Source organism: Arachis hypogaea, chromosome 20 (genome assembly GCF_003086295.3).
Source record: "Arachis hypogaea cultivar Tifrunner chromosome 20, arahy.Tifrunner.gnm2.J5K5, whole genome shotgun sequence".
Taxonomy (NCBI): domain Eukaryota; kingdom Viridiplantae; phylum Streptophyta; class Magnoliopsida; order Fabales; family Fabaceae; genus Arachis; species Arachis hypogaea.
The window spans coordinates 97,174,448-97,246,536 of NC_092055.1; the positions used below are offsets into that span (position 1 = coordinate 97,174,448).

A 72,089-nucleotide genomic window follows, 5' to 3' on the forward strand; every position below is an offset into this window, starting at 1 on the left:
CGATGAAAATTCTGCTTATCAATTTAAACAGAGTTGTCACAATTTAAGAATAAAATACTGGGAGTAAAATTTCCAGGTCGTCTCCCAACGAGTTGACAAAAGAGTGCAATTTATTGGTCAGCAATTTTCTGAGAAATTTTAGAGTTGGAGAATGGAAAAATAAATGATTATAAATTAAAGCAATGGAAATTAACGAGAGGTTTTATGTAATTAAAATAAAAAGCCTTGACTGGGAGAAGATTAATTGGAAGTTCTATCCTTGTTGAATTTTCCCAAGAGTAATGGTGAGAGGTTGTTGTTTCTACTTAGTTATCCCTTACCGAATAAAGGAAAGTCAAGTAACTGAACCAACTCCAATTCACAAGTCCTAATCCTCTCCTATGGAAGGAATAGCGTTAGTGACTAGAGAGCCAGCTAACAACTTCCAATTACCAATTAACACTTGAGTATTCCAACTCAAGGGTCTCCTATTAAACAACTCCCAAGTCAAGTTGGGAATCTACTCCATTGACATGAATGTCATTTTCATAAACATATAAATGGAATGAAAAGAAGACATGGTAATTCAAATAAAGTAATAACAGAAATTAATTAAAGGTAAAAATAATTCTTTGCATTAATTCTTTCCAAAATCAAAGATATCCATATGTAACTCTGAATAAACTGAATGGAAAATAAAAGAGTAAGGAAATAAGAAAGAAAACTGTAATGGCAAAGACTTCAAATGGAGGTAGTAACTCTACTCAATACCCAAATCAAAAGCAAACTAGAAAATCTATGAATGTGAAGAACCCTAGAGGAAGTAGTAGTTTTCTCTCTCATATTCAAAACTAAAACTAAAATTGTGTAAAAGTGAATGTGTCTTGAGTCTCTACTTGTCCCCTGGTTCTAGTCTGTGTTTCTGGGCAGAAAACTAGGTCCAAAACCAGCCCAAAATTGCCCCCAGCGTTTTCTGCAATTTCTGCACGTGGTGCAGGTCACACGTACGCGTCGCTGTGAAAAGGTTCAAGTCATGTGCACGCATGAGCCAGGCGTGCACGTTGATCTTCGCTGGTCATCTCCTTTGTTTCTTGTGTTCCTTTAATTTTTGCAAGCTTCCTCTCCATCCTATAAGCCATTCTTGCCCTATATAGCCTGAAAACACTTAACACATAGATCACGGCATTGAATGGTATAAAAGGACATTAAAAATTGATAATTTAGATGCTTAGGAAGCAAGTTTTTAATCATAGAACAAAATTGGGAAGGATTTGTAAAACCATGCAAATTGTATGAATAAGTGTGCAAAAAATTGATAAAAACCACTCAGTTTAGCACAAGATAAACCATAAAATAATGGTTTATCATTGACCCCTCAAGATTTGAGTTCTGCAGATGGTGCAAGGCATAATTGAATGGTTTTCAAAGGAGGATTTGGAGCCTTGATGGGAATTTACGGAGTTAGTCACCCCATTGGAATCTTGAAGATCAACAAGGAAGGGTGTCAACAAACAAATTGTGGGACTCCAGAGGACAAATGAAGACCAAGCATGGGTGGAGAATCAAGGAGGAATGGAAGTACAAGCCTCCTTGATGTGAGCTCTTCAAAATGTACAACTTAAGGACAATAAACCAAAGTGCTAAGTGGGAGACACCCCACCATGGTAACATCTTTCTAACCTTTTTCTTTGTTTATAGTCTTGGTTTATTGAATTTTTGCTTGTCTTACCTAGCTTAGGATTAGTTTAATTTGAGTTTAGTTAGGTTAATTTTTGTATGGATCATGTGTTTGTGAAGTGATGCATATTTTGAGGGTGAAAACTCTTGTTGCATAACATGGTTGGTGCCGTAGTGATTTTAAAATTTTTGGAGAAACAGGGCACTATACGTTCGCACACTCCTGTGCGTACGCACACTTTTCCTAAATTTTGCTATTTTTGCGTACGCACACTCGTTTGCAACCCCTCTGTTGGGAGCGCTCGCACACTCTTGTGCATGCGCATCCCATCCTTTTTCACCATTGTGCGTACGCACACGCCCATGTGCACATGCACACATGATCCTTTTCATCTTTAAAAAAAACTAATAAAATAAAAATAAATAAATAAATAAAATAAAAATAAAAATAAAACCTCTTTTGTGTGTACTGATGAGCAGATATTTTATACGCCTTTTGGCATCACTTTCATATAGTTTTTAGAAGTTTTTATTTAGTTTTTATTAAGTTTTTATAGGTTTTAGTGTTAAATTCACATTTTTGGATTCTAATATGAGTTTTTCTATTTTTGAGCAATTTCAGGTATTTTCTGGCTGATATTGAGGAGTTTGAACAGTAGTCTGATTCAGAGACAGAGAAAGCACTGCAGATGCTGTCCAAATCTGACCTGCTTGCATTCGAAAGAGCTTTTCTGGAGCTAAAAAAGTCCAAATGGAGCGCTCTTAACGGCTATGGAAAGCTTACTTCCAAAGCGTTCCATCAATATATAATAGTTCATACTTTGCTTCGGATTAGAAGGCCCAGAACTGGCGTCCAACGCCAGCTTCCTGCGTTCAGAGCCCAGCGTCCAAAGGCCCAGAGAGGACTCCCTAGCTGGCATTCCATGCCTAAGGAGCCTCAGAGCATGTGGATCTCACCAAAGCTCAGCCCAAATACTCACCAAGTCGGCCCCAGAAGTAGATTTTAGCACTAATTAGATTGTTTTACACTATTAGTCATCTATTTAAGGGATTAGATTCATGTAATTTAATCATCTTTACAATCATCTTCTTCAACTTTAGAGTTCCCATTAGGGGAGACCTCCTGTCAAGAGAGGTCTGCCGTTATTTTCCACCATTGTTTTTATTTTCAGTATGAGTTTCTAAACCTCCTAGGTTGAAGGGAGGAGCCATGCTGAGTCCTATGAATTAATTAAAGTACTATTTCTTCTTCGATCCGTGTCTGATCTATCTCTAAGATGTGTATCCCGATCCTCATCGTGATGAACAGGACGATCTGACAAATTGGCTCTGTTCATCACATTAAGACGAACGTGCCTAACAAACACCCGCGTCTACCTGGGTTCATGTGAATACTTGGCCAGAAAGCACGAATCAACAGCTATGGATTTACGTCTCTCGGACGATTAATCCACGATTTTGTTGGGGACTTCTCGAGACATCAGTTCAGCCGATCTCCGTGGAGATTAAGGTCTCCGTGGTATAGGCTAGATCCAAGAAGCAGCGTTCTCTGATCCGAAAGATTCTACCTTATCTGTGGAGTTTTGAGTAGGATCGCCAAGAGAATGGATTGCTATGCGCTTCACCCTCCATTGGATTGAATAGCAAGGGCCCTGGTGTTCATTCTGCAGCAGAGGAGATCAAAGACCATTGGCGTGGTTTTGATCACTTACAGCCTGCCATAGAAGAAGAACATCCACAAGCGAAAAAGATGATAGTACTAGAGTTACTTCAGAAAGACAAAGCAACTTCGACTCTCATTTCTCAATCTAATCCTATCGCTTATTCCTTTCAATATATCCAAACATTTATGACATATAATCATTCAAGGTTTACATAATATTGTTCAACTCCTTCTGATTCTGCCAGACTAAGACCCACAAGACAACCACAAGCTTGCTTCAAGCCACAATCCTCGTGGGATCGACCCTCACTCGCCCAGGTATTACTTGGACGACCCAATGCACTTGCTGGTACTGCTACTGTTGTACGAAAAAGTGTGGGTTTTGCATACATGCGCACCAAGTTTTTGGTGCCGTTGCCGAGGATTGTTGAGTTTGGACAAACTGCCGGATTGTCTTGCTCCCTTGATCAGGTAATTTTCTTTTATTTTTACTTTGTTTTGGTGAGTATTTTATTTTTTACTTTCTTCTTCTTAATTTTCAAAAAATCTAGAAATTTTTTCAAGATATTTTAATTTCTTTGTTCAATTTTTGTTCTTGGTTTAGGTCTTTGAGTCTTTAATTTTTATTTTCTTCTTTTTCAAATTTTCGAAAATTCTACAAAGTTTTTCAAAAATATTTTTCTTTTCTATGTTTAATCCATGCATTTTTTGAATGTGTCTATGTTCTTGGTAATTTCGTGTTCTTGAGTCCTATTTTCTAAAAATTTTTCAAAAATATTTTTCTTTAGTTAAATCTTGTGTCAAGTTTCGAAGTTTGATGTTTTCTTTTTATTTTTCTTTCAATTTTCGAAAATCTTGTTTTAGTTTTCTAAAAATTTTAAGTTTGGTGTTCTTTTTGTGTTCTTGTGTTCTTTGAGTCTTTAAATTTTGTTCTTCGTGATCTTGTTCATCTTCAAAGTATTCTTGAGTCTTGTGTGTGTCTTAATCTTAAAATTTTTATGTTTGGTATCCCTTTGTGTTTCTCTCCAAATTTTTGAAAATAAAGGGGCTCTAGATCTAAAAGTTTTAAGTCTTGTGTCTTTTTTATGTTTTTCTCTTTTAACATAGATTCAAAAATCAAAAAAATATCTTTTCTAACTAATTCCTAACCATAATTTTCGAAAATATTCATAAAAATTCAGATTTTCATTTTTAAAATTTTATCTTATGTTATCTTAGTTGTCAAGTTTTCAAAAATCAAATTTTTCAAAATTAAAAATTTTATTTTTTTCAAAAAATCTTATCTTTTTCAAAAATCTTATCTTTTTCATATATTTTTCAAATTTTAAAAAATCTTATCTTATCTCTTTCAAATTTCAAATTTTTTTATTAAAAAAAATAAATCTTTTTCAAAATCAATTTTCTATTCTTATCTTTTTGTTTCTTATCTTTTCTAACTTCTAATTTTTAAATCATATCCTTTTCAAAACTTTTGAAAATTTTATCTTATCTTTTTCTAAAATTTCAAATTTCAATTTCAAATCTTTCCTTATCTTATCTTTTATTTTTATTTTTTATTTTTATATTTTCTTAATTAATATCTTATCTTCTCTCTCATCTTTTTCAAAACTACCTAACTAACTTTTCCCTCTCAAATTTTCGAAAACCACTTCTCTTTTTCTCTCTCTTCTTTTGCAAAACTACCTAACTAACTCTCTTCTCTCTCTATTTTCAAAAATTCTCTCTCTTCTCTCTCTTCTATTTTTCAAAAATTTGACATTTAAATTTCAAATTCTTTTTAAATTAATTAAACTATTTTTTGAAAATAAATTAAATAAATAAATAAAAATAAAAATATTTTAATTTACTTCTCTCTCTTCTTCTATCTTCTTTTTTATTGTCTTTCTTCATATTTCACTAGAAGCTCTTTTATTCAAGTGGTACAAAAAGCTTTTTATTCTATTTTCTTTTATTTACTCTTATCTACTATTTCCAAAGTATTTTTTCCTTTACTTCTTTTATTTATTTTTTATTTTTGTTTTTTTATCTTCTTCTTCTCTCTCTACTTCTGACTTTAAGGAGAAGCTTCTTGTCTATTGGTAGTCTCTTTCTATTCTTTTTTTTTTGGATTCTTGATTATGACCAGGAAAAGGGATAAAGAACCCCTTTTGACTCCTGATCCTGCACTTGAAAAGACTCTAAGAAGGCGTTTACAACTAGCTAAAGCACAACACTCCGGAGGAGACCTTTCAGAAAGTTTTGAACAAGAATTGGAGGACATGGACGAACCACAAAAGGAGCCTAGAAAGGTCCTTGGTGACTTCACCATGCTGACCTCTGACATTTATGGCAGAAGTATTGCTGTACCTGCCATTGGGCTAACAATTTTGAGCTTAAGCCTCAGTTAGTCTCTCTTCTGCAGCAGAACTGCAAATTTCATAGACTTCCAATGGAAGATCCATATTAGTTCTTAGCATAATTCTTACATATCTGTGATATTGTAAAGTCTAAAGGAGTTGATCCTGAAGTCTATAAGCTAATGCTTTTCCCCTTCGCTTTAAGAGACAGAGCAAAGTTTTACTTGCATCACTACAAGAAAAAGCAATATTTGTAACAAAAAAAATTGTTACAAAAAATTGAAATTTTGAAACAAAAGGATTTTGTAACAAAAAAAGGGGCTGTTGCAGTATGTCCTGTTACAAAAAGTTTTTGTAATAAAAAATGGAACTGTTACAATTTAAAGTGATATTTTGTAACAAATTTTATGATACAAAAAACCAAAAGTCGTTACAAAAGTGGTAACAAATTTTGATCTTCAAGGTATTTTCGGTGACAATTTATTTTTTCCTATCATAAAATTTTGTTACAAAATGTAACTTGATTTTGTAACGTTTTTTTTTCAAATAATTAATTTGTAACAATTTTTTTAATACAAATTGCATGCCTAATTTACTAAATTATTTTTTTAATTAACTAATCTATTAGCTATTTCAATAAACAAGTCTACATTTATATAATATGCAAAAACATACATATTTTAAACATGCCTCATTTAGCTAAAATTATTTTAAAATAAAATAACCTTAATGAGTACATTGATTAGTTCTACAAGTTATATGTCTTGTATAAGTTCAACCAAAAGTTAAAAGTTATAACATAGATTAGTGTCTCTATGAATCAAAATATTCTTGAGCCCTCAAGGTAGCATGTGGTCACCATTTCAGTACTCCTGTAAATAAGAAAAACCAAAACAAAAAATTAGAAACAAGATATAACACTAATTATAATTTTTTCCATTAAGTTTTATTCAAAATGTTTAGAAAAATTTTGGCAGAACCTACCCTAAAACTTGGATATTTCCACCGTCTACGGTTCTAACAAAAACAACCAATTTACAACTTACTTCTCAGCCAATACACAACTAAATTTATCAATCCAAATAATAGGACATTTGTCATTTCTCAATCATGACACAAGTAAAATGTCATAAATAGATCCATATACAAATTAAACTATACTAATAATATAAGAATCATCTAGGAAAATGTATTAAAACCATAAGCAATTTTAGGAGTATCTTTAGGGTCTAGTTTCTTTCATTGTCAAAGCGCGCTATGAAAGAGTTCACAACGGCTTGTTGAGCTTCCAATTGAGCTTTCATTTGAGCTAATTCTTTCTCTTGCCGTATTCGTTGCTCTTCAAGTTTTCTTTGAGCACATCTATTTCCTTTGTTAGCTCCTCACGGTCTTGTATTACCTCTTGAAGTTTTGCTTGAATCCTTAACTTAGATTTTGAAGCCTTTATCCCATAACTTGCACCACTTTTTTCACCTCTCAAAAGTAAAAAAGTTTCATTTGGAGTGAGAGGATTTTCTAAATCATAGGATTCATTGATCATACAGCTAATATCATCCTGCACAATCCAATTTGTGATTTAAAAATGAAGATAAAATTTAACTTCCATTCAATAGTAAAAGAAAAAGGTTAGTAATGTTACATCAATTTGTTTAGAAACCAACGAGCTTAGTATCTTTGAACTTGTACAACTTTTACTATATAACCTAAATTAGGCTAAAATTTAGTTTGGAGATTCCTAACTTATCTGGCAACAAGTGTACCTTGGTTGCAACTCAATCGCTGTTCAATTTTAAGAGTTGCAACCATTGGAAGTTCATACATATTTTGCTGAAAACTGATTCTTTCCAGCTTTGATCACCAATTTTCAAAAATTCACAACTCGCAATCCTTAACTCCTAAAATTCTGAAATTTTAGAGCAATAAACCAAATTAATCAAATTTTAAAACAAAATTGGTTTTGCTCTAAAACTTAGCTCGGAGGAGCCACAGCAAGACAAACAAGTTGCTGCCCTGTTTGAACTCTTCTGCTGTAGGACAGATTTGATGACTCAACTTTAAAAATTTGCCATAAATTGTGTATTTAACGAAAAGACCTCAAATTTTTCAGTCCAGCTCCATATATTCCCAAGTTTAATCCAGACGTAGTCTCAAGCAATTCCAATCACTACAGAATTAGTTATTACTTTTCAAAGATTCTGATTTCATTTAAAAGTAAAGCTGAAAATTAGATTTTATAATTCAACTTTAAAAAATTATAACTAATTCTCCAGTTAATACAAAACTTTCAAAATTGAATATTAATAACTATATTTGTTGTAGTTTGCTTATCTCTTAATCTCATATCATTCCAATCTTTATTAAGTTGCTGGTTCACTTTCAAAGTTACCGTTTCATTTCAAAACTCAGATTTTCAACAAGTAGTTTAGTGTTTCAAAATTCAACCCCTTTAGTCCCTCTCAAAATCAAATCTCAAAGCAATCATCAATCAATTCCACCACCATTACAATATATTTATTAACCAGCTCAGCAGTAATCAACCAATACAATCCATCAAATTCAGCATTCACAACAATTATTTGTCAAATAATTCACAATCCACATAATCAATCAAACACTAAATCAACAATTCCAAATTACAATCTCAACCATTCCAATCACATTTTCAGCCACAATTCAATATCCACATAACCAATCAATTACTCATAAAAATTAAACCTATTTGCAGTCATTCAATAAACTTTATGGGCATTCTAAAATTAAAGTCATTTAAGTTAAACCCCCTATCTCGATGTCGCTTTAATAATGAACTCAACAACAGCAGTAGGATTTCCGATGACTCTTCACTCTTCTAGCAGTAGCAGTGGCAGTGACATTAGAAGTAGAATGGCAACCCTGACAGCCCTCTCCGACAGCAACAATAATATTTCGAAATTTTGGTAACTGACAAAGAATAGAATGGAGACAAGGTAGCAGAAATAAGATGACCATAAAGTAAAAGTGGAAGTAGAACAAGTAAAAGGAGTGAAGGACCTAAACCGAAATAGAGTCTACAACAACACCTCCATCACTGACCTCAACGGCAGTAGCGTATAGCTCCAGTAGCAACTACCATGGCATTGTGGCTTCAGCAGTGGTTTCCGATGGCAACAGCAGTGTGCAGATCGACAAGAACCTCCGTCTCTGGCAACGGCGTAGCAATACGAGCCCCTATCTTCCCTGTCACATCTCTCTTCTTTGCGAACTCCTGTCTCTCTCTTCGGGCTCGTCGGCGGTGGCAGAGGTGGCGGCAACGAACCCTAGCAGTAGCAGCGGCGGATCGGTCGCGATGGAGGCAGCAGCGCAGACAGCATCTCCTTTTCTCTCTCGAAGGCGGGCTCTCTTTCTCTCGTGCGATAACGATGGTGACGGTGGTAAGGATACCCACCGGCACCATCTCCCTCTTCTCCTCTTCCCTCTGCGTCCCGTTCTCCCTCAATCTCTCATCCTCTGTTTTTCAAGTTCCCTCAAGAACTCCCTTTCCTTCCTTCTCCATTTTCCGCTTTCTTTCTGAAAGTATGTGTGTGCGTTGTGTTTTAATTTAGGAGGGTATAAATTTAGAAATTTAGCGAAATTAGGATTTTATTTGGTAATTCTAGAATTAGGGTAAAATATATACGAGTAATATAATAATTTTACAAAATATTTATGATAAAATAATAATTTAGGATTCAAATATGTTACTATAAAAATTAATTTTGAAACACATATAATTTTATTTATCAATTTATTTATAATAGGAATTACTTAAATTAAAGTATACAAATCTTTTTTATTTTTTTTCAATTACTAAAATTATGCAAAATATTCAATTATAATAAAATTACCTAAAAATATTAATTGATTCAAAATAAATTTATCAACGAATCTCTTTAATTACTTCTAATAAAATAATTTCTAAAATTATAAAGTTTAAACTTAATAAGAAAAAATCACAATTTATTCATATTTAGATTTCAAAAATGCGAGATGTTACAAAATACAATTATTTTGAAAAAATTATATACACAATTTTTTTTACTCTTAAAGTGTTTAATATTTTGAAAGAAAAATGTTATACAATATATTTATATTTGGTGACAAATAATTAACTTGTTACAAACAATATTGAATTTTGTGACAAATTAATTTTTTGTTACAAAACAATTGGAGTTTGTGAAACAAAAAACAAAATTTGTTACAAAATATTTTGAATTTTTGCAACTTCTTTTCTTTTTTGTTACAAAATATTGTAATATTTTGTAACAAAACACCATCTCGTTACAAAAACTAACATAATTTGTAACAAAATAAAACATTGTTACAAAATATTATCATGTTTTGCAACAACTTGTAATGTTGTTACAAAACATTATTCTTTTGTAACAATCACATATTATTATTACAAAATACTATTTTTTTGTAATAATTTTAAATTTGATATAAATTTTTTGTTACAAATGTTCCATTTTCTTGTAGTGGATGCCCAACCAAGATAGAGTCTTGACTCTTGGGAAAAGCTAGTAAATGCTTTTCTTGCTAAATTCTTTCCTCCTCAAAGGATGAGTAAGATTAGAGTGGAAGTTCAAACCTTCAGACAAAGAGAAGGTGAATCCCTCAATGAAGCTTGGGAAAGATACAAGCAACTGATCAGGAGATGTCCTCCTGACATGCTCTCACAGTGGTCCCTCATAGGCGTGTTCTATAATGGCTTATCTGAGATATCCAAGATTTCCTTGGATAGCTCTACAGGTGGATCCCTCTACTTAAAGAAAATGCATGTAGAAGCCAGAGAACTCATTGAGATGGTTATGAACAACCAATTCATGTACACCTCTGAGAGGAATCCTGTAAATCATGGAACCTCTCAGAAGAAAGGAGTTTATGAAGATGAGACTCTGAATGCCATTCTGGCTCAGAATAAGATCCTGACCCAACAGGTCATCATGATCTTCAACATCTCACTGGGATGTAAACTGCAGGTGGCAGTAATCAGGAAGCTTCTCTTGAAGAAGAAGCTTATGATCCTGATCAACCCATCATGGAGGAGGTGAATTACATGGGAGAAGCCTATGGAAACCCTTACAACCCTTCATGGAGGAACCATCCTAACCTCTCATGGAAGGATCAATAGAAACCTCTGCAAGGTTTCAATCAAGGTGGTAAGAACCAGAATAGGTTCAACAACAGACCACCATTTCCATCTTCTTAAGGGAATATGGAAACCTCTAAGAAGAACCTTTCTAACTTAGCCACTCTAGTCTCCAGCCTCACTAAGACCACCCACAGTTTCATTAATGAAACAAGATCCTCCATTAGAAATTTGGAGGTACAAGTTGGTCAATTGAGCAAGAGGATCCCTGAGACCCCTCCTGACACTCTTTCCAGTAATACTGAGGTTAATCCTAGAGAAGAGTGCAAGGCCATAACCATGGAGGTTGAGGCCGAATTGGAGGAGAATGGGAAAGCATTAAATGCCAGTGAAAAAGCCTTCACTGGGCGTTCAACGCCCACCAGCCTAGGGAAGCTGGCGTTGAACGCCAGCAAGGACATCCCTGCTGGGCGTTCAACGCCCAAAATGCTAGAGGGACTAGCGTTTAATGCTAGTCAAGGTGGACAGCAAGGGCATTCAACACCTACTAAGCTAACAAAGCTGGCGTTGCATTCCAGTCAAAGCACACCCTCTGAGTGCTTAAAGCCCACTCAAGATCCCTCTAGCCCAGAACCAAAGGAAACCATAAAGACTATAGAGGTTCCTTTGAATGCACTTCTGCAGTGCATAAGTTCTGATGACTACTCATCCTCGAGTGAGGATGAAGACACTAGGGAAGAGCAAGTTGCTCATTTCCTAGGAGCTCTAATGAAGCTGAATGCCAAGCTCTTTGGTACAAAGCCTCTGGAGGAAGAACTTTCACGGCTTACCAAAAAACTCCATGCTTTGGTTCAGCAAGAGCTACCTCAGAAGCTTCTAGACTCTGGATGCTTTCTGATTCCTTACACCATAGGCACTATGACCTTTGAAAAGGCTCTATGTGACCTAGGGTCAAGCATCAACCTCATGCCACTCTCTCTAATAGAGAAGCTGGGAATCCTTGAGGTACAAACTACGATGGCAGATAAGACCATGAAAAAGCCATATGGCTTAGTGGAGGATGTCTTGGTTAAAGTTGAAAACCACTACATCCCTACAAACTTCATTGTCTTGGACATAAGAGAGGATGAGGATGACTGTATCATCCTTGGAAGACCTTTCCTAGCCACAGCTAATACTATCATTGATGTGGCTAAAGGAGAACTAACCCTAAAGTTAGGGGAGGATCACATCTTATTCAAGATGCCTCATCCCAATTCTCCCTCTAAAAGAGAGATAACAGTGCAACACCTAGTGTGCAAACCCTCTCTTTTTATGCAGAGCTCTGCAGAGCCCCCAGACATCAATTTTAGGTTTGATGTTGGGTAGCCCTTAACAAGCTCCGAGCACAAAGGTACTAAAAAGAGAGTACATAAAGGCTGGAAGGACAAGAAAGTACCAACTGAAAGCCTCTCACCTGGCATGAGTGTTGTCTTCACTAAGAATCCAGTCCTGACACATACAGTGAGCCGTGTCCTATCTCTAGAGCATGTAGAGCTCATTCATGAGAGGACAAGAAGAAAATTCACTGTAAGGGGCAAAAATCTGAGCCCTTACTCACCTCCTTAAGGAGCTGAAGGTCAAGCTAGTGACTTTAAAAGAGCGCTTGTTGGGAGGCAACCCAACTTTACTCAACCATTTATTTTCTTTTTGTTTTTCCTTTCAATTGTCAGAGTCATGATCATGTGCACCAGTCAAGAGACAGATTTCATAGAAGTGAAGACAGAACACTCCAAGTGGAGTGTTAAAGTTGAACACCAGCGAGGAAGCCCTCCTTGGCGTTCAACGCCCCAAGAGGGGAGCATTGCTGGTGTTGAATGCCAGCCAGGGAGCAGCCCCTGGGCGTTCAAACGCCAATGCAAAGAAGCAGGAAATCTGGAATTCCCTAGCCTCTCAGGACTAAGAGGTCCCACAGAAGTTCCACCTACCCCACCTTCTTCCACTCTAATTTGCTCGAGGATGAGCAAAAATTTTAAGTTTGGTGTTGCAAAAGCTTTGCTTTGTGACTTCTACCACTCTTAAGTATAGAAGAAGAGGATGGAGCAAACTAGGAAGCATGCACATAAGCATGTGCAGCCGCCTCAACAAAGACAAAGGAGTGACATAGAAGAGATCAAGTACTACATTGGATCCTCAAGAAGGAGCACTAGCCACCATCATTCAGGTGGATTCGTTCTCTTTTACTCCTTTTCTGTTATTTTTCTATTTTCTGTCTGTCTTTTTATCTGTTTTTTTGTTCTAGTTGCATGATCATTTGCATTAATGACTTTAAGTTGTAAAATATTCCATATATCTCTCACCTTGCTTATATAAAAAAAAATTTATCTGAAAGGAATTGAGAGATGCATGAATTTCAATTTTAAAATAAGATTATTTTAATTAGTTTGATGCGGTGTCATTTGCTTTTGTTTTCTGAATAAATGAAATAAACAGTAAATATTTGAAGTTGTAATTTTAGAATGTTAGCTCCTGAAAGGATAAGGAAAAAGGAAAAATATTATTGATAATCTGAAAAATATGAAAATTGATTCTTGAAGCAAGAAAAAGCAACAAAAAGCAAAAGAAAAAGCATGTTGCAAAAAAAATTACTATGCATGCAAGAAAGGAAAAAATGGCAAAAAAGAAAAGAAAAGAAAAAAAAATAATAAAATAGAAAAATCCATTACTGCCAAAAAATGCAGAAAAAGGAGGGCAGATTGAAAAAGCCAGAAACTCTTTAAACCAAAAGGTAAGGGTAAAAGACCCAGGGCTTTGATCATCAATGGATAGGAGGACCCAAATGAATAAAATCCTGGCCTAAGCGGCTAATCCAAGCTGTCCCTAACCATGTGCTTGTGGCGTGAAGGTGTCAAGTGAAAAGCTTGAGACTGAGCGGTTAAAGTCGTGGTCCAAAGCAAAAGAGTGTACTTAAGAACTCTGGACACCTCAATCTGGGGACTCTAGCAAAACTGAGTCACAATCTGAAAAGGTTCACCCAGTTAACGTGTCTGTGGCATGAATGTATCCGGTGGTAATACTGAAAAATAGAGTGCTTAGGGTCACGGCCAAGACTCAGAAAGCTGTGTTCAAGAATCAAAATAAGCGTAACAAGGAGAGTCAATAATATCATCTAGATTCTAAGTTCCTAAAAGATGCCAACATCTCTGAATTTCAATGTATAGTGAGATGCCAAAACTATTCAGAAGCAAAAAGCTACTAAGTCCCGCTCATCTGATTTTAATTAAGCTTCATTTGAAACTTAGAAATTTATTGTATCTTAATTTTCTTTTTTTATCCTACTTTGTTTTTAGTTTCTTGGGGACAGGCAACGGTTTAAGTTTGGTGTTGTGATGAGTGGATATTTTATACGCTTTTTGGTATCACTTTCATATAGTTTTTAGAAGTTTTTATTTAGTTTTTATTAAGTTTTTATAGGTTTTAGTGCTAAACTTACATTTTCGGATTCTACTATGAGTTTTTGTATTTTTGAGCAATTTCAGGTATTTTCTGGTTGAAATTGAGGAGCTGATGAGGGAAAATCGATTCCACACAAACTAACCGGCAAGTGTACTGGGTCGCATCAAGTAGTAAAACTCACAAAAGTGAGGTTGATCCCACAGGGATTGATGGATTAAGCAACTTTAGTATGGTGAAAATTTTAGATAAGCTAATATTGATGAATTGGGTGAAATTGGATTGACAGAAAGTAAATTGCTAAGAAATTTAAAGTGCAGAATAAAAATTAGCTGAAACTTAAGCGGCAAGAAATTTAAATTGCTGAAACTTAAAGAACAAGAAATTAAAAGAAGAATTGAGATTATAATTGTGCGTACCAAGTTTTTGGCGCCATTGAGATCACAATTTCGTGCACCAAGTTTTTGGCGCCGTTGCCGGGGATTGTTCAAGTTTGGACAACTGATGGTTCATCTTGTTGCTCAGATTAGGTAATTTTATTTTAATTTTAAGCTTTTTGTTTTTATTATTTTTGTTTTCAAAAAATTTTCAAAAAAATAAATTATTCTATGACTTCAGAATTTTTAAGAATGAATTCTAGAGTTTCATCATGATCTGTTGAAGCCTGGCTGGCTGTTAAACCATGTCTAATTTTTGGACTGAGGCTTCCACTTATCATGGCAAGAGCCCTTGGACTCTCATCTAAGCAGTTGTTGTATGTCTGATTTGTATGCCGAAGCTTGGCTGGCCATTGGCCATGTCTAGTGTTTTGGACCGAAGCTTGGCTGGCCATTGGCCATGTCTAGTAAGCCATATCTAATTCCTGGACCGGAGTTTTAGACTAACATTGCATGATTCCTGGAATTCTTATTAGAAATTTTGAATTTATTTATTTTTCTTTTCCTAATTAATTTTCAAAAATCCAAAAAAAATTTAATAAAATCATAAAACCAAAAAAAAAAAATTTTGTGTTTCTTGTTTGAGTCTAGTGTCAAATTGTAAGTTAGTGTCAATTGCATCTTTTTAACTTTTCTTTAAATTTTCGAAGAACACCTGCATGGAACTATTCTTCATGATCTTCAAGTTGTTCTTGATGATCTTCTTTGTTTGATCTTTGCAATTTTATGTTTTGTGTCTTTCCTTGTTTTTCATATGCATTTTCAATTTATTAGTATCTTAACATTAAAAATTTTTAAGTTTGGTGTCTTACATGTCTTTCTTTTCTTAAAATTTTTTAAAAATAAGTTTTTGGTGTTCATCTTGACATTCAAAGTGTTCTTGCATGCATTTTTTATTTCGATCTTAAATTTTCATGTTTTGCATCATTTTTTATGTTTTTCTCTCTCCTTATTAAAAATTCAAAAATTAAAAAATATCTTTCCCTTTTTTTTCACTCATAAATTTCAAAAAATTGAGTTGATGTAGTAAAAAATTTTAAAAATTTAGTTATTTCTTATGAGTCAAGTCAAATTTTCAATTTAAAAATCTTATCTTTTCAAAACCTTTTCAAAAATCAAATCTTTCTCATCTTTTTTATTAATATTTTCGAAAATTTTTTAAAAAATGATTTTCAAAATCTTTTTCTTAATTTCATTTCATAATTTCAAATTCATTACTAACAATTAATGTCATTGATTCAAAAATTTTAAAGTTTGTTACTTGCCTATTAAGAAAGGTTCAATCTTTAAATTTTAGAATCATATCTTTTAGTTTCTTGTTAGTCAAGTAATCAACTTTAATTTTTCAAAAATCAAATCTTTTTAATTTCCTTTTTAAATCTTTTTTCAAAATAAATTTCAAATCACATCTTTTTCAAAATCAACTTCAAAATCTTTTTTAACTTCTTATCTTTTCAAAATTGATTTTCAAATCTTTTTCAATTAATCTCATCTTTTTGTTTGATTCTTATCTTTTTCAAAACTACCTAACTAATTTTCTCTCTCTAATTTTCGAAAACTCCTCACCCTTTTTTTTAAATTCTTTTAATTAACTAATTGTTTCAAATTTTAATTTTAATTTTATTTCTCTTTTTAATTTTCAAATTCTAACTAATATTTGAAATAAAAACAAAAATATTTTCCTTTTATTTTAAATTAAATTCGAATTCTCTCCCCCTCTCACATCTCCTTTTATTTATTTATCTACTAACACTTCTCTCCCATCTAAAATTCGAACCACATCTTCTTCTCTGTGTTCAAATTTTTCTCTTCTCCTTCTTCTATTCTTCTCTTCTTATACTCACATAAGGAATCTCTATACTGTGACATAGAGGATTTCATATTTTCTTTTCTGTTCTCTTCTTTTTTATATGAGCAGGAACAAGGATAAGAATATTCTTGTTGAAGCTGATCCTGAACCTGAAAGGACTCTGAAGAGGAAGCAAAGGGAAGCTTAAGCACAACTCTCTTGAGAGAACCTGACAGAAATTTTTGAAAAAGAGGGAGACATGGCCGAACCTAATAACAATGGTGGAGATGCAAGGAAGATGCTTGGTGACTTTATTGCACCCTCTTCTAACTTCTATGGAAGAAGCATCTCACAACCTAGGATAGCCTGAACTCTTAGGATAAGCTGGTCAGTGCTTTTTTGGCCAAATTCTTTCCACCTCAAAAGATGATCAAACTTAGAGTGGAAATCCAAACCTTCAGACAGAAGGAAGGAGAATCCCTCTATGAAGCTTGGGAAAGATATAAGGAACTGATCAAAAGGTGCCCTATTGACATGCTTCCAGAATGGAGCATCGTATGTATATTCTATGATGGTCTGTCTGAGTTGTCAAAAATGTCATTAGACCATTCTGCAGGAGGATCTCTTCATCTGAAAACCCCTGTAGAAGCTCAGGAACTCATTGAAATGGTTACAAATAACCAGTTTATGTACACCTATGAGAGGAATCCTGTGAACAATGGAACACCTCAGAAGAAGGGAGTTCTTAAAATTGATACTCTGAATGCTATATTGGCTCAGAACAAAATATTGACTCAGCAAGTTAATATGATTTCTCAGAGTCTGAATGGATTGTAAGCTGCATCCAACAGTACTAAAGAAGCATCTTCTGAAGAAGAAGCTTATGATCCTGAGAATCCTGCAATGGCAGAGGTGAATTACATGGGAGAATCCTATGGAAACACCTATAATCCTGCATGGAGAAATCATCTAAATTTTTCATAGAAGGACCAACAGAAGCCTCAACAAAGCTTCAATAATAATGGTGAAAGAAATAAGTTTAGCAATAGCAAGCTTTTTCCATCATCTTCTCAGCAACAAACAGAGAATTCTGAACAGAGCCATTCTGGCCTGGCAACCATGGTCTCTAATCTATCCAAGACCACACTATGTTTCATGAATGAAACAAGGTTCTCCATTAGAAATTTGGAGGCACAGGTGGGTCAGTTGAGTAAGAAAATTACTGAAACTCCTCCCAGTACTCTCCCAAGCAATACAGAAGAAAACCCCAAGAGAGAATGCAAGGCCATAACCATGACCAATATGGCCGAACCTGAAGAGAGTGAAGAGGATGTGAGTCCCAGTGAGAAAAGCCTCATGGAACGTCCTCTGGACAGAAAGGAGTTTCCCTTAGAAGAACCAAAGGAATCTGAGGCTCATACAGAGACCATAGAGATTCCATTGAACTTTCTTCTGCCATTCATGAGCTCTAATGAATACTCTTCCTCTTAAGAGGATGAAGACATCACTGAAGAGTAAGTTGCTAAGTATCTAGGAGCAATCATGAAGCTGAATGCCAAGTTGTTTGGTAATGAGACTTGGGAGGATGAACCCCCTTGTTCACCAATGAACTGAGTGAATTAATGAGGCAGACATTACCTCAGAAGAAACTGGATCCCGGAAAATTCTTCATACCTTGTACCATAGGCACCATGACCTTTGAGAAGGCTCTGTGTGACCTGGGGTCAGGGATAAACCTCATGCCACTCTCTGTAATGGAGAAATTGGGAATCTTTGAGGTACAAGCTGCAAGAATCTCACTGGAGATGGCAGACAAATCAATGAAATAGGCTTATGGACTAGTAGAGGACGTGCTAGTAAAGGTTGAAGGCCTTTATATCATTGCTGATTTCATAATCCTAGACACTGGGAAGGATGAGGATGAATCCATCATCCTTGGCAGACCCTTCCTAGCCACAGCAAAAGCTGTGATTGATGTTGACAGAGGAGAGTTGGTCCTTCAATTGAATGAGGACTACCTTGTATTCAAGACTCAAGGTTCTCCTTCTGTAACCATGGAGAGGAAGCATAAAAAGCTTCTCTCAATACAGAGTCAAACAGAACCCCCATATTCAAACTCTAAGTTTGGTGTTGGGAAGTGGTGCACGAATTGTGAATCACACTTTTCACAACTCGTACCACTAACCAGCAAGTGCACTGGATCGTCCGAGTAATACCTTACGTGAGTAAGGGTCGAATCCCATGGAGATTGTTAGTTTGAAGCAATCTATGGTTATCTTGTAAATCTTAGTCAGGAGGTCAATTATAATTATCAGTTTGAATTGCGAAAAATAAAAGAGCACTAATTAAATACTTGTTCTGCAGTAATGGAGAATATGTTGGAGTTTTGGAGATGCTTTGTCTTCTGAATCTCTGCTTTTTCCCTGCTTTCTTCTTCACGCACGCAAGGTTCCTCCTATGGCAAGCTGTGTGTTGGTGGATCACCGTTGTCAATGGCTACCATCCGTCCTCTCAGTGAAAAGGGTCCAGGTGCCCTGTCACCGCACGGCTAATCATCTGTCGGTTCCCACTCATGCTGGAATAGGATCCATTGATCCTTTTGCGTCTGTCACTATGCCCAGCCCTTGTGAGTTTGAAGCTCGTCACAGTCATTCAATCCCTGAATCTTACTCGGAATACCACAGACAAGGTTTAGACTTTCCGAATTCTCAAGAATGCTGCCAATGGATTCTAGCTTATACCACGAAGATTCTGATTAAGAAATCCAAGAGATATTCATTCAATCGAAGGTAGAACGGAGGTGGTTGTCAGGTATGCGTTCATAGGTTGAGGATGATGATGAGTGTCATGGATCATCACATCCATCATATTGAAGTGCGAATAAACATCTTAGATAGAAACAAGCGTGTTTGAATAGAAAACAGAAATAGTTGCCTTAATTCATCGAAACACAGTAGAGCTCCTCACCCCTAACAATGGAGTTCAGAGACTCATGCCGTCAAAGAGTACAAAGTTCAGATCTAAAAAATGTCATGAGGTGTGAAAATAGACCTCTAAAAGTTGTTTAAATACTAAACTAGTAACCTAGGGTTACAGAAAATAAATAAACTATGATAGATGGTGCAGAAATCCACTTATGAAGCCCACTTGGTGTATGTTGGGGCTGAGACTTAAGCTTCTCACGTGCCTAGGCTGTTTTTGGAGTTAAACGCCAGGTTGTAACCTGTTTCTGGCATTCAACTCCCATTTGTAACCTGTTTCTGGCGTTTGACACCAGACTGCAACATGGAACTGGCGTTGAACGCCAGGTTACGTCATCTATCCTTGAGAAAGGTATGAACTATTATATATTGCTGAAAAGCCCTGGATGTCTACTTTCCAACACAATTGAAAGCGCGCCATTTGGAGTTCTGTAGCTCCAGAAAATCCACTTTGAGTGCAACGAGGTCAGAATCCAACAGCATCAGCAGTCCTTTTTCAGCCTGAATCAGATTTTTTATCAGCTCCCTCAATTTCAGCCAAAAAATACTTGAAATTATAGAAAAACACACAAACTCATAGTAAAGTCCAGAATTGTGATTTTTATTTAAAAACTAATAGAAATATAATAAAAACTAACTAAATTACACTGAAAACATACTAAACACAATACCAAAAAGCGTATAAATTATCCGCTCATCACAACACCAAACTTAAATTGTTGCTTGTCCCCAAGCAACTAAAAAAAAGTAGGATAAAAAGAAGAGAATATACAATGAATTCCAAAAACATCTATGAAGATTAGTCTTAATTAGATGAGCGGGGCTATTAGCTTTTTGCCTCTTGAATAGTTTTGGCATCTCACTTTATCCATTGAGGTTCAGAATGATTGGCATCTATAGGAACTCAGTATTTAGATAGTCTTAATGATTCTCCTAGTTTAGTATGTTGATTCTTGAACACAGCTACTTTATGAGTCTTGGCCGTGGCCCTAAGCACTCTGTTTTCCAGTGTTACCACCGGATACATACATGCCACAGACACATAACTGGGTGAACCTTTTCAGATTATGACTCAGCTTTGCTAAAGTCCCCAATTAGAGGTGTCCAGGATTCTTAAACACACTCTGTTTTTGCTTTGGACCTTACTTTAACCGCTCAGTCTCAAGTTTTCACTTGACACCTTCACGCCACAAGCACATGGTTAGGGATAGCTTGGTTTAGCCGCTTAGGCCAGGATTTTATTCCTTTAGGCCCTGCTATCCACTGATGCTCAAAGTCTTGGATCCTTTTTATTTACCCTTGCCATTTAGTTTTAAGGGTCAATGGCTTTTTGCTCTTGCCATTTGGTTTAAAGAGCTTTTGGCTTTTTCTGCTTACGTTTTTTTTTTCTAATTTTTTTTTGCATATATTTTTTTTCTGCAAGCTTTTGTATTCACTGCTTTTTCTTGCTTCATGAATCATTTTTATGATTTTTCAGATTATCAAATAACATGTCTCCTGTTCATGATTCTTTCAAGAGCCAACATATTTAACATTCATAAACAGCAACTTCAAAAGACATATGCACTGTTCAAGCATTAATTCAGAAAACAAAAAGTGTTGCCACCACATCAAAATAATTAAACTATTTTAAAATTCGAAAATTCATGTACTTCTTTTTCTTTTTCAGAAAACATTTTTCATTTAAGAAAGGTGATGGATTCAGAGGACATTCATATCTTTAAGACATAGACACTTAGATACTAGTGATCATATAGTAAAGACACAAATATAAATAAAACATAAAGCATAATAAACGAAAAACAGGAAAAAAAGAACAAGGAGATTAAGGAACGGGTCCACCTTAGTGAGGGTGGTGTCTTCCTCTTCTTGAAAAACCAATGGTGCTCTTGAGCTCCTCTATGTCTCTTCCTTGTCTTTGTTGCTCCTAATAGTTTTGTGGAGGGAAGTGCATCCCTTGAGGCATTAGTGGTTATGAAAAAAAAAACAATGCTTTTTCCACACCAAACTTAGAAGGTTTGCTCGTCCCCGAGCAAAAGAAGAGAGAAAGTAGTAGAAGAAGAAGAAAATGGAGGAGATGGGGGAAGAAGATGTATTCGGCCAAGTGGAAGAAGAGATGGTTGTGTTGTGTGAAAATGAAGAAGGAAAGGTAGGGATCCTGTGGGGTCCACAGATCCTGAGGGGATCCTGTGGGGTTCACAGATCTTCAGGGGATCCTGTAGGGTCCACAGATCAAGTGGGGTCAAGGACTTAACATCCCTGCTCCAATCAGGCGTGTAAAACGCCCTTGCTGTGCAATCCCGGCGTTTAACACCAGACTGCTGCCTGTTTCTGGCGTTAAACGCCCAAATGTAGCTTGTTTCTGGCGTTTAATGTCAGGTAGATGCTTGTTTCTGGCGTTAAACGCCAGCTTGGTGCCTGTTTCTGGCGTTAAACGCCAGATAGATGCTTGTTTCTGGCGTTTAAATGCCAGAATACTCCTCCTCTAGGGTGTGCTGTTTTTGTTGCTATTTTTCATTCTGTTTTTTATTTTTCAGTAGTTTTTGTGACTTTACATGATCATCAACCTTAAGAAGACATAAAATAGCAATGGAAAATAAATAGATATAATTAAATAACATTGGGTTGCCTCCCAACAAGCGCTTCTTTATTGTCATTAGCTGGACCTTGCTGAGCTTTTAATCTAGCCTCAGCCTTGAGCACTCTTGCTCAACATTGCCTTCAAGATAGTGCTTGATTCTCTGTCCATTAACAATGAACTTCTTATTAGAATCAATGTCTTGAAGCTCCACATAGCCATATGGTGATACACTTGTAATCACATATGGTCCCCTCCACCGGGATTTCAGTTTCTCGGGGAATAGCCTGAGCCTAGAGTTAAACAGCAGAACCTTCTGTCCTGGTTCAAAGACTCTAGATGACAGCTTTCTGTCATGCCACCTTTTTGCTTTTTCTTTGTAAAGCTTGGCATTTTCGAAAGCAGTGAGTCTGAATTCCTCTAGCTCATTCAGCGGGAGCAATCTTTTTTCTCCAGCTAATTTGGCATCAAAGTTTAGGAATCTGGTTGCCCAGTAGGCCTTATGCTCCAGTTCCACGGGCAGATGACAGGCCTTACCATACACAAGCTGGTATGGAGAGGTCCCTATAGGAGTCTTGAATGCTGTTCTGTAAGCCCACAGAGCATCATGCAAGCTTCTTGCCCAATCCTTTCAACGGGTACTTACAGTCCGTTCTAGGATTCTTTTTAGTTCTCTATTAGAGACTTCAGCTTGCCCATTTGTCTATGGATGGTATGGAGTTGCCACCTTGTGGCTAATTCCATACCGGACCATAGCAGAGTAAAGTTGTTTGTTGCAAAAGTGAGTGCCCCCATCACTAATTAGTGCTCTAGGGACACCAAACCTGCTGAAGATATATTTCTGGAGGAACTTTAGCATGGTCTTAGTATCATTAGTGGGTGTGGCAATGGCCTCTACCCATTTGGATACATTGTCGACTGCCACCAGAATATAAATGTTTGAGTATGATGGTGGGAAAGGCCCCATGAAGTCAATACCCCATACATCAAACAACTCAATCTCCAAGATCCCTTGCTGAGGCATGGCGTAACTATGAGGCAGATTACCATCTCTCTGGCAGCTATCACAGTTACGCACAAACTCTCGGGAGTCTTTATAGAGAGTGGGCCAGTAGAAGCCACATTGGAGGACTTTTGTAGCTGTTCGCTCACCTCCGAAATGTCCTCCATATTATGATCCATGAAAATGCCATAGGATCTTCTGTGCTTCTTCTCTGGGCACACACCTACGGATTATTCCGTCTGCACATCTCTTAAAGAGATATGGTTCATCCCATAAGTAGTACTTTGCATCAGTGATTAATTTTTTCTTTTGTTGCCTGCTGTACTCTTTGGGTATGAACCTTGCAGCTTTATAGTTTGCAATGTCTGCAAACCATGGTGTTTCCTGAATGGCAAACAAATGCTCATCCGGAAAGGTTTCAGAGATCTCAATAGAGGGAGAGGACGCCCCTTCTACTGGTTCTATCCGGGACAGATGATCAGCCACTTGGTTCTCTGTCCCTTTTCTGTCTCTTATTTCTATATCAAACTCTTGCAGAAGCAACACCCATCTTATGAGCCTGGGCTTTGAATCCTGCTTTGTGAGTAGATATTTAAGAGCAGCATGGTCAGTGTACACAATCACTTTTGATCCTACTAAGTATGATCTAAACTTGTCAATAGCATAAACCACTGCAAGCAATTCTTTTTCTGTGGTTGTGTAATTTTTCTGGGCATCATTTAAAATACGGCTAGCATAATAAATGACATGCAGAAGCTTGTTATGCCTCTGTCCCAGTACTACACCAATGGCATAGTCACTGGCATCACACATTAGTTCAAATGGTAATGTCCAGTCTGGTGCAGAAATAACTGGTGCTGTGACCAGCTTAGCTTTCAGAGTTTCAAACGCCTGCAGACACTCTGTGTCAAACACAAATAGCATGTCAGCAGCTAGCAGATTGCTCAGAGGTTTTGCAATTTTTGAAAAATCCTTTATAAACCTCCTATAGAATCCTGCATTCCCCAGAAAGCTTATGATTGCCTTAACATTGGCAGGTGGTGGTAATTTTTCAATTACTTCCACTTTAGCTTGATACACCTCTATTCCCTTGTTCGAAATTTTGTGCCCAAGGACAATCCCTTCAGTCTCCATAAAGTGATATTTTTCCCAGTTTAAAACCAGGTTAGTCTCTTGGCATCTTTTCAGAACCAGTGTCAGGTGATCAAGACAGGAGCTGAATGAGTCTCCATATACTGAGAAGTCATCCATGAAGACTTCCAGAAATTTTTCCACCATATCAGAGAAAATAGAGAGCATGCATCTCTGAAAGGTTGCAGGCGCATTACATAGCCCAAATGGCATCCTTCTGTAAGCAAACACTCCAGATGGACATGTGAATGATGTTTTCTCTTGATCTTGGGGATCTACTGCAATTTGGTTGTAGCCTGAATATCCATCCAAAAAGCAGTAATAATCATGACCTGCTACTCTTTCTAGCATCTGGTCTATGAATGGTAAAGGAAAATGATCCTTTCTGGTGGCTGTATTGAGCCTTCTGTAGTCAATACACATGCGCCACCTTGTAACTGTTCTTGTAGGAACCAGTTCATTTTTTTCATTATGAACCACTGTCATACCTCCCTTTTTGGGGACAACTTGAACAGGGCTCACCCAAGGGCTATCAGAAATAGGATAAATAATCCCAGCCTCTAGTAACTTGGTGACCTCCTTCTGCACCACTTCCTTCATGGCTGGATTTAGCCGCCTCTGTGGTTGAACCACTGGCTTAGCATCATCCTCCAATAGGATTTTGTGCATGCATCTAGCTGGGCTTATGCCCTTAAGGTCATTTATGGACCACCCAAGAGCTGTCTTGTGTGTCCTTAGCACTTGAATTAGTGCTTCCTCTTCCAGTAGATTTAAAGCAGAGCTTATGATCACTGGAAAAGTGTCACCTTCTCCCAGAAATGCATATTTCAGGGATGGTGGAAATGGCTTGAGCTCAGGTTTAGGAGGTGTTTCCTCTTCCTGAGGAAGTTTCAGAAGTTCTTTCAATTCTTCTAAATCCTCCAAATCAGGCTGAACATCTTTAAATATGTCTTCCATCTCTGATTCGAGACTCTCAGCCATGTTGATCTCCTCTACCAAAGAGTCAATAAGATCAACTTTCATGCAGTCTTTGGGTGTGTCTGGATGCTACATGGCTTTGACAGCATTTAACTTGAACTTATCCTCATTGACCCTCAGGGTTACTTCCCCCTTTTGGACATCAATGAGAGTTCGTCCAGTTGCTAGGAAAGGTCTTCCTAGAATGAGAGTAGCACTCTTGTGCTCTTCCATTTCCAGCATCACAAAGTCAATGGGAAAGGCGAATGGCCCAACCCTGACGATCATGTCTTTAATCACGCCTGATGGGTATTTAATGGAGCCATCAGCAAGTTGGAGACATATTCGGGTTGGTTTGACTTCTTCAGTTAAACCAAGCTTTCTGATAGTGGATGCAGGTATTAGATTGATGCTTGCCCCAAGATCACATAAATTTGTCTTGGTGCAATTACCCTCTAATGTGCACGGTATCAGAAAGCTCCCGGGATCCTTAAGCTTTTCTGGGAAGATTTTCAGAATGACTGCACTACATTCTTCAGTGAGGAGAACTCTTTCAGTTTCTCTCCAATCCTTCTTATGACTCAAGATCTCTTTCATGAACTTGGCATAAGAGGGTATTTGCTCAAGTGCCTCTGCAAACGGAATCTTTATTTCAAGAGTCCTGAGATAGTCTACAAAGCGAGCAAATTGCTTATCCTGCTCCTCTTGGCGGAGTTTTTGAGGATAAGGCATCTTGGCTTTGTATTCCTCAACCATAGTTCATGCAGGTTTATTTCCTACAGAGGTGGTTGGAGAAGCCTTTTTAGAGGGGTTGTTATCAGCACTTGTGTGTGTCTGATCCCTCACTGGCATTTGAATGCCAGAGTTAGAAGCTGGAGTGGCGTTGGACGCCAACTCCTTACTTGTTCTTGGCGTTTGAACACCAGAACTGAGCTTCCATTGGGCATTTGACGCCAAATCCCTGCCTGTTTCTGGCGTTTGGATGCCAAAGTTATTCTTCTCTGGGCTCTTACTGTCCTCAGAGGGATTTTGAATAGCATTTTATTCATTTCTTGGCTTCCTGCTGCCTTGAAGTGAGGTATTTAATGTTTTCCCACTTCTTAATTGAATTGCTTGGCACTCTTCTGTTATTTGTTTTGATAACTGTTGTTCTGTTTTCTTCAACTGTACCTCCATATTTATATTAGCCATTCTTGTGTCTTTAGTATCTCCTTGAATTCGGCCAGCTGTTTTGTTAGAAAGTCTAATTGCTGATTGAATTCAGTAACTTGTTCTGCAGGACTGAGTTCAGCAGTTACTGTTTTAGCCTCTTCTTTCATGGAAGATTCACTATTTAAGTACAGATGCTGATTTCTGGCAACTGTATCAATGAGCTCTTGAGCTTCTTCAATTGTCTTTCTCATGTGTATAGATCCACCAGCTGAGTGGTCTAGAGAAATCTGAGCTTTCTCTGTAAGCCCATAATAGAAGATGTCTAGCTGCACCCATTCTGAAAACATTTCAGAGGGGCATTTTCTTAACATCTCTCTGTATCTCTCCCAGGCATCATAAAGAGATTCATTATCTCCTAGTTTAAAGCCTTGGATGTCCAGCCTTAGCTGTGTCATCTGTTTTGGAGGGAAGTATTGATTCAGGAATTTTTCTGACAGCTGTTTCCATGTCCTTATGCTAGCCAAATGGAAACAGTAATAATCTGTAGACATCCTGATCTACTTTCTTATCATGTACTGTGTCAGCAATCTGTAAAAACTGTGCCAGAAACTCTGTAGGTTCTTCTTGTGGAAGACCGGAATACTAGCAACTTTGCTGCACCATGATAATGAGCTGAGGATTCAACTCAAAGCTACTGACTCCAATGGAGGGTATATAGATACTACTCCCATATGAAGCAGTAGTGGGGTTAGCATATGACCCCAGAGTCCTTCTGGACTGTTCATTTCCACTTCAGTCCATGATGGAGAAAGGGAGATGATGCGGATTGCAAAAAATATTTTTTTTTTGAAAACCGAAATTAAAATAAAATAAAATAAAATAAAATAAATAAAAAATTGACTATAAATTCGAAAATTTGAAGAAAAATAAATAAAAGAAAATTGAAAACTAAATTAATTAATTAAAAAGATTAGAAAAAGATGTGGGTGAGGATTTTCGAAAAAAATGAAGAGAGAGAAATTGGTTAGGAAGTTTTGAAAAAGATATATCTTAAAATTAAAGATACTTGTAAGAAAATAAAATTAAAAAAATAAAAAAAAAAGATATGAAAAAGATTTGATTTTAAAATTTGAGATTAGAAAAGATGAGATAGGCTAGGTAAGACAAGATAAGGAATTTAAATTAAAAAGTTTTGAAAATTAAATTTTAAATTTGAATTTTGAAATTTGAAATAAGATAAGATAAGATTTTGAAAAAGATATGATTTTTTTTTTTGAAAAAGATTTGAATTTTGAAATTTTAAAACTAAGATAAGATAAAATAAAAAATTTTAAAATAAAATCTGAATTTTTAAAAGGAAAATTCGAAAAATCAATTAAAATAAAGGAAAAAGATATTTTTGAATTTAAAGAGGAAAGAGAAAAATAATAAGATAGCAAAAGACTTAGAATTTTTAGATCTAATGCTCCTTGTTTTCAAAAATTTTGGAGGAAAAACACCAAGGAATACCAAACTTAAAAATTTTAAGATCAAGACACAAGGAAAACTCAAGAACACTTTGAAGACTCACAAGAACAACAAGAACAAAAGAAAGAACACCAAACTTAAAATTTTTAGAAAACCTTAATAAAATTTTCGAAAATTATAGAAAGATTGACAAGAAAACACCAAACTTAAAGTTTGGCACAAGATTTAATCAAAGAAAAATTATTTTTAAAAAAAGATTTTAAAAACAAGATACCCAATTACCAAGAACATAAACCAACGCTCTAGCCAATTGAGCTGTAAATGTAACACTTGTTTTAAAGAAGTATTTTTAATAACTAAGAATAAATTTTTTTCGAAAACTAATGTTTTGAAAAAGCACAAGAAAAACAAGAAAAGAAACAGAACAAGAAAAACTAAAGATCAAACAAGAAAAATAAACAAGAACAACTTGAAGATCCAGGAAAAACAAAGAACACAAATTTGAAAATTTAAAGGAAAGTATAAAATATGCAATTGACACCAAACTTAAAATATAAAACTAAACTTGAACAGAAAAGAAACTCAATTATTAGTAAAAAAAATAAAATTCCGAAAAACTTTTGAAAAAGAAAATAAGGATTCTAAAATTTTAACAAGAACAATAATAAAAGACTCAAAGACAAATCACAGATTAATAAAGAAAAATAAAAATCTTTTGAAAGATTTTTGAAAAGAAAGCAAAAGACTCTGACCCAAAAGACAAAATCTTCCTAATCTAAGCAACAGAATGAACCGTCAGTTGTTCAAACTCGAACAATCCCCGGCAACGGCGCCAAAAACTTGGTGCACGAATTGTGAATCACACTTTTCACAACTCGTACCACTAACCAGCAAGTGCACTGGATCGTCCAAGTAATACCTTACGTGAGTAAGGGTCGAATCCCATGGAGATTGTTGGTTTGAAGCAACCTATGGTTATCTTGTAAATCTTAGTCAGGAGGTCAATTATAATTATCAGTTTGAATTGCAAAAAATAAAAGAGCACTAATTAAATACTTGTTCTGCAGTAATGGAGAATATGTTGGAGTTTTGGAGATGCTTTGTCTTCTGAATCTCTGCTTTTTCCCTGCTTTCTTCTTCACGCACGCAAGGTTCCTCCTATGGCAAGCTGTGTGTTGGTGGATCACCGTTGTCAATGGCTACCATCCGTCCTCTCAGTGAAAAGGGTCCAGGTGCCCTGTCACCACACGGCTAATCATCTGTCGGTTCCCACTCATGCTGGAATAGGATCCATTGATCCTTTTGCATCTGTCACTATGCCCAGCCCTTGTGAGTTTGAAGCTCGTCACAGTCATTCAATCCCTGAATCTTACTCGGAATACCACAGACAAGGTTTAGACTTTCCGAATTCTCAAGAATGCTGCCAATGGATTCTAGCTTATACCACGAAGATTCTGATTAAGAAATCCAAGAGATATTCATTCAATCGAAGGTAGAACGGAGGTGGTTGTCAGGTATGCGTTCATAGGTTGAGGATGATGATGAGTGTCATGGATCATCACATCCATCATATTGAAGTGCGAATAAACATCTTAGATAGAAACAAGCGTGTTTGAATAGAAAACAGAAATAGTTGCCTTAATTCATCGAAACACAGTAGAGCTCCTTACCCCTAACAATGGAGTTCAGAGACTCATGCCGTCAAAGAGTACAAAGTTCAGATCTAAAAAATGTCATGAGGTTTGAAAATAGACCTCTAAAAGTTGTTTAAATACTAAACTAGTAACCTAGGGTTACAGAAAATAAATAAACTATGATAGATGGTGCAGAAATCCACTTATGGAGCCCACTTGGTGTATGTTGGGGCTGAGACTTAAGCTTCTCACGTGCCTATGCTGTTTTTGGAGTTAAACGCCAGGTTGTAACCTGTTTCTGGAGTTCAACTCCCATTTGTAACCTGTTTCTGGCGTTTGACGCCAGACTGCAACATGGAACTGGTGTTGAACGCTAGTTTATGTCATCTATCATTGAGCAAAGTATGGACTATTATATATTTCTGGAAAGCGCTGCATGTCTACTTTCCAATGCAATTGAGAGTGTGCCATTTGGAGTTCTCTAGCTCCAGAAAATTCACTTTGAGTGCAGGGAGGTCAGAATCCAATAGCATCAGCAGTCCTTTTTCAGCCTGAATTAGATTTTTGCTCAGCTCCCTAAATTTTAGCCAGAAAATACATGAAATTACAGAAAAACACACAAACTCATAGTAAAGTCCAGAATTGTGATTTTTATTTAAAAAATAATAGAAATATAATAAAACTAACTAAATTACACTGAAAACATACTAAACACAATGCCAAAAAGCGTATAAATTATCCGCTCATCAGGAGGCCACAACCAAACTCTAAGTTTGGTGTTCAGAGGCCCCAACCCTGCTCTGATTATCTGTGAGGCTCCATGAGAGCTCACTATCAAGCTATTGACATTAAAGAATCGCTTATTAATTAAAAAATCAAAAACAGAATGAAAAATAGAATGAAAAATAGCTCACCCTGGAGGAAGAGCTTATTGGCGTTTAAATGCCAGTAAGAGTAGCAGAATGGGCGTTAAACAGGCACCAGACTGGCGTTTAACTCCAGAACAGAGCATCTAATTGGTGTTTAACGCCAAGAATGAGAGAAAAGCTGGCGTTAAACGCCAGAAACAAGTAGCAACCTAGCGTTTAACGCCAGAAGTGCACTCTAAGGGCGTTTTGCACGCCTAAATGGAGCAGGGATGTTAAGTCCTTGACCCCTCAGGATCTGTGGACCCCACAGGATCCCCACCTACCCCACATCTTCTTCTCCCCTTCATAACACTCTTCCCCAAATACCCTTCACCAATCACCTCCATACCACTTCCCCAAATACTCTTCACCACTCACATCCATCCACTCTTCCCCAAAAACCCCACCTACCTCCATATTCAAAATCCTTTCCCTCCCAAACCCACCCTAATACACGAAACCTAACCCTTCCCCCACCCCTATATAAACCCCTCAACACTACCTCATTTACACATATTACAAACACTTCTTCCCCCCTTGGCCGAATACACTCTTCCCCTCCATCTCCTCTATTTTCTTCTTCTTCTACTATTTTCCTTCTTCTTTTGCTTGAGGACGAGCAAACATTTTATGTTTGGTGTGGTAAAAGCGTTGCTTTTTGTTTTTTCATAACCATTAATGGCACCTAAGGCCAGAGAAACCTCAAGAAAAAGGAAAGGGAAGGCAATTGCTTCCACCATTCGGCCATGCCCGGACCACTTTCACTTATATATTTTTCAACGGTGGAGTTTCTACACCCCATAGATTAAGGTGTGGAGCTCTGCTGTTCCTCATGAATTAATGTAAAGTACTATTATTTTTCTATTCAATTCAAGCTTATTCTTATTCCAAGATATTCACTCGTACTTCAATCTGATGAATGTAATGACCCGTGACACTCATCATCATTCTCCCCTATGAACGCGTGCCTGACAACCACTTCCGTTCTATCTGCAATAGCTTGAGCGTTTATCTCTTGGGCTCCTTGTTCAAATCAGAGTCTTCGTGGTATAAGCTAGAATTATTGGAAGCCATTCTTAAGATCCAAAAAGTCTAAACCTTGTCTGTGGTATTCCGAGTAGGATCCGGGATGGGATGACTGTGACAAGCTTCTAACTCACGAGTGCTGGGCGTAGTGACAGACGCAAAAGGATTAACGGATCCTATTCCAACATGAGTGAGAACCGACAGATGATTAGCCGTGCGGTGACAGCGCATTTGGACCACTTTCACTGAGAGGACGGGAGGTAGCCATTGACGACGGTGATGCCCAACATACAGCTTGCCATAGAAAGGAGTATGAATGATTGAATGAAGGCAGTGAGAAAGCAGAGATTTATAAGGAACAAAGCATCTCCATACACTTATCTGAAATTCTCACCAATGAATTACATAAGTATCTCCATCTTATTCTATATTTTATTTATATTTTAATTATCAAAATCCCAAAACCATTTGAATCCGCCTGACTGAGATTTACAAGGATGACCATAGCTTGCTTCAAGCCGACAATCTCCGTAGGATCGACCCTTACTCACGTAAGGTTTATTACTTGGACGACCCAGCGCACTTGCTGGTTAGTTGTGCAAAGCTGTAAAGAAGAATTGAGATTTTGATTGTGTGTACCAAGTTTTTGGCGCCATTGAGATCACAATTTCGTGCACCAGAATACTTATATACGCGTGCGCGTGGATGCGAGTTCCCCAACTCCAGTTTTTGAAAGCTTTTCGAAGATGTTGGACCCAGCGTTTGAGTAGCAACGTTCCCTCAAACGTTGCTTTATCCACGCGTGCACATCTCCTACGCGTGTGCATGGATTTTCAGAATAATGGATTACGAGTATGCGTTGCATGTGCGTGCGTGTCGATACACTTTTTCAAAATTAAGATTTTGGAACTCAGATTGCACACGTTGGCATCAGCGTTGGACTGTCAACGTTCCCTCAAACATTTCTTTATCTAGGCATTCGCGTAACCTACACGTGCGCGTGGATTGTCAAAATTGCAAATCCACGCTTGTGCGCATAGCACGCGTATGCGTCGCCACATTTTTCCCATTTTCCAGAAAGCTCATTACATCAAAAACATTGGGGGTAACGTTGGCTTGCCAACGTTCCCTCCAACGTGGGCACTGATAAACCCCAATTTTGTAGTTTATATTGTGTAGAATTTGGGGGTTTTTGTCAATATTTCTCAGACTTATTCACAAGAAATGCATGGTTTTGTGTTCTCTTCCTAATATTGCTCCATGATGAAAAACATGCTTATTTTACCTTAAAATTGCTATATTTTGATCCTCTTTTATTGTCATTCGATGCCGTGATGTATTTGTTGAGTGATTTCAGAAATTATAGGGCAAGGATGGCCTAGAAGAGAGAAAGAAAGCATGCACAAAAGGGAGGAGCATGAAGACTTAGATTTTGGGAACTTTAGCACCGATGCGCACGTGCACCTCGCGCGCACACGTGGATGAGGATAGTTGGAAGCAGCGCGCAAGGATGGACGCATCCGCGCGGATCCGAGAATTCCCACCGACGCGCACGCGCACATGGCGCGCACGCGTGGATCACAAAAGCAACCGGCGCGCACGCACGCATGGCGCGCACGCGCGGAAAGCTACACGTGACCTCATTAAAGAAAATCGTGCCTGGAAATTTCTGAGGCTCATCAGGCCCAAATTCAAGCTGTTTCTGCATGGAAAAGACCCAAGGATGCTAGGGGAAAGGGGGATCAATCATTTTACACTTAGACATAATTTTAGTTAGTTTTTTGGTTCTTTGTTCTTCTAGAGAAAGAAACCTTTGTTCCTCTCTAGATCTAGCTTTGATTTGATCTTCCCTTGTTGAATTCTGAATTGGATCTTGTCAATTACTAGTTATAATTGTTTAATTTGAATTCTCTAGTATAATTTTGTTTAGATCTTGTGTTATTTTTATGTTTCCTTGTTGTTTGTTATTTTGTACCCATTTCATGAACCTTGTAGATCTTGATTTGTTAATGTTGTATTGATGATTTTCATGAGTAATTGTGTTGTTTGAGTGATTGTATGTTGATAATTGTTAGTGGGTACATGTTAGTTCCAATTTAATTGCAACTTGAATAGATCCTTTATTAATGCTTACCATGTGTTTGATGAAATGTTTCCTTTGATTATGGAGTAGTCCTTTTTACTCTTGGCCTAGGCTAAGAGAATTGGATAAACTTGAGTCATTGGGTCTAATGGATTTGATGATTTGGGAACCTTTAGTGGTCAATTTGATAGCCATTGACACTAGTCTACTATCAAGTTAATTGGTAGTTAGGTTGGACCTTATGGGTTGATGTTGACCAAACCATTTAACATACTTCAAGTATAGAAGTAACCTTAATGAGTTTCGTTCCTCATAATGGTCAAGATATGGTTATTAGACAAGGATAGTGACCCCAATTCCCATGTCTAGCCAAGAGTTTCTTTTATCATTCATATTTGAAAACCCAAAAATCTTGATAGCTTTATCTTAGTTGTAGTTACTTGTTTAGTTTAGAATAGAATTACTTTGGATGTTATTTTATGAGTTTGGAATTATTTACATTTTGCTCTAATTATTTACATTAGTTTCTTGCATGCCAAGATTACTTGCTTGTTAAGATTTCTAGTTTAATTTCTTGCTCATGACTTGCGATCCCGGATTTCTAACCAATGTTGAAGCAATGTTTACCCATTCCTTGTGAGACGACCCGAGGTTTGAATACTTCGGTTACTTTTATTGGGGTTGAACTTGTGACAACCAAATTCCCTTCTAAATTTGATACTCGAGGATTGTTGTTGGGAAGAGCTATACTTGCAACGGGATTTTATTGAGGAATTCTATACCAACATAGTCCACGGGGGCCATCAAATTTTTGGCGCCGTTGCCGGGGAATGGTTGCAACATATGCCTTGATATTGGTTATGTGAATATGTGAATATTGTAGATAGTTTACTTTCTTTTAATACTTAGCCATAGTTTAGATTTCTTTTGTATGTGTGCTATGACTCCCAAGTTTGATGACTCGGTCTCAACCAAATTCTGGTGTAGCCGAGTTTGATCCTGAGATTGAAAGAACCTTGTTACACACTCGGCAAGCTAGACAGCGATTGGATTATACGGCTAGTACTTTGGCCTCCCTTGAGGAACATACCGAATCACTAGACGGTACCGATAGTGACTTGGAGTCCGCTACTTCTTATTCTTCTGTTGGCACTACTAATACATCTTTGCATCCTACAGATGAGCCATACATGGCGGAACCACGATCGATCACTTTGTATGAGCAAGGAGCTCTGGATATCATACTCCAACCTTTGCAAGCAAGGTATCCTAACCTTGATCCAAACTTTGTTGAAGAGTAGCTTGATAAATCTACTTCCTAAGTATCATGGGTTGCCGGGTCAAGACCCCATCCGACATCTGAGAGATTTTCAAGATGCTTGTTCTACGGCTCGAAGGCATGGAGCTGATGAGTTGGCTATTATGGTTTTTGCCTTCCCTTTCTCTCTTGAAGGGCAAGCAAAAATGTGGTTTTATTCACAACCAGATGAGATTGTGACTAATTGAGATTTCTTGAGAAGAGAGTTTCTAGAAAAATTCTTCCCACCGGAGAAGACCGACTACATCCGGAAGGAGATTTCAGGTATAATGCAAAAGGACCAAGAGAGTTTGTACGAGTATTGGACTCGGTTCAAGAGGCTATTATAATCTTGTCCACACCATGGATTCAACACTCACTTGCTCATTAGTTACTTCACCGGAGGTCTTTGTGCGGAAGATAGAAGATTACTCACCGCTTTTAGTGGTGGTTCTCTTTCAAAGAACAAGACGAAAGGAGAAGCTTGGAAATTTATAAATGATATTGCCGAAGCTACGCAACATGTAAAGGTGAGAAGTAATCCTCTTAAGGGTGTGGTAGAACCATCCCCTTCTGAAGCAAGCTTAACCGAGGCGCTTGGGGACATGACTACTATCCTCACTCAAATACAAAAAGATCAAAAGGAATACTACTCCATCCAAGCCATCCAAGCCCCACCTCAAGTTGCTCAACTTGAAGGCCCTCCTAGAATTTGTGGTTTGTGCTCTAGCACCACGCATTACACCGATCAATGCCATCAAATTCAAGAGGAGCATGCTCTTGTTGTGGCCAATGTGAATTACAACAACTTTCCGCCCTATCCTTCTCAAGGCCAAAACAACTACTCTCATGGTAGTAATCAAAATCAAAGGTAGAGGGATAATGCACAAGGGAGCAATCAAAACCAAAGATAGAACAAATCTTCTTCTCATTACAACAACAACCAATCTTCATCTCAATACCACCACAACAACAACAACCACCAAGCCAACCAAAAACACCACAACCAAAACCAAAATAACTACACCAAATACCAAGCACCACACCATAGACAACAATCCAACCAATCCTCTTCATCTTCCACCAATTAAGTTGATGAGCTTAGAGCCACTGTGGATAAATGGGACGAGGGCTATAAGGCTCAATTCGAGGCAATGAATGCTCAATTGGCCAATATCACCGATATGATCTCAAAGATGGCCATGCCCTCCAACAACACCAACCAACCCTCAAGCTCCTCTAGCCTCCCTTCCCAACCCCAACCAAATCCCAAGGACGGTCTCAACGCCATCACTCTACGGTCGGGGACTACATTGGAGGAGATACCTCCTAGGGTCATGGAAGACATTCATGACGAAGAGGTGGTCATTGAAGCTCCACATGAAGAGGAGGAGGTAGACAAAAGGCATGATGAAGAAGGAGTAAGCCTTAAGGAACCCAAGAGGAAAGCTATAGTGGATGAGTCCATTCCTATCCCATTCCCTTCCTTGGTAAAGAAAGCAAAGAAAACTCCGGAATTCGATTTAAACATGCTTCAAGTGTTCAAGAAAGTTGAGGTAACCATACCACTTCTTGATGCTATCCAACAAATTCCAAAGTATGCAAAATTTCTGAAAGACTTGTGTACACACAAAGATAGGATAGAGAGTTGGAGACATTATCCTTGGGTAGTTCCATTTCTTCCTTGATGGAACCTATTCCAAAGAAATGTGGTGACCCTGGACCTTGTTTGGTGTCTTGTTGTACTGGTGGGCGCAGTTTTCATGACTGTATATGTGACCTAGGAGCTTGCGTAAGCATCATGCCACTTTCTATCTTTGTGCGGTTGAATTTAACTCCATTAAAAAAGTCGACGGCGAAGTTTGCATTAGCCGATAAAAGTGTGATCACTGTGATGGGAATAGAAGAAGATGTACTTGTGGCAATCAAGGACTTGGTCTTTTCGGTCGACTTTTACATCCTTGAAATGCCTCTGGTGCACGAAATTGTGATGTCCAGGCTCAAACAATCCCTGGCAACGTGAGCAACTTGGTACGCGCAATCGTGATTACACTTTGATTATGTAAAATTCATGGCTCTTTCTTTCCCTGGCAATGGCGCCAAGAACATGGTGCCAATACCATGGTTCACAACTTCGATACAACTAACTAGCAAGTGTACTGGGTCGTCCAAGTAATACCTTACGTGAGTAAGGGTCGAATCCCACGGAGATTGTTGGTATGAAGCAAGCTATGGTCACCTTGCGAATCTCAGTTAGGCAGATATAAATTAATAAGGGTGTTTTCGAATAATAAATAAAAGAAGGGATAGAAATACTTATGTAAATTCATCGGTGAGAATTTCAGATAAGCGAATGGAGATGCTTTCGATCCTCTGAACCTCTGCTTTTCTGCTATCTTCATCCAATCACTCTTACTCCTTTCATGGCTGGCTTTATGCAAGGGCATCACCGTTGTCAGTGGCTACATCCCCTCCTCTCAGTGAAAAATATGCTCACATGCTCTGTCACAGCACGGCTAATCATCTGTCGGTTCTCGATCATGCTGGAATAGGATTCACCCTCCTTTTGCGTCTGTCACTAACGCCCAGCACTCGCGAGTTTGAAGCTCGTCACAGTCATTCAATCATTGAATCCTACTCGGAATACCACAGACAAGGTTTAGACTTTCTGGATTCTCTTGAATGCCGCCATCATTCTAGCTTACGCCACGAAGATTCTGGTTAGGAGATCTAAGACATATTCATTCTAGCTTATTTCATGTAGAACGGAAGTGTTTGTCAGGCACGTGTTCATAGGGGAGAATGGTGATGAGCGTCACACATAATCATCACCTTCATCACGTTCTTGGGTGCGAATGGATATCTTAGAAGCGAAATAAGATGAATTGAATAGAAAACAGTAGTACTTTGCATTAATCTTTGAGAAACAGCAGAGCTCCACACCTTAATCTATGGAGTGTAGAAACTCTACCGTTGAAAATACATAAGTGAAAGGTCCAGGCATGGCCGAGATGGCCAGTCCTCAAACGTGATCTAAGATAGCATACCACTGATCAAAGATAGATGGTCCAAAAGACGTCTAATACAATAGTAAAAGGTCCTATTTATAATAAACTAGCTACTAGGGTTTATATGAGTAAGTAATTGATGCATAAATCCACTTCCGGGGCCCACTTGGTGTGTGTTTGGGCTGAGCTTGAGTGTTGCACGTGTAGAGATCCTTCTTGGAGTTGAACGCCAGCTTTTGTGCCAGTTTGGGCGTTCAACTCTGGTTTTGGCTCCTTTTCTGGCGCTGGACGCCAGATTTGGGCAGAAAGCTGGCGTTGAATGCCAGTTTACATCATCTATTCTTGGCCAAAGTATAGACTATTATATATTTCTGGAAAGCCCTGGATGTCTACTTTCCAACGCAATTAGAAGCGCGCCATTTCGAGTTCTGTAGCTCCAGAAAATCCATTTTGAGTGCAGGGAGGTCAGAATCCAACAGCATGAGCAGTCCGTCTTCAACCTCTGAATCTGATTTTTGCTCAAGTCCCTCAATTTCAGCCAGAAAATACCTGAAATCACAGAAAAACACACAAACTCATAGTAAAGTCCAGAAATGTGAATTTAACATAAAAACTAATGAAAACATCCCTAAAAGTAACTAGATCCTTCTAAAAACATACTAAAAACAATGTCAAAAAGCGTATAAATTATCCGCTCATCACAACACCAAACTTAAATTGTTGCTTGTCCCCAAGCAACTGAAAATCAAATAGGATAAAAAGAAGAGAATATACTATAAATTCCAAACTATCAATGAAACATAGCTCCAATCAAATGAGCGGGACTTATAACTTTTTGCCTCTTGAATAGTTTTGGCATCTCACTTTATCCATTAAGGTTCAGAATGATTGGCATCTATAGGAACTTCAGATTTCGAATAGTGTTATTGACTCTCCTAGTTCAGTATGATGATTCTTGAACACATCTTCTTTATGAGTCTTGGCCGTGGCCCTAAGCACTTTGTTTTCCAGTATTACCACCGGATACATAAATGCCACAGAGACATAATTGGGTGAACCTTTTTAGATTGTGACTCAGCTTTGCTAAAGTCCCCAATTAGAGGTGTCCAGGGTTCTTAAGCACACTCTTTGTTTTTGCTTTGGACCTTGACTTTAACCGCTCAGTCTAAAGTTTTCACTTGACACCTACACGCCACAAGCACATGGTTAGGGACAGCTTGGTTTAGCCGCTTAGACCAGGATTTCATTCCTTTAGGCCCTCCTATTCACTGATGCTCAAAGCCTTGGGATCCTTTTTATTTGCCCTTGCCTTTTGGTTTTAAAGGTTATTGGCTTTTTCTGCTTGCTTTTTCTTTCTATTTTTTTTCTATTTTTTTTTTCGCCTATCTTTTTTTTTCTGCAAGCTTTGTTCTTTGCTGCTTTTTCTTGCTTCAAGAATCATTTTTATGATTTTTCAGATTATCAAATAACATGTCTCCTAGTCATCATTCTTTCAAGAGCCAACATATTTAACATTCTTAAACAACAACTTCAAAAGACATATGCACTGTTCAAGCATACATTCAGAAAACAAGAAGCATTGTCACCACATCAATATAATTAAGCTAAGTTCAAGGATAAATTCGAAACTCATGTACTTCTTGTTCTTTTGAATTAAAACATTTTTCATTTAAGAGAGGTGATGGATTCATAGGACATTCATAACTTTAAGACATAGTTACTACTACTAATGATCATGTAATGAAGACACAAACATAGATAAACACATAACATAGAAAACGAAAAATAGAAGAAATAAGAACAAGGAATGAATCCACCTTAGTGATGGTGGCGTTTCCTTCTTGAGGAACCAATGATGTCCTTGAGCTCTTCTATGTCTCTTCCTTGTCCTTGTTGCTCCTCCCTCATTGCTTTTTGATCTTCTCTTATTTCATGAAGCATGATGGAGTGCTCTTGATGTTCCACCCTTAGTTGTCCCATATTGGAACTCAATTCTCCTAGGGAGGTGTTGATTTGCTCCCAATAATTTTGTAGAGGAAAGTGCATTTGAGGCATCTCCGGGATCTCATGGAAATGAGTTTCTTGCGCCTCTTGAGCTCCATGACTGGGCTCTCTTGCTTGATCCATCTTTTTCTTAGTGATGGGCTTGTTCTCTTTAATGAGGATATCTCCCTCTATGTCAATTCCAGCCGAATTGCATAGGTGGCAAATGAGGTGAGGAAAGGCTAACCTTGCCATGGTGGAGGACTTGTCAGCCACCTTGTAGAGTTCTTGAGGTATAATCTCATGAACTTCCACCTCTTCTCCAATTATGATGCTATGGATCATGATGGCCCGGTCTATAGTAACTTCAGACCGGTTACTAGTGGGAATGATTGAGCATTGAATAAACTCCAACCATCCTCTAGCTATAGGCTTGAGGTCCAATCTTCTTAGTTGAACCGGCTTGCCTTTGGAGTCAATCTTCCATTGAGCTCCTTCCACGCATATGTCCATAAGGACTTGGTCCAACCTTTGATTAAAGTTGACCCTTCTAGTGTAGGGGCGTTCATCTCCTTGCATCATGGGCAAGTTAAACGCCAACCTCACATTTTCCGGACTAAAATCTAAGTATTTCCCCCGAACCATTGTAACATAGTTCTTTGGATCCGGGTTCTTACTTTGATCATGGTTCTTGGTGATCCATGCATTGGCATAGAACTCTTGAACCATTAGGATGCCGACTTGTTGGATGGGATTTGTTAGAACTTCCCAACCTCTTCTTTGAATTTCATGTCGGATCTCCGGATACTCATTTCTTTTGAGTTTGAAAGGGACCTCGGGGATCACCTTCTTTTTGGCCACAACATCATAGAAGTGGTCTTGATGGGCTTTGGAGATGAACCTTTCCATCTCCCATGACTCGGATGTGGAAGCTCTTGTCTTCCCTTTCCCCTTTCTAGAGGATTCTCCGGTCTTAGGTGCCATCAATGGTAATGGAAAAAAAAAAAGCTTATGCTTTTACCACACCAAACTTAGAATATTGCTCGCCCTCGAGCAATAAACAAAAGAATAGAAGAAGAAGAAGAAGAAGAAGAAGAAGAAGAAGAAATATGGAGAGGGAGAGGGAGATGTGGTTTCGACCAAGAGGAGTGAAGAGGGATGTGTTGTGTGAATTTGATGAAGAATGGAGGTCTTTATATAGGGAAGGGAGGGGGGAGGTTTCGGCCATATGGGTGGGTTTGGGTGGGAAATTGGTTTTGAATTTTTGAAAGTAGGTGGAGTTTATGAGGTAGGTTTATAGGGAAGAGTGGATGGATGTGAGTGGTGAAGAGGTGATGGGGAAGAGAGATTGAGGTGATTGGTGAAGGGTTTTTTTGGGGAAGAGTGTTTATGGGGTTGTGTGAAAGAGAGTGGTGAGAAGAAGTGAGTGGAGGTAGGTGGGGATCCTGTGGGGTCCACAGATCCTGAGGTGTTCAAGGATTTACATCCCTGCACCCATTAGGCATGTAAAAATGCCTTTGCACACAACTCTGGGCGTTCAGCGCCAGGTTGGTGGCCATTTTGGGCGTTCAACGCCCATTTGTGTGCCATTTCTGGCGTTGAACGCCAGAACCATGCCTGTTCTGGCGTTCAGCGCCCAGAAGCTGCCCATTTTGGGCATTCAGCGCCAGAACCATGCTCTGTTCTGGCGCTGAATGCCAGACAAATGCTCCTCCAGGGTGTGATTTTTCTTCTGCTGTTTTTGATTCCGTTTTCAATTTTTATATTTATTTTGTGACTCCACATGATCATGAACCTATAAAGACATATAACTAAGAAAAATATAGTTAGATAAATAAAAATTGGGTTGCCTCCCAACAAGCGCTTCTTTAATGTCAATAGCTTGATAGTGGGCTCTCATGGAGCCTCACGGATGTTCAGAGCATTGTTGAAACTCTCCAACACCAAACTTAGAGTTTGGATATGGGAGTTCAACACCAAACTTTGAGTTTGGTTGTGGCCTCCCAACACCAAACTTAGAGTTTGACTGTGGGGGCTCTGGTTGACTCTGCTTTGAAAAAAGTTTTTTCTGCTTCCTCTCCATGGTTGCAGAGGGAGATCCTTGAGTTTTAAACACAAGGGAGTCCTCATTCCATTGAAGGACCATTTCACCTCTGTCAACATCAATCACAGCTCTTGCTGTGGCCAGGAAAGGTCTTCCTAGGATGATGGATTCATCCTCTTCCTTTCCAGTATCCAGGACTATGAAATCAGTAGGGATGTAAAGGCCTTCAACCTTTACTAATATGTCCTCTACTTGTCTATTGCCTGTTTTCTTGAATTATCTGCCATCTCTAATGAGATTCTAGCAGCTTGCACCCCATAGATTCCCAGTTTCTCTATTATAGAGAGGGGCATGAGGTTTATTCCTGAACCAAGGTCACACAGAGCTTTAAAGATCATAGTGCCTATGGTACAGGGTATTATGAACTTTCCAGGATCCTGTCTCTTCTGAGACAATGTCAGTTGATCCAGATCACTCAAATCATTGATGAACAAGGGAGGTTCAACTTCCCAAGTATCAATGCCAAATAATTTGGCATTCAGCTTCATGATTGCACCAAGAAACTTGGCAGTTTGCTCTTCAGTAACATCCTCATTCTCTTCAGAAGAGGAATACTCATCAGAGCTCATGAAGGGCATAAAGAGGTTCAATGGAATCTCTATGGTCTCTAGATGAGTCTCAAATTCCTTTGGTTCCTCAGAGGGAAGCTCTTTATTGGTCACTGGACGTCCCAGGAGGTCTTCCTCCTTGGGATTCACGTCCTCCTCTCCCTCATTGGGTTCGGCCATTTTGCTTATGTCAATGGCCTTGCACTCTCCTTTTGGATTCTCTTCTGTATTGCTTGGGAGAGTACTGGGAGGGATTTCAGTGATCCTTTTACTCAGCTGGCCCATTTGTGCTTCCAAATTTCTAATGGAAGACCTTGTTTCATTCATGAAGCTCACAGTGGCCTTGGATAGATCAGAGACTAGATTTGCTAAATTAGAAGCATTTTATTCAGAGTTCTCTATCTGTTGCTGAGTGGATGATGGAAAAGGTTTATTATTGTTAAACCTGTTTCTTCCACCATTATTAAAGCCTTGTTGAGGCTTTTGATCCTTCCATGAGAAATTTGGATGATTTTTCCATGATGAGTTATAGGTGTTTCCATAAGGTTCACCTAAGTAATTCACCTCTGCTATTGTAGGGTTCTCAGGATCATAAGCTTCTTCTTCATAAGAAGCCTCTTGAGTACTGTTGGATGCAGCTTGCATTCCATTCAGACTCTGAGAGATCATATTGACTTGCTGAGTCAATATTTTGTTTTGAGCCAATATGGCATTCAGAGTATCAACTTCAAGAACTCCCTTCTTCACAGGCGTCCCATTATTCACAGGATTCCTTTCAGAAGTGTACATGAACTGGTTATTAGCAACCATGTCAATGAGTTCTTGAGCTTCTGCAGGAATTTTCTTTAGGTGAATGGATCCACCTGCAGAAGTGTCCAGTGACATCTTTGATAGCTCAGATAAACCATCATAGAATATATCCAGGATGGTCCATTCTGAAAGCATGTCAGAAGGACACTTTTTGGTCAACTGTTTGTATCTTTCCCAAGCTTCATAGAGGGATTCACCTTCTTTCTGTCTGAAGGTTTGAACATCAGCTCTAAGCTTGCTCAGCTTTTGAGGAGGAAAGTACTTGGCTAAGAAAGCCGTGACCAGCTTATCCCAAGAGTTCAGGCTGTCTTTGGGTTGAGAATCCAACCATAATCTAGCTCTGTCTCTTACAGCAAAAGGGAAAAGCATGAGCCTATAGACTTCAGGATCTACTCCATTAGTCTTAACAGTATCACATATCTGCAAGAATTCAGTTAAGAACTGAAAAGGATCTTCAGATGGAAGTCCATGAAACTTGCAGTTCTGCTGCATTAGAGAAACTAATTGAGGTTTCAGCTCAAAGTTGTTTGCTCCAATGGCAGGAATGGAGATGCTTCTTCCATGTAATTTGGAATTAGGTGCAGTAAAGTCACCAAGCATCTTCCTTACATTATTATTATTTTCGGCTGCCATCTCCTCTGCCTGTTCGAAAATTTCTGAAAGGTTATCTCTGGATTGTTGTATTTTAGCTTCTCTTAGTTTCCTTTTTAGAGTCCTTTCAGGTTCTGGATCTGCTTCCACAAGAATGTTCTTATCCTTGCTCCTGCTCATATGACAAAGAAGAGGGCACAGAAAAATAATAATAATAGAAATCCTTTATACCACAGTATAGGGATTCCTTTGTGAGTGAAAAAAAAGAGGGAGATAAAGAATGTAATGGAATGGAAGAAACACAACTGTGAGGAGGGTAGAGATGTGAGATGAGATGTTAGTAGATGAATAAATAAATAGAATGAGATGAGAGAGGGAGAATTTTCGAAAAATATTTTTGAAAAAGAGTTAGTGATTTTCGAAAATGGTTTTTGAAAAATGTTAGTGTTTTTCGAAAATTTTTAAAATCAAAAATAAAAATTAAAATAATTAGTTAATTAAAAAGAAATTTTTGAAAAAGAGGGAAGATATTTTCGAAAATTAGAGAGAGAGAGTTAGTTAGGTAGTTTTGAAAAAGTTAAGAAACAAACAAAAAGTTAGTTAGTTAGTTGAAACAAATTTTGAAAAGATAAGAAGTTAGGAGGTTAGAAAAGATATTTTGAAACCAACTTTTTGAAAAAGGTAAGATAAGAAGATATTTTAGAAATTAGTTTTGAAAAAGATTTGATTTTTAAAATCTCAATTAATGACTTGATTCATAAGAAATCTCAAGATATGATTCTAGAACTTAAAGTTTGAATCTTTCTTAACAAGCAAGTAACAAACTTCAAATTTTTGAATCAAAACATTAATTGATTATGTTATTTTCGAAAATTTGGTATAAAAATAAGAAAAATATTTTTGAAAAATATTTTTGGAATTTTCGAAAATAACTAAGAATTTTGAAAAAGATTTAATTTTTGAAAAAGATTTTGAATAAGATAAGATTTTCAAATTGAAAATTTGATTTGACTCATGAGAAATAATTTGATTTTAAAAATTTTTGAAAAAGTCAATCCAAATTTTCGAATTTGATGAGAGAAAATGGGAAAGATATTTTTTTGATTTTTTTAATTTTTATGATGAGAGAGAAAAACACTAAAAAGATGCAATGCATGAAATTTTTAGATCAAAACATGTGATGCATGCAAGAATGCTATGAATGTCAAGATGAACACCAAGAACACTATGAATGTCAAGATGAACATCATAGACACAATTTTGAAAAATTTTTAATGCAAATAAAACATGCAAGACACCAAACTTAGAATTCTTTAATGCTTAGACACTAAGAATTCAAGAATGCATATGAAAAACATGAAAAGACACAAAACAAAAATTCATCAAGATCAAACAAGAAGACTTACCAAGAACAACTTGAAGATCATGAAGAACACCATGAATGCATGAAATTTTCGAAAAATGCAAGATGCACATGCAATTGACACCAAACTTATAACATGACTCATGACTCAAACAAGAAACACAAAGATATTTTTGATTTTTATGATTTTCTAATTTTTTTGGATTTTTTTTTTCGAAAATTATATGAAAAAGAAAAAATAAGGATTCCAAAATTTTTAACATGAATTCTAGGAATCTTGCATTCTTAGTCTAAAGCTTCAGTCCAGGAATTAGACATGGCTCACTAGCCAGCCAAGCTTTCAATGAAAGCTCCGGTCCAAAACACTAGACATGGCCAATGGCCAGCCAAGCTTCAGCATTTAACATCAGAGTATATTGCTCTTGATAACAAATTGCAAGCCTCAGTCCAAATAAATTTAGACATGGCTTTACAGCCAGCCAGGCTTTACATGCTTCATGAAACACTAGAATTCATTCTTAAAAATTCTGAAGAAAAATTTTGAAAACATTTTTATTATTATTTTTTTTTCGAAAACAGATGAGAAATTTTTGAAAATATTTTTGAAAGATTTTTGAAAATAAAACAAAAAGAAAATTACCTAATCTGAGCAACAAGATGAACCGTCAGTTGTCCAAACTCGAACAATCCCCGGCAACGGCGCCAAAAACTTGGTGCACGAAATTGTGATGTCCAGGCTCAAACAATCCCTGGCAACGTGAGCAACTTGGTACGCGCAATCGTGATTACACTTTAATTATGTAAAATTTATGGCTCTTTCTTTCCCTGGCAATGGCGCCAAGAACATGGTGCCAATACCATGGTTCACAACTTCGATACAACTAACCAGCAAGTGCACTAGGTCGTCCAAGTAATACCTTACGTGAGTAAGGGTCGAATCCCACGGAGATTGTTGGTATGAAGCAAGCTATGGTCACCTTGCGAATCTCAGTTAGGCAGATATAAATTGATAAGGGTGTTTTCGAATAATAAATAAAAGAAGGGATAGAAATACTTATGTAAATTCATTGGTGAGAATTTCAGATAAGCGAATGGAGATGCTTTCGTTCCTCTGAACCTCTGCTTTTCTGCTATCTTCATCCAATCAGTCTTACTCCTTTCCATGGCTGGCTTTATGCAAGGGCATCACCGTTGTCAGTGGCTACATCCCCTCCTCTCAGTGAAAAATATGCTCACATGCTCTGTCACAGCACGGCTAATCATCTGTCGGTTCTCGATCATGCTAGAATAGGATTCACCGTCCTTTTGCGTCTGTCACTAACGCCCAGCACTCGCGAGTTTGAAGCTCGTCACAGTCATTCAATTATTGAATCCTACTCGGAATACCACAGACAAGGTTTAGACTTTCCGGATTCTCTTGAATGCCGCCATCATTCTAGCTTACGCCACGAAGATTCTGGTTAGGAGATCTAAGAGATATTCATTCTAGCTTATTTCATGTAGAACGGAAGTGTTTGTCAGGCACGTGTTCATAGGGGAGAATGGTGATGAGCGTCACACATAATCATCACCTTCATCACGTTCTTGGGTGCGAATGGATATCTTAGAAGCGAAATAAGATGAATTGAATAGAAAACAGTAGTACTTTGCATTAATCTTTGAGGAACAGCAGAGCTCCACACCTTAATCTATGGAGTGTAGAAACTCTACCGTTGAAAATACATAAGTGAAAGGTCCAGGCATGGCCGAGATGGCCAGCCCTCAAATGTGATCTAAGATAGCATACCACTGATCAAAGATAGATGGTCCAAAAGACGTCTAATACAATAGTAAAAGGTCCTATTTATAATAAACTAGCTACTAGGGTTTACATGAGTAAGTAATTGATGCATAAATCCACTTCCGGGGCCCACTTGGTGTGTGTTTGGGCTGAGCTTGAGTGTTGCACGTGTAGAGATCCTTCTTGGAGTTGAACGCCAGCTTTTGTGCCAGTTTGGGCGTTCAACTCTGGTTTTGGCTCCTTTTCTGGCGCTGGACGCCAGATTTGGGCAGAAAGCTGGCGTTGAACGCCAGTTTACGTCATCTATTCTTAGCCAAAGTATGGACTATTATATATTGCGGGAAAGACCTGGATGTCTACTTTCCAACGCAATTGGAAGCACGCCATTTCGAGTTTTGTAGCTCCAGAAAATCCATTTTGAGTGCAGGGAGGTCAGAATCCAACAGCATCAGCAGTCCGTCTTCAACCTCTGAATCAGATTTTTGCTCAAGTCCCTCAATTTCAGCCAGAAAATACCTGAAATCACAGAAAAACACACAAACTAATAGTAAAGTCCAGAAATGTGAATTTAACATAAAAACTAATGAAAACATCCCTAAAAGTAACTAGATCCTACTAAAAACATACTAAAAACAATGTCAAAAAGCATATAAATTATCCGCTCACAGCCTCCAACAGAAAATAGAAGCTCATCCTCCGTTCTACTTGGTAGACCTTTCCTCAAGACCTCTAAATTCAAGTTAGATGCCTTCACCAGCACATATTCCTTTGAGGTTGGAGACAAGACTATCAAGTTCAATTTGGAAGAAGCCATGAAGCATCCTCCCGAAGAGCATTCCGTTCTCTGATGTGATGTAATTGATAAAGTGGTAGCGGAAGTGCACGAAGAAGACCATAACAAGCTATGCTACCCTATTGTTGAAGAGAAGGATGACCAAGAGGATGAACATAAGAAAGTTGTTGAAAGTGAACTCCATGAGCTTGATAAAAAGGAACCTCAGCTTGAGGCAAAGAGTGAACTGAAGCCTCTTCCATCTCATTTGAAGTATGCTTTCTTAGAGAACAATCAAAAGTTTCCGGTCATTATTACTAGTGAGCTTTCGAGTGAAGAAGAAGAAAGGCTCCTAGATGTTCTAAGAAGGTACAAGAAGGCAATTGGTTGGAGCCTAGCTGATATTGTGGGGATTGACCCTTGCAAGTGCATGCATCGTATATTTCTTCAAGAGGTAGCTAGGCCGGTTAGGCAACCGCAAAGGAGGCTCAACACGACCATCCTTGATGTGGTAAAGAAGGAGGTCACTAGACTACTCGATGCAGGTATCATATACCCAATTTTTGACAGTGAATGGGTGAGTCCGGTCCAAGTTGTTCCCAAGAAATCGGGCATCACTGCGGTTAAAAAAGATGATGGTGAAGTGGTCACCAAGAGAGTACCAAATGCGTGGCGAGTGTGCATCGATTATAGGAGGTTGAATGCCGCTACAAGAAAGGACCACTACCCTTTGTCCTTTATTGATCAGATGTTGGACCGTTTGGCGGATAAATCCCATTATTGCTTTCTTGATGGATTCACTGGTTACTTCCAGATTCACATTGCTCCTGAAGATCAGGAAAATACCACATTTACTTGCCCTTTTGGCACCTTTGCCTACAAAAGGATGCCATTTGGACTATGTAATGCACCTGCTACTTTTCAGTGGTGTATGACCAGTGTCTTTTTCGATCTACTGGAGAATTGTCTGGAAGTCTTTATGGATGACTTCAGTGTTTATGGAACTTCATTTGATTATTGCTTAGAGAACTTGGCCAAGGTCTTAGCTAGATGTGTTGACACCAACCTTGTGTTGAATTTTGAAAAATATCACTTTATGGTAAGACAAGGTATAGTGTTGGGACATGTAGTTTCTCATGAAGTCATTTCAGTAGACCCGGCCAAGGTCGATGTTATCACCACTTTACCTCACCCCTCATCTGTGAGGGAGGTCCGCTCGTTTTTGGGACTTGCAGGATTCTATAGGCACTTTATCAAAGATTTCAGCAAGATTGCTTTGCCATTGTCACGCCTACTCCAAAAAGATGTGGATTTTGAGTTTGACAGTGCATGTGTGAAAGCATTTGAAGAGCTAAGGAGAGTTCCTACCACAGCACTGGTTGTGCGAAGCCCCAACTGGACGTTGCCATTCGAGAAAATGTGCGATGTGTCAAACCATGCTGTAGGTGCCGCGCTTGCACAGCGCAATGGTAAACTCCCTTATGTCATTGCTTACTCTTCTAAAACACTGGATGCGACACAATCCAACTATACCACTACAGAAAAGGAACTCATAGCTATTGTTCATGCTTTAGAGAAATTCAGATCTTATTTGCTAGGATCCAAGATAGTGGTATACACGGATCATGCAGCTTTAAAGTACTTATTGACAAAGAATGAGTCAAAGCCTAGACTCATACGTTGGATCTTGCTTTTGCAAGAATTTGACATTCAGATTAGGGACCGGAGTGGGTCTCAAAACTTGGTTGCGGATCATTTAAGCCACCTTGAGAATTTAAAATTTGATCCATTTCTGATCAATGACTCATTCCCATTGGATAGTTTGCATACTGTGTCGGATAGCTTTCCTTGGTTTGCCCCAATGGCGAACTACTTGGTTGCGAAAATCTTCCCTCCCTACTTTTCTAAAAACCAAAGGGACAAGTTGAGGAGTGATTCCAAATACCACATTTGGGATGACCTCACTTGTGGAAGAGGGGCGTTGACCAAGTAATTCGAAGATGTGTGCCGGAATCTGAAATTCAACCCATTCTTGAAGCTTGCCATTCGTCTGAATGTGGTGGCACTTTGGCCTACAAAGGACAGCTAAAAAGGTGTTGGATTGTAGATTCTGGTGGCCAACCTTATTCAAGGACGCTAACCGGTTCTATGTGTCTTGCCATCAGTGTCAGAAGTCGGGAAACACGTCCCAAAGGGATGAGATGCCTCAGCAACTTATGTTGTTCTGTGAGATATTTGATGTATGGGGCATTGACTTTATGGGACCGTTCCCTAACTCAAGTGGGTATCTATATATTCTGTTAGCGGTTGACTACGTGTCAAAGTGGGTAGAAGCAATACCTACCCGCCTTGATGACGCCAATACCGTTGTTTCTTTTATTAGAAATCACATTGTATGCCGTTATGGGTCACCAAGAGCAATCGTGAGCGACCAAGGATCCCACTTTTGTGAAAGGAAAGTACAGGCACTGCTCAAGCGCTATGGGGTGTCGCATAAGGTTTCTACTGCTTATCATCCACAAACCAATAGACAAGCAGAAGTGTCCAACCGAGATATCAAGAGAATCTTGGAGCTTCCAGCTAGGAGATGCACTTTGGGCGTATAGGACGGCCTACAAGAATCCGTTAGGGATGAGTCCCTTCCGGATTGTTGATGCGGGGAAAACTTGTCTCTCAACAAATCTCCCTTTGGCAAGTGTACCGAAGTTGTCGTCAAGTAAAAACTCACAATAGAGTGAGGTCGAATCCCACAGGGATTGATTGATCAAGCAACTTTAATTAGAAGAATGTTCTAGTTGAGCGACTCCAAAATTTGGGTTGAGAGTTGCAGAAAATAAAATGGCGGGAATGTAAATAACAGAAAAGTAAATGCTAGAATTAAAGGACTGGAAGTAAATGACTGAAAATAAATTGCAGAATTGTAAATGGGAATGGGGGATTTGCTCATAAAAGTAAATCGCAGAAATTAAAGAGAATGGGTGAGATTAGAGATGGGGAGTTCATTGGGCTTAGGAGATGTTGCAATTCTCCGGATCAAGTTCATTTTCATCTCTTCCTCAATCAATGCACTCATTGATCTCCTTGGCAATCTTAAGTGATTGAATTACAATTCCTTGCAATTTAATCTCTCAAATCTTGATCAATAGCCAATTCCTTGGTCAATTGCTCAACATTGTCACTAACGTTCTAGTGTGCCCCTTTTTGCTTCACGTTAAAGCTCACGTTAACTAGGTTAACGTGGCTTCTAACTTGGCTTTGCCATCCTTCGAGAACGTTAGTGACATTCAACATTGTCACTAACGTTCCAATGTGCCCCTAGGTCTCACGTTAGAGTCCATGTTAACTAGGTTAATGTGGCTTCTAACGTGGCCATCTTTTAGCCATCCCAACGTTAGTGACAATGTTGAGTGTCACTAACGTTGGCTCATCCTTCATTTCTCATCGTTAGCTTCCACGTTAACCAAGTTAACGTGGAAGTTAACGTGACTCTTGGGGGTTGTGTGGTTGCTTCAACGTTAGTGACAATGTTGAGTGTCACTAACGTTGTCGACAACTCTTCATCCTCTACGTTAGTTCCCACGTTAACCAAGTTAACGTGGGAGTTAACGTGGTACTTAGCACCATAGGCCAACGTTAGTTACAATGTTGAGTGTCACTAACGTTGGCTTCTCTCCCTCCCCCTTAACGTTAGAGGCCACGTTAACTAGGTTAACGTGACTTCTAACGTGGCCACTTATGAGTAAGTGCCAACGTTAGTGACAATGTTGAGTGTCACTAACGTTGGCTCAACTTCTTTTCTCCACGTTAGAGTTCACGTTAACTTGGTTAACGTGACTCTCTAACGTGGGCATTGATGGCTTTTTGAGAGTGTTATTGGCTCTCACTTCTCTCTAGAATTAGGATTAGGATTAGGTTTAGTTCTTAGATCTAGGTTTTTAATCTTTGCTTTCTTCCACTTCTATCTCTCAATTCCTTGTAGTTACATTCAATCTTCTTCTATTCCTTTGATTGTAATTTCCTTTATGTTGTTCTTATACTTTGTTGTAGATCTAGTATTGTTCCTTCTACATTCTTCCAATTCAATAAGAGGTAATTCATAATAAATGTGTCTTCTTTGCTTTTCTATTGTTGATCTCTTGTTTTTTGTAGTTGTAGATTCCTTTAATTCTTGCATTTAATAATGTTTACTCCTCTTGCACTTTATGTGTTTGTTAAAATGTCTCTTTTAGTTTTAGTGTAGATTTTGTTCCTCTTGGCCTAGGTAGAGTAATTAGTGATACTTGAGCTATCTAATTCCTTTGCTGATTGATAATTGGAGAGATTGCTAATTGGTTTGGAATGCACTAAAGCTAGTCTATCCTTGGAAGTTGGCTAGGACTTATGGCTCAAGTCAATTCATCCACTTGACTTTCCTTTAATTAGTAAGGGTTAACTAAGTGGTAGCAATGAACAATTCTCATCACAATTGAGAAGGATAACTAGGATAGGACTTCTAGTTCTCACACCTTTCCAAGAGCCTTTTATAGTTTTTAGTTTATTTTCATTGCCATTTACTTTTCATGCTTCTTATCCAAAACCCCAAAATAACTCATAACCAATAACAAGACACTTTATTGTAATTCCTAGGGAGGACGACCCGAGGTTTGAATACTTCGGTTTATAAATTCTAGGGGTTTGTTTTAGTGACAAACAACTTTTTGTATGAAAGGATTAGTGATTGGTTTAGAAACTATACTTGCAACGAGAATTCATTTGTGAAATTCTATACCATCAAAAATCCATTCGTCAGTTACCTCCCCTTTTCTTGCTCCTTTTTGGTCCTGAAATCAAGCAACAAAGTGCATCAAAGCTCTAGTCCAAGTCATGAGTAATGCAACATAATATTTGTCACTAAACTTATGCAAAATACTCATGAAATCATGTAAAATGCACAATGTATGCTTGAGTCAAGGCATAAGTGAATATTTATCCAAAACTAGCTTATTTCCTAAAGAAATGCATGAAACTAACCTAAAAACAGTAAAGAAAAGGTCAGTGAAACTGGCCAAAATGCCCTGGCATCACAACACTAAACTTAAAGCTTGCTTGTCCCTAAGCAAGTACTGGAACAAGAGAATGATGAAATGAATATCCAGAGGAATGAGTCATCCTTGTGGAAGTCGTATTACTGATTTTATGGTGGTTTCATGCATAGCAACTTAGGTTCATTCCATTACTGGCTTTCAGACCTTTATCCTGTCCTAAAACACCCACTTTGTTCATATCCCATGAGACTTTTATTCATTGATCCTTTTATTGTTATTACAAGGGTTGTTTGTGTTATTTAGGCTAGGTGCTCTGTAAGGGGGCAACTCTTTAAGATAAGCTTTCAGCCAACACTCCCGAACCAGTTGGTTCAAGGTGCTAGGTGTTGAGACACCCCTAAGGACTTACTCCCTCAAGCCTATCCCCCATACATACACACTACAGGCATTTAGTTTATTTATTTTCTTTTCTTGAGACCTTGGTGTCCAGCACCTCTTTGGGTTATGATGGGATATTTTCGTAGAGAAACGAATTTCTCCAAAACACCCAAATCTAACCGGCAAGTGCACCGGGTCGCATCAAGTAATAATAACTCACGGGGGTGAGGTCGATCCCACAGGGATTGAAGGATTGAGCAATTTTAGTTTAGTGGTTGATTTAGTCAAGCGAATCAAGAATTGGTTGAGAGATTTGTGATTTGCAGAATTTAAATTGCATAGAAAGTAAAGGAAATGGATGAATTGCATGAAATTAAAGAGAACTGGAATTTAAAGTGCTGAATCTTAAAGAGTAAAAAATTAAATGGCAGAAACTTAGAATGCAAGAAATGTAAATTGCAGAATCTTAAAGTGCAAGAAATGTAAATGGCTTGAATTGTAAAGGGAATTGGGAGTTGGATTTGCAGGAATCAAACAAGGAAAAGTAAATTGCAACAAACAGAGAAGTAAAGGATGTCTTGAATCAAACCGGATCTTAAAACAGAAATGTAAATAAGCATGAAAACAGTAAACAGGGAATGGGAAATGGGAAATCCGGATCTCAGGACCCAAGAGACTAGAAAATCAAGTCTAGATCTCAATGCCTTCCTAGATCCAACAAGAACAATTGCAAAGGAAATGTAGATTGCAAAGAAAGTAGATGAAGAAGCAAGTAACCAAAACTGAAATTCAATTAAGCAGAAAATTAAACAAGATCCCAAGGTGAGATTGAAACAGAATTTCTTCAACTCTCCACCCAAAATCCAAGACAAGAAAAGTAAAGAGTGCTGGGCAAGAACAAGGAAGAAGAGAGATCAATTCTCCTCCCAAATTCTCTTGAATTAAAACAACAATGCTAAGAAAAATAAAAGTGAGCTCCCAGCAAAACTCAAAAAAAGCTCTTCTGAAAAACTAAAAGGGAAGCTCCTCTAAAACTTAAATTCTAATCTATTTATACACTTTCTTCAAATGGTCTTCAAGCCTTCAATTGGGCCTTTGCTCTTGGTGGAATTGGGTTGAGAGAGGCCTTGGTTGATTGCTCTTGGAGTTTGGAGAAGAACCGAATTGAACCAGGTTGGAATCATGAAAGCTTGAGTGAAAGTTGGAGTAAAAGTTAGGGTCTAACTTTTGCTCCAACTTTTCACATCAGCACCCTTGTTTTGCTGATACCAACGTTGGGGCAATAGTTAGGGGTCTAACTTTTGCTCCAACGTTGGCCTTCCCTTAGTTATTCATGGCGCCAACGTTAGCCAGAAAGTTAGGGGCTAACGTTGGCGCAAACTTTTGCTAGCCCAGGGAGTTTTTCAAGCGCCAACGTTAGCCAAAAAGTTAGGGTCTAATGTTGGCGCAAACTTTTGGTGCATCCAGGGAGTGTTTTTCATGCCAAAAGTTAGCCAAAAAGTTAGGGGCTAACTTTTGGTCTAGCTTTTGCCCAAAAGTTAGCCAAAAAGTTAGGGGCTAACTTTTGCTCCAGCTTTTGCTTCTTGGTTCATAATTAATCCAAGACTCAAGTTATTCCTCCTAGCCATTCCTTCTTGCATCAACCTTTCTCCCAGCTTTCTTCACCTATCATTAATCAACCAAACACATAAAAGCTATGCTCAAAATCATGAGATATTCATTCTTTCATAATATGTGACAATTATAGCACAAAACCTCATGAAATAGCATGAATTCATACATGGTTGATTAAATCAAAGGAAACATGAAAATCTACCCAATTGCTTGCTTTTGGCTCAAGAAAGTGCATAATTCTATTGAAAACAAAAGAAAAAGGCTAGTGAAACTAGGCTAAGATGACTTGTCATCAGGTTACTAAATGCTCTATAGTGAGGGTTACTCTTGATAGTGGACTTTCAGCTGATAATCCCGAGTTAGTTAACCCAAGTTATCAAGTGATAAGGCACCCCTAAGAGCTTATTCATCCAAGTAGATCCCTCACACAGGAACACTACAGACACTTGCCTCAAGCTTAAAACCATTGATTCCTAGCCTTATTGCTTACTCTTTTTCTTTTGTTTTTCACTTCCATTGTTCTTTCCCTTTTCTCTTATTAGGATCTTGTTATTAACTTAGTCTCATGAGTGTATCCAAAGCAAAGTATTCAGGATAGATAGTTGTCCTCCTAGTCTTGTGGTTGAACCAACTTAGCTAACTTATGACTACCCCAAAGATTCATGAATGCACTTCCACAATATGAACTCTACCCTGGTCTTTTAAAAACATAAACATTCTCTTCTTCATTTGATAAAAAGGGACAAACTTACAAGTAGATAAGGGAATGATGCAGTGACATAAAGACCAGTGCACATAGACTCTCTTCAATACCAAAAACATGATTTGAAAAAGGTTTAAACATATCATGGAAGCAAGTTCTATTTCATACAAGATCTTTCTTATTTAAAACACAGAGAAAGATGGAACAAAGAAGGAACTCCACCACCTTTTACTGTTGTGGGTGTCCACGCTCTTTTCCTTGCTTGTCCTCCTTGTTTCCTCTTGCATTTCCTCGCATCCGTGCCAATCTTGCTTGCTACCAATCCTCGAGTGCCTTCCTCACTGACTCATGACTCTCTTCCACCCTTTGTCTTTCCTTTCGTGCTAATTCATCCTTCATTTCATCATACTTGGCTATTCCTGGATGCAATATTGGCAGCTGTCCCACTAAGTAGCCGAGCCTGGCTTGAGTATTTATCTGATGTCCTGTTTGACTCATGTAAACTCCTTCTGCGAATGCCCTTTGCTCGTCCAATAGTTCTGCCTGTTCTATTTGTCTTCGATGTATCTCATGTATGTGTGCCCCTTGATGTCCTTGGATGTTGATTAGTCTCTGGGTAGATTCTTGTTGTTCGTTTTGCCTTTGTTCCATCCTGTTGAATGCTTCTCCCCATTGTTGTCCTTGGCTTAGTTGCTGTTCCATCATTTGCCTTTGCCACTTATCTTGCTGCCCCATCATCTGTAGTTGAAGCTCTTTCTGTGCTCCTTGGCTTTCCAAATATTGTCTAGATAAGCCATCAATGGCTTCCTGTCATTGGTGCATGTCCAAGGTCTGTGGTGTTTGTCCCTTTAAGACCTGTCCTTCAACTACTGGAGGGGCTATCCTCTTTCTTTGCTTCCGTTGAGGCAGGGGAAGTGCTACAGCATTCATCCTTCGGACCGTTATTGGAATGCCATCCTTTATCCAAACGGGGTCCTCATCTTCAAAAACCACCCTAGCTTTCTTGCATATTCGGTAAATAGTGCTGGGGTAACCTAATGTTCCTCTTGAGTCACTTTTCTCTGCCATCTTCCTAATTCCTTGAGCTATGATCTCATGAACTTTGATTTCTCCTCCCTTGAGTATACAATGCAACATTGTTGCTCTCTCGAGATTCACCTCCGAGTTGTTTGCAGCTGGGAGAATGGACCTCCTCACTAGCTCGAACCACCCCTTAGCTTCAGGAGTGAGATCTGTTCTCTTAATGAACTTTGGTTTATTTCCTGCACCCCTTTCCCAGTCAGCTCCTGGTAAACAAAGGTCTAGTAAAAGCTAGTCATAATTGGGGTTGTTGTCCAATCTTGAGTGGTAACTTTCTTCTTCAAATGGTATAGACGGTAGCTTCAATGCCCTCATTACACTCATGGGACCAAAATCCACCATTGTTCCTCTCACAAAGCTTGTATATGACTCATATTTTTTATCATACCTGACTGCATTTGCATAAAATTCTCTTATGAGATTTGCATTCACCTTAGTGACCGGGTCAGTGAGGAGCTCCCATCTTCTCCCTTCTACCTTCTCTGTGATTTCGGGGCATTCAGTCTTCTTAACTTGAAATCCCAGCTCATAAATGATTTCCTTATCAACCATCCACCCGTATTGCAATGCATGATGCAAGCTTCTAAATCTCTTTTCATCATATGGGTGTTCTTCCATGGGTTCCTTCCCTTCCCTTCTCTTAGAACTTGAAGATGCCATAAATGATGATTTAATATGTGAAGGTGGTAAGGTTGTGGAGACTTTTGGTTGTTTAGGGTTTTATGGCAATGAGGAGAGTGAGGGGAGGAATGTTTATAATTGGATAGGGGGTGTATTGTACCGAAATGAAGAGTGGTGAACGTGTGTGATGACAATGAAGGGTGGTATGGACAAGGGTTGTTTATATAGAGAAGTTGTGAGAGAATGGAGGGTATAGATTGATGAAGTGGTCACTTGATGGATGGTTGGGGTTATGCATGGCTAGAAGACAAGGATCATCACTTTATGATGGGATTGCTCGGTCTTCTAGGGGTCCCTTTTTTTCAATGTTGCATGGCAACATTTTTCAACGTATTCCCTCTTTAGAACAAGTGTGTAGCCCATCTTCTTTAAGTGGCGAAATCTCCCCCATTTAAGTGTCCAATCAATCCCTTTTCATGCTTCTTTTCCTTTCCTATAAAGATTTGAAATAAGGAAATTAGTATCTATAAAAGAAAAATTAAAACTCTACGGCTAGAATAAATTGAAAGAAAGGATTTGATTGTTTGTTTATGAATTTCAACTAACTAACTAACTATTGGTGGTTCCTTATATGCATTTTGGTGGCACCATGGGGTGACACCAAACTTAGTTTGAAGCACTGTGATGAAGGTTTTGTATTCAAAGCTCCCAAGGCTAGCATGCAACTTGGTGTGCTTTGAACACCAAACTTGTTCCTCACTATATTCTGCATAAGAGGATTTTCACCAATTGTTTGTTAAGTTTGGATTGAAGCTCATAACAATTGACTTATTCATTATCATCTAAAAGCATATAAAACATGGGTTGCCTCCCATGAAACGCTTCTTTAGCGTCACTAGCTTGACGTTTTTTTCTTTCATCACGGTGGTTGGTAGTGCTTAAAGTCCTCCCCTCTTGCTGTGGACTTGTATCCATTGGTTGGATCAATGATTTCCACATGTTCCAGGGAAAGAACTCTATTGATAGTGAAGACCTTGGGTAATTGGGATGGCACAGTAGGGAGATTAGGGGGAATATCTGGGAAGTAGGCTGAGACAACTCTATCCCCTGGAGAGAAGTCTTCCGTAGGGATCTTCTTGTTCCTTCATCTCCTTGGTACCTTCTTCTTTGTTTCTTTTGAGGTTTTCTTCCCCTTGGTGACCTCTTTTCTCCAAGGAGTTGTGATGCTGTCTTCACCTGCCTCTAGAGGTTTGGGTTCCTCCAATTTTTCCTTGAGCTGTGGCAGTTGCTGTTTTCCTTGTTTATCAATTGAGGGGGTTTCAGAATGAACTAGCTGTGCTTCAATGCTTGTCTCCTCCTTCAGTGTCTCATTATCGTTTGTGCTTAGTTCCTTGTCCTCTTGATCTGTCTCTTGTGAGAAGTTGAAAACATTGAAGCTGAGTTGTTCATCATGGATTCTCAATTTAGCTCCCCTTTCTCTACATCGATAAGTACTCTGGCCGTAGCTAGAAATGGTCTTCCCAGTATGATTGGGTGAGTGTGACTTTCTTCTATGTCCAGAATGACAAAGTCTATTGGGAGAAAGTACTTCCCAACCTTTAGCAACACATTTTCCACCACTCCTATTGCTTGCTTTTGAGTTTTGTCAGCCAGTCTGATAATGACATCTGTGGGCATTATCTCATTGATCTGCAGCCTCTTCACCAGGGATAAGGGCAGTAAGTTGATGCTGGCCCCTAAATCACATAGTGCTCTGTCGAACATGTTTTCTCCTATGGCACAAGGTATATGAAAACTTCCTAGGTCTCTTCTTTTTGTAGGCAACTCGGGTTGAATAAGGGCACTACATTCCTTGTTCATCACTATAGTCTGCCCTCCCTTGAGTGAGCTTTTCCTGGGAAGAAGTTCCTTCATATACTTGATGAATGCAGGCATTTGTTGAATTGCCTTGATGAATGGTATGTTCACATGCAGAGATGCAAACAAGTCTAGGAACCTTGAGTATATTCTTTTTCCCATAGCACCATTGAGCAGTTGAGGGAATGGTGCATAGAGCTTCAGCAGCTCTTGTTGTGAGATTTCTGGTTCTTTGTGATCTCTATCCTCCTCCTTTGTTGAGTTGTCTTCAGGTTGTTTGCACATTTTGCCTTGCTTGTCTTCAATCTCTTGATCACTTGTAGTGACCATTTTGTAATCTTCCCATCTTACTTTCTTTGCTTCTCCCTTGGGGTTTTTCTCAGTGTCACTTGGGAAGCTATCAGTAGGTTTGGGAATCTTCTCAGCTAAATATACCACCTAGAATTCCAGCTTCCTAATGGTTTCTCCCTGGTTCTTAATATTGGCTCGCACCTCCTCTTTGAACACCTTATTTTCTTGAATCTATTGGCTTATTCCTTCAAGTAGGGCTTCAATCTTAGAGAGCCTGTCATCAATTGATGAGTGGTTCGGAGCAGATGTGCTGTTTTGATTTTGATAAGTATGTGGAGAAGTGTTGTTGTGGGGGTGTTGAGATGTCCTCTGGGTGAATTGTTGGTGAGCTGCATTGTTGTTGGAGTTGTAACGTCTCTGGTCTTGGTTTTGATCTTGCTCACTTTCCCACCCAAAGTTCGGGTGATTTCTCCATCCAGGGTTGTAAGTCTTGGAGTATGGATCATAGTTTTTCCTTGGTGAATTCCCAATGTAGTTGGCTTGCTCCTGACTCCCTTCTGCTTCTTGGTTTACTCCTTCTTGTGTTGTTGATGAAGTGGAGATTGCTGCTACTTGGTTCATCTTCATCTTCTTGGTGAGGTCAGTCAGCTGCTGAGTAATGAACTTGTTTTGGGCCAATAGAGCATCTACATTGTTTAGCTCCATCACTCCTCTTGTGTTCCCTCTTTCAGAAGCATAGAAGTAGTCATTTTCTGCTACTGTTTCAATAACATCTATAGCTTCCTCAATGGTCTTCTTCTTTTTCAAATACCCTCCAGATGAATGGTCTACTGCCTTCTTTGACTCATAAGAGAGCCCTTCATAGAAAATGTGCAGCTGGACCCATTCGTTGAACATGTCAGGTGGACACCTCCTTGTTAAGTCTTTGAACCTCTCCCATGCTTCATACAGAGTTTCACCATCCTGTTGCCTGAAGGTTTGAACCTCAGCTCTCAGCCTATTGATTCGTTGAGGAGGGTAGAATCTTGCTAAGAATTTGTTCACCACATCCTCCCAAGTTGTCAAGCTCTCCCTTGGGAAGGATTCCAGCCACTTGGCTGCCTTGTCTCTGAGTGAGAAGGGAAATAAGAGCAATCTATAGGCGTCAGGATGAACACCATTAGATTTCACTGTGTCACATATTCTCAGGAAGGTGGTCAAATGTTGGTTGGGATCTTCTTGAACACCTCCTCCAAACGAACAGTTATTCTGAACAAGGGTGATGAGCTGTGGTTTAAGTTCAAAATTGTTGGCATGGATTGTTAGCTTTTGGATGCTACTTCCACAATTGCCTGGGTTTGGATTAATGTAAGAGCCCAAAACTCTCCTATCCTCCCCAGCATGATTTTCTCCACCTCCTCTGCCATGGTTGTGAGTCTCTTCTTCATGATGATTTTCCATGTTTTTTTCCATGTTTGGTTCAAAGTATTCCTCAAACTGTTCCTCCTCTTCTTCAGCACCAACTACTCGTTTTCCTCTTGCCTCCCTCCTCAGTCTAAGGAAGGTTCTCTCTGGTTCAAAATCAAAGGAAGTTGAAGCCCCGCTTCTTCTCCCTGTCATACAACCAACAAGTACAAGCAGAGAAGATAGGTGCAGACAGTATTTATGTCAGAATTGATGTTAGTTATGGGTGATGCAATATATCAAACAGTTAGTGGGTTAGCAAACAGAATTAAAAATAATAAAGAAAAACAAAAGAGTAGATGGAGAAGGGAAGAAGTTTAACTAAAACAAAAAGTAAATCAATCAAACAGAAAATGAAATACACAAAATAACATGCTCAATCTAGTGATCTTCCAATCTAATCATAGTTGATGCACAATCAATCCCCGGCAACGACGCCATAAACTTGATGCGGGAAAAACTTGTCTCTCAACAAATCTCCCTTCGGCAAGTGTACCGAAGTTGTCGTCAAGTAAAAACTCACAATAGAGTGAGGTCGAATCCCACAGGGATTGATTGATCAAGCAACTTTAATTAGAAGAATGTTCTAGTTGAGCGAATCCAGAATTTGGATTGAGAGTTGCAGAAAATAAAATGGCGGAAATGTAAATAACATAAAAGTAAATGCTAGAATTAAAGGACTGGAAGTAAATGACTGAAAATAAATTGCAGAATTGTAAATGGGAATGGGGGATTTGCTCATAAAAGTAAATCGCAGAAATTAAAGAGAATGGGTGAGATTAGAGATGGGGAGTTCATTGGGCTTAGGAGATGTTGCAATTCTCTGGATCAAGTTCATTTTCATCTCTTCCTCAATCAATGCACTCATTGATCTCCTTGGCAATCTTAAGTGATTGAATTACAATTCCTTGCAATTCAATCTCTCAAATCTTGATCAATAGCCAATTCCTTGGTCAATTTCTCATGAGAAGAGATGAAGTATGGTCACTGATTATACCACATGCATTTCCCAAACCAAGTATTGAGAGGGTTACAGTCACATACCCATCCAAACCCAATTTGGTCTAGCATGAGAAAGCATTTCTAGCTTGATCTCTTCATTCCTCTTCCAAGGTTCAAAAGAGATCCAAGTTTGAATAGCTTCTCTTCCAAGATAACTACTCAATTGGATGAAGATCGAAAGCTTTCAAGTAAAATCAAGAGGAAAGATAGAAGAAGAACAATGAAAATTAGTATTGATCCATCAAATTACAACAGAGCTCCCTAACCCAATGAAAGGGGTTTAGTTGTTCATAGCTCTTGAAAATGAAAACAAAGATGGAGAATACATCATAAAACTAGAAATTGTAAAGAAAGTAAATACAGAGAGTGGTTCTTCAGCCTCCAGAACTATTTTACAATTCAAAGCTACTCCTATATATACTACTCTTTTCAGCTTCTAGTTCACTCTTCAAGTCTTGGGCCTTTGGATCTTGAGTTTGAAGCAGTTCCTTTCTTTAATTGGGCTTGGCTTTACTTGCAGAGAGAAAGTGCGAAGTGGGCAGAGACTTAAGCTCAGGGCGTAAGGAGTGTTAATCATTTAGTGAAAGTCCAAGTTCGGGAACGTTAGTGACACTTAACATTGTCACTAACGTTCCAATGCACCCCTTTTGCCTTACGTTAAAACCCACGTTAACTAGGTTAACGTGGCTTTTAACATTGCCTTATCAACCTTCAAGAACGTTAGTGACACTCAACATTGTCACTAACGTTCCAGTGTGCCCCTTCTTGCTTCACGTTAAAGCTCACGTTAACTAGGTTAACGTGATTTCTAACGTGGCCTTTGCCATCCTTCGAGAACGTTAGTGACATTCAACATTTTCACTAACGTTCCAATGTGCCCCTAGGTCTCACGTTAGAGTCCACGTTAACTAGGTTAACATGGCTTCTAACGTGGCCATCTTTTAGCCATCCCAACGTTAGTGACAATGTTGAGTGTCACTAACGTTGGCTCATCCTTCATTTCTCATCGTTAGCTTCCACGTTAACCAAGTTAACGTGGAAGTTAACGTGACTCTTGGGGGTTGTGTGGTTGCTTCAACGTTAGTGACAATGTTGAGTGTCACTAACGTTGTCGACAACTCTTCATCCTCTACGTTAGTTCCCACGTTAACCAAGTTAACGTGGGAGTTAACGTGGTACTTAGCACCATAGGCCAACGTTAGTGACAATGTTGAGTGTCACTAACGTTGGTTTCTCTCCCTCCCCCTTAACGTTAGAGGCCACGTTAACTAGGTTAACGTGGCTTCTAACGTGGCCACTTATGAGTAAGTGCCAACGTTAGTGACAATGTTGAGTGTCACTAACGTTGGCTCAACTTCTTTTCTCCACGTTAGAGTTCACGTTAACTTGGTTAACGTGACTCTCTAACGTGGGCATTGATGGCTTTTTGAGAGTGTTATTGGCAATCACTTTTCTCATTAATCTTTGCAAGTTACCTCCCCTTTTCTTGCTCCTTTTTGGTCCTGAAATCAAGCAACAAAGTGCATCAAAGCTCTAGTCCAAGTCATGAGTAATGCAACATAATATTTGTCACTAAACTTATGCAAAATACTCATGAAATCATGTAAAATGCACAATGTATGCTTGAGTCAAGGCATAAGTGAATATTTACCCAAAACTAGCTTATTTCCTAAAGAAATGCATGAAACTAACCTAAAAATAGTAAAGAAAAGATCAGTGAAACTGGCCAAAATTCCCTGGCATCAATTGTCTATGGTAAGGCATGCCACTTTCCAGTGGAAATCGAGCACAAAGGCTATTGGACGGTAAAGCAGTGCAACATGGATCCAACCAAGGCAGGAGTGGCCAGGAAATTACAACTAGAGGAGCTCGAGTGTTTGAGGAGCGAAGCATATGAGAATGCCCGAATTTACAAGGAAAAGACTAAGGCATTTCATGATCATCACATCCGGAGGAAGGATTTTCAAGAAGGTGATGAGGTTCTCCTCTACAACTCGAGGCTTAGATTCATGCCTGGAAAGCTCCCTTCTAGGTGGGAAGGACCCTTCAAGGTGAAGGAGATAAAGCCCTATGGAGTGGTGGAGTTGTTTGATCCCAAAAGTGAAGCAACTTTCAAGGTGAATAGACATAGAGTGAAGAAGTATCATGGCTACAAGCTCCCAAAAGAGCTAGAGGTGTTCCTGCTAATGGATGCACCTAAAGGAGGAGAAGCTTAAGCGACTAAGCTCCAACTTAAGGACGTTAAAGAAAAGTGCTTGGTGGGAGGCATCCCACCATGGTAAGATCTTCTTTGTGTATACATTCTTGTTTTTAGCTTTAAATTCTTGTGAATTTTGTGACTTCTTGATGTTGTTGATTGCATAGGATTGCTAGTTTTATTGTTCTTGTTGGATAGATAGGATGATCATATAGATTTCATCATTTTGGTATGGATGAATTATTGAAATTAGAGGAAATGCTTTGTCTTGAATTGTGCATGAATTTATAAGTGTTTTCTTGAATACTAGCTTGAACACCTGCCAAAAATGTGTAGAATAGCTTTTCTCTATGTTGTATAAAAAAAAGCAAGGAAAAAGGGCATCCGCGCGCGAGCGCATCCTGCACGCGCGCGCGGGAGGTGTATTTCTTACTCTTGGGCCAAAAACCCGAGACTCATACCCACTTTGTGCCCATTTCGTGCTAGGCACCCATGCATCAGCGTACGTGCCGCGCGCGCGCCCTTGCAAATTTGGCCATCGACGCGCAAGCATACTGTGCACGCGCGTGCCGATGGTGCTACCTAAACTCTCTGGTACAAAAACCAGAGAGTTGTGCCACACTTGTGCCTAACCTGTGACCACACCGACGTGTCCGCACACTGCGCACGTTCACGCCGGTCGCCAATTCGCTCAGGCACGTGTCTGTGCACTGTGCGCGTCCGCGCGCCTATGCTGCATGCCAACTCTGGTACAAATTACCTGAGACTTGGGCTAACTTTATGCCAATCCTATGCTAGGGGCACAGCTGTACTCGCGCGTTAGCAACATTGACGTGTACACATCCCTCGCTCCACCTTCATCGGCGTGCCAGCGCACCGTGCGCGCGTGTCGGTCGCACGAATCAGTTTTAAAGTTGCGCGCCCTGCCTCTATTCCACTTTCTTTCTTATTTCTTTCTTCTTCCTTCTCCATCACCTCTTTTTTCCTCTCTTCTTCTTCCACAATCCACCACCACCGTCTCCGGTTACTTACCGACGACCACCACCGCTTCCGGTGGCCCTACATTTTTTTCTCTCCTTCTCATTCTCACAAGAGAACTTCACTTTCTTCTTTTCTCCTTCTCAAGGTTCTACTTCTTCCATATCTCATCTAGTACTTTCTTTGCATAATCTCTTTTTCTAGTAGATTTTTCTTGTTGATTTACTTATTTTCTCTTTTGGCTATGTGATTATACTACTTGCTTTTTGTTTGCTTACTTCTCCCTTTTACTTGTTCTTCCATGGATGTTGAATTTGAGTTTCCAACTGCGTCAATAGATTTTCTTGATTGTTTTTCATTATCTTTGTCATGTAAGTGATGTTGTGTGATTATTGATGTTTCATTTTGAGCTTCTGATTGGTTGAGTATCTCATAATTGCTCATTGCTTGATAATTGCACACCAAGTGTTCAAGGAAATACACAAATGTCATTTTGGTTTATTTTAATCATGTATCTTCAATTTGGTGCTCCCTCCTCATTCACTTGCTCTCTTCTAAATGCATTGAGTCCACCTTGCTTATCACTTGCTAATTAGATACTCATTGAACATGACTTGCTCTTTGTTATTGTTGCTTGAGATTATTCTTCTCATTCCATATTGCATGCTTTACTCTCTCTTGCATCCCATGCCAAGTGTTGTGACCCATGTCTCTATGATTACTTTGTTGCAATATTTATTTTGGGCACTACCTTTCACTTGCATGTTTTTGTTGAGATGATTCTTTGGGTTTATTGCTTTCCTTTTTTCCTTCATTTTTTAGGATGGCCACCAAGAAAGGCAAGGAGAAAGCTTCAAAGAAATCGGCCACAAAGAGGGCACCCCAAAGGTCAAACTCTAAGGCCCACTCTTCATTAGGAGCTAAACCGCTATCTAAGAAAGCGAAGGCACCCGCTCCTATTGATGAAAATGAGAAGAGCAAACTGGCAAGGGATTCTTCAAAGTTCCCCAACCGCTTCTATGAACTTGTGTTCCCCGCCATGGTTGAGAGGAACTATCATGCTGAGCATCTACTCGCTCCGCCGGACAAGGTTGCTGCTTCTATTCTACCCCGCATTGAATGGCGAGGATGGGAGTTTCTTTTGAGAAAACCACAAGAGGTCAACCTCTCATGGGTGGTAGAGTTCTACACTAACTACCATCTTCCCTCTCTTCAATTGGTATACGTGCGCCGGAAGCAAGTTTCAGTTTTAGAAGAGGCTATTCAGCATGTGCTTAATGTCTTACCAGTACCAAGTGACATGGATGGCTACCAAGAGGTCTTACGTCAGCGAGAAAAGTTTGGATTTGATTGGGACTCGATTCTCTGAGTCATTGCTGAACCAGAGGCATTTTAGACCCATGGTCGACTCTGGATGAGGCCCAAGTGCGTTGACACTCGCTTCCTCACTATAGAAGCTAGAGCTTGGGCCCAGATCCTATCCCACTATGTGCATTGACGCTCGCTTCCTCTGCTTTACTTCTTCCTCTGCTTTTTTCTCTTCTTTCTTGCTTCTTTTTCACCTGAAATCAACCAAACATTTGCATCAAAGTTGGCTATAATCCCAAGGTGTTTGCATCATTCATAACATCATGCAAAATTAGCTTAAAACCTAATGAGATAGCACATAAACAACCATGTTTAATTGTCTTAGGAAATGCATGAAACTCCAATCCAATTGCTTACTTATTGCTCAAGAAAGTGCAAAAAACCTAATGAAACAAGTGAAAAATGCTTGTGAAATGATGAGCGGATAATTTATACGCTTTTTGGCATTGTTTTTACATAATTTTCAGTATGATTTAGTTAGTTTTTAGTATATTTTTATTAGTTTTTAATTAAAAATCACATTTCTGGACTTTACTATGACTTTGTGTGTTTTTTTGTGATTTCAAGTATTTTCTGGCTGAAATTGAGGGACCTGAGCAAAAATCTGATTCAGGCTGAAAAAGGACTGCTGATGTTGTTGGATTCTAACCTCCCTGCACTCGGAATGGATTTTCTGGAGCTACAAGAGTCCAATTGGTGCGCTCTCAACTGCGTTCGAAAGTAGACATCCAGGGCTTTCCAGCAATAAATAATAGTCCATACTTTGCTCAAGGATAGACGACGTAAACTGGCATTCAACGCCAGTTCCATGTTGCAGTCTGGCGTCAAATGCCAGAAACAGGTTACAAATGGGAGTTGAACGCCAGAAACAGGTTACAACCTGGCGTTCAACTCCAAAAATAGCCTAGGCATGTGAAAAGCTTAAGTCTCAGCCCCAGCACACACCAACTGGGCCCCAGAAGTAGATTTCTGTACCATCTATCATAGTTTAGTCATTTTCTGTAAACCTAGGTTACTTGTTTAGTATTTAAACAACTTTTAGAGGTCTATTTCGCAACTCATGACATTTTAGATCTGAACTTTGTACTCTTTGACGGCATGAGTTTCTGAACTCTATTGTTGGAGGTGAGGAGCTCTACTGTGTTTCGATGAATTAATGCAACTATTTCTGTTTTCTATTCAAACACGCTTGTTTCTATCTAAGATGTTTATTCGCACTTCAATATGATGGATGTGATGATCCGTGACACTCATCATCATCCTCAATCTATGAACGCGTGCCTGACGACCACCTCCGTTCTACCTTCGATTGAATGAACATCTCTTGGATTCCTTAATCAGAATCTTCGTGGTATGAGCTAGAATCCATTGGCAGCATTCATGAGAATCCGGAAAGTCTAAACCTTGTCTGTGGTATTCCGAGTAGGATTTAGGGATTGAATGACTGTGACGAGCTTCAAACTCACAAGGGCTGGGCGTAGTGACAGACGCAAAAGGATCAATGGATCCTATTCCAGCATGAGTGGGAACCGACAGATGATTAGCCATGCGGTGACAGCGCACCTGGATCTTTTTCACTGAGAGGACGGATGGTAGCCATTGACAACGGTGATCCACCAACACACAGCTTTCCATAAGAGGAACCTTGCGTGCATGAAGAAAAATACAGGGAGAAAGCAGAGATTCATAAGACAAAGCATCTCCAAAACTCCAACATACTCTCCATTACTGCAGAACAAGTATTTAATCCATGCTCTTTTATTCTTCGAAATTCATACTGATAATTATAATTGATTTCCTGACTAAGATTTACAAGATAACCATAGATTGCTTCAAGCCAACAATCTCCATGGGATCGACCCTTACTCACGTAAGGTATTACTTGGGACGACCCAGTGCACTTGCTGGTTAGTGGTACGAGTTGTGAAAAGTGTGATTCACAATTTGTGCACCAAGTTTTTGGCGCCGTTGCCGGGGAATGGAATTATCACGATTTTGCACACCAAGTTTTTGGTGCCGTTGCCGGGGATTGTTCGAGTTTAAACAACTGACGGTTCATCCTGTTGCTTAGATCAGGAAGATTTTGTCTTTTGGGTCAGAGTCTTTTATTATTGTTCTTGTTAAAATTTTAGAATCCTTATTTTCTTTTACAAAAATTTTTCGGAACTTTATTTTTTTATTTTATTTTATTTTTATTTTTACTAATAATTGAGTTCTTCTGTTTAAGTTTAGTTTCATATTTTAAGTTTGGTGTCAATTTCATATTTTATATTTTCCTTTAAACTTTCGAATTTGTGTTCTTTGTTTTTCCTGGATCTTCAAGTTGTTCTTGTTTATTTTTCTTGTTTGATCTTTAGTTTTTCTTGTTCTGTTTCTTTTCTTGTTTTTCTTGTGCTTTTTCAAAACATTAGCTTTCAAAAATTTTTTATTCTTAATTATAAAAAATTTACTCCTTCAAAACAAGTGTTACATTTACAGCTCAATTGGCTATAGCGTTGGTCTATGTTCTTGGTAATCGGGTATCTTCTTTTTAAAATCTTTTTCAAAAATAATTTTTCTTTGATTAAATCTTGTGCCAAACTTTAAGTTTGGTGTTTTCTTGTTGATCTTTCTATAATTTTCAAAAATTTTATTGTGATTTTCTAAAAATTTTAAGTTTGGTGTTCTTTCTTCATGTTCTTGTTGTTCTTGTGAGTCTTCAAAGTGTTCTTGAGTTTTTCTTGTGTCTTGATCTTAAAATTTTTAAGTTTAGTGTTCCTTGGTATTTTCCCTCCAAAATTTTCGAAAATAAGGAGCATTAGATCTTAAAATTTTAAGTTTTGTGTCTTTTTATTATTTTTCTCTCTCCTCATTGAATTCAAAAATATCTTTTTCCTTTATTTTGATTGATTTTTCGAATTTTCCTTTTAAAAATTCAGATTTTATTTTAAAAAATTTTTTATTTTATCTTATCTTAGTTTTAAAATTTCAAATTTCAAATCTTTATCAAAAACCATATCCAAAATTTTTCAAATCTTCTTAATTAAGTAATTATTTTAGTCTTAAATTTTTTATTTCTAATTTTCGAATTCTATATTTAATTTCAAACTATTTTATTCTCTTTTCTTTCATTATTTACTCGTTCCCTTTTTACAAAAAATAAATAAATAAAAATAAAAATATATTCTATTTGCTATTCGTATCAATTCCCTTTTCTCCATCATGGATCTAAGTGGAATTGAACAGTCCAGAAGGACTCTGGGGTCATATGCTAACCACACTACTACTTCATATGGGAGCAGTATCTGTATACCCTCTATTGGAGTCAGTAGCTTTGAGTTGAATCCTCAGCTCATTATCATGGTGCAGCAAAGTTGCCAGTATTCCGGTCTTCCACAGGAAGAACCTACATAATTTTTGGCACAGTTTTTACAAATTGCTGACACAGTACATGATAAAGAAGTAGATCAGGATGTCTACAGACTATTACTGTTTCCATTTGCTGTAAAAGATCAAGCTAAGAGGTGGTTAAATAACCAACCTAAAGCTAGCATAAAGACATGGAAACAGTTGTCAGAAAAATTCCTGAATCAATACTTCCCTCCCAAATGGATGACACAGCTAAGGCTGGACATACAAGGCTTTAAACAAGGAGATAATGAATCTCTTTATGATGCTTGGGAGAGATACAGAGAGATGCTAAGAAAATGCCCCTCTGAAATGTTTTCAGAATGGGTGCAGTTAGACATCTTCTATTATGGGCTTACAGAGAAAGCTCAAACTTCTCTAGACCACTCAGCTGGTGGATCTATACATATGAGAAAGACAATTGAAGAAGCTCAAGAGCTCATTGATACAGTTGTCAGAAATCAGCATCTGTACCTAAGCAGTGAATCTTCCATGAAAGAAGAGGCTAAAACAGTAACTGTTGAACTCACTCTTTCAGAACAACTTACTGAATTCAATCAGTAATTAGATTTTCTAACAAAACAGCTAGCCGAATTCAAGGAGATATTACAAGATACAAGAATGGCTAATATAAATATGGAAGTGCAGTTGAAGCAAACAGAACAGCAGTTATCAAAACAAATAACAGAAGAGTGCCAAGCAGTTCAATTAAGAAGTGGGAAAACATTAAATACCTCACTTCAAAGTAGCAGGAAGCCAAGAAATGAACAAACTGTTATTCACAATCCCTCTGAGGACAGTAAGAGCCCAGAATGGAATAACTCTGGCATTCAAATGCCAGAAACAAGCAAGGATTTGGCGCCGAATGCCCAATGGAAGCTCAGTTCTGGCGTTCAAACGCCAGGAACAAGTAAGGAGTTGGCGTCCAACGCCACTCCAGCTTCTGACTCTAGCAATCAAATGCCAGTGAGGGATCAGACACACACAAGTGCTGATAACAACCCCTCTAAAAAGGCTTCTCCAACCACCTCTGTAGGAAGTAAACCTGCAGCAACTAAGGTTGAGGAATATAAAGCCAAGATACATTATCCTCAAAAACTCCGCCAAGAGGAATAAGATAAGCAATTTGCTCGCTTTGCAGATTATCTCAGGACTCTTGAAATAAAGATTCCGTTTGCAGAGGTACTTGAGCAAATACCTTCTTATGCCAAGTTCATGAAAGAGATCTTGAGTCATAAGAAGGATTGGAGAGAAATTGAAAGAGTTCTCCTCACTGAAGAATGCAGTGCAGTCATTCTGAAAAGCTTTCCAGAAAAGCTTAAAGATCCCGAGAGCTTTCTAATACCATGCACATTAGAGGGTAATTGCACCAGAACAGCTCTATGCGATCTTGGGGCAAGCATCAACCTAATACCTGCATCCACCATCAGAATGCTTGGTTTAACTGAAGAAGTTAAACCGACCCGGATATGTCTCCAACTTGCTGATGGCTCTATTAAATACCTATCAGGCGTGATTGAGGACATGATTGTTAGGGTTCGGCCATTCGCCTTTCCCACTGACTTTGTAGTGCGGGAAATGGAGGAGCACAAGAGTGCTACTCTCATTCTAGGAAGACCTTTTCTAGCAACTAGACGAACTCTCATTGATGTCCAACAGGGGGAAATAACCCTGAGAGTCAATGAGGATGAGTCTAAGTTAAATGCTGTCAAGGCCATGCAGCATCCAGACACACCAAAAGACTGCATGAAAGTTGATCTTATTGACTCTTTGGTAGAGGAGATCAACATGGCTGAGAGTCTCAAATCTGAGCTGGAAGACATCTTTAAAGATGTTCAGCCTGATTTGGAGGATTCAGAAGAATTGAAAGAACTTCTGAAACTTCCTCAGGAAGAGGAAACACCTCCTAAACCTGAGCTCAAGCCATTACCACCATCCCTGAAATATGCATTTCTGGGAGAAGGTGACACTTTTCCAGTGATCATAAGCTCTGCTTTAAATCCACTGGAAGAGGAAGCACTAATTCAAGTGCTAAGGACACACAAGACAGCTCTTGGGTGGTCCATAAATGACCTTAAGGGTATAAGCCCAGCTAGATACATGCACAAAATCCTATTGGAGGATGACGCTAAGCCAGTGGTTCAACCACAGAGGCGGCTAAATCCAGCCATGAAGGAAGTGGTGCAGAAGGAGGTCACCAAGTTACTAGAGGCTGTGATTATTTATCCTATTTCTGATAGCCCCTGGGTGAGCCCTGTTCAAGTTGTCCCCAAAAAGGGAGGTATGACAGTGGTTCATAATTAAAAGAATGAACTGGTTCCTACAAGAACAGTTACAGGGTGGCGCATGTGTATTGACTACAGAAGGCTCAATACAGCCACCAGAAAGGATCATTTTCCTTTACCATTCATAGACCAGATGCTAGAGAGACTAGCAGGTCATGAATACTACTGCTTTTTGGATGGCTATTCAGGTCATAACCAAATTGTAGTAGACCCTCAGACCAAGAGAAAACAGCATTCACATGTCCTTCTGGAGTGTTTGCTTACA

The 72,089-nt window shown here is 38.5% G+C and overlaps 3 non-coding genes across 3 annotated transcripts; 2 read left to right on the forward strand and 1 right to left on the reverse strand.

Moving 5' to 3' along the window:
• Window positions 1–16,852: 16,852 nt before the first annotated feature.
• LOC112788632 (small nucleolar RNA R71) lies at window positions 16,853–16,960 on the reverse strand. Its single transcript, XR_003195989.1, has one exon. It is a non-coding gene; the product is annotated as a small nucleolar RNA R71 (small nucleolar RNA).
• A 26,259-nt stretch (window positions 16,961–43,219) lies between these two features.
• Window positions 43,220–43,327, forward strand: LOC112787416 (small nucleolar RNA R71). The gene has a single exon (XR_003194831.1). It is a non-coding gene; the product is annotated as a small nucleolar RNA R71 (small nucleolar RNA).
• A 16,732-nt stretch (window positions 43,328–60,059) lies between these two features.
• LOC112788088 (small nucleolar RNA R71) lies at window positions 60,060–60,163 on the forward strand. Its single transcript, XR_003195468.1, has one exon. It is a non-coding gene; the product is annotated as a small nucleolar RNA R71 (small nucleolar RNA).
• The last annotated feature ends 11,926 nt before the right edge of the window (window positions 60,164–72,089 follow it).